At 32.5% G+C, this 72,089-nt stretch overlaps 4 protein-coding genes, 1 non-coding gene and 1 pseudogene across 11 annotated transcripts; 3 read left to right on the top strand and 3 right to left on the bottom strand.

Annotated features, from left to right (window-relative positions):
- Nucleotides 1–6,067: 6,067 nt before the first annotated feature.
- Nucleotides 6,068–11,014, bottom strand: LOC105177057 (monothiol glutaredoxin-S17 pseudogene; annotated as a pseudogene).
- Nucleotides 11,015–15,009: 3,995 nt separating this feature from the next.
- Nucleotides 15,010–16,425, top strand: LOC105176844 (uncharacterized). Its single transcript, XM_011099776.3, has 3 exons — nucleotides 15,010–15,248; nucleotides 15,496–15,814; nucleotides 15,926–16,425. Exons 1-3 carry the CDS (start codon nucleotides 15,086–15,088, stop codon nucleotides 16,254–16,256), a joined length of 813 nt encoding a protein of 270 aa, XP_011098078.1. The 5' UTR covers nucleotides 15,010–15,085; the 3' UTR covers nucleotides 16,257–16,425.
- A 10,033-nt stretch (nucleotides 16,426–26,458) lies between these two features.
- On the top strand, nucleotides 26,459–33,003 carry LOC105176843 (putative galacturonosyltransferase 15). 4 transcript variants are annotated; one of them, XM_088877365.1, is made up of 7 exons: nucleotides 26,459–26,765; nucleotides 26,855–27,207; nucleotides 27,311–27,354; nucleotides 28,730–28,918; nucleotides 31,121–31,702; nucleotides 31,798–32,115; nucleotides 32,445–33,003. In XM_088877365.1, the coding sequence occupies exons 2-7, from the start codon at nucleotides 26,955–26,957 to the stop codon at nucleotides 32,727–32,729; spliced, it is 1,671 nt and encodes a 556-aa protein (XP_088733491.1). In that variant the 5' UTR covers nucleotides 26,459–26,765; nucleotides 26,855–26,954; the 3' UTR covers nucleotides 32,730–33,003. The 4 variants fall into 4 exon arrangements, with proteins under 4 accessions (XP_088733491.1, XP_088733490.1, XP_011098076.1 ...); XM_088877364.1 differs by having other exon boundaries at nucleotides 26,863–27,207; XM_011099774.3 differs by having other exon boundaries at nucleotides 26,863–27,207; nucleotides 31,798–32,104; nucleotides 32,445–32,585.
- A 2,944-nt stretch (nucleotides 33,004–35,947) lies between these two features.
- On the bottom strand, nucleotides 35,948–46,833 carry LOC105176841 (agamous-like MADS-box protein MADS1). Of its 3 annotated transcripts, XM_011099770.3 has the most exons (9): nucleotides 46,673–46,833; nucleotides 46,284–46,522; nucleotides 43,178–43,259; nucleotides 40,801–40,862; nucleotides 40,610–40,709; nucleotides 40,450–40,491; nucleotides 38,285–38,326; nucleotides 38,064–38,197; nucleotides 35,948–36,157 (listed from the first exon to the last, which is right to left on the bottom strand). In XM_011099770.3, the coding sequence occupies exons 2-9, from the start codon at nucleotides 46,511–46,513 to the stop codon at nucleotides 36,154–36,156; spliced, it is 696 nt and encodes a 231-aa protein (XP_011098072.1). In that variant the 5' UTR covers nucleotides 46,514–46,522; nucleotides 46,673–46,833; the 3' UTR covers nucleotides 35,948–36,153. The 3 variants fall into 3 exon arrangements, with proteins under 3 accessions (XP_011098072.1, XP_088733141.1, XP_088733140.1); XM_088877015.1 differs by lacking the exon at nucleotides 35,948–36,157 and having other exon boundaries at nucleotides 38,060–38,197; XM_088877014.1 differs by lacking the exon at nucleotides 35,948–36,157 and having other exon boundaries at nucleotides 38,060–38,326.
- LOC148784507 (U6 spliceosomal RNA) lies at nucleotides 36,519–36,621 on the top strand. Its single transcript, XR_016063908.1, has one exon. It is a non-coding gene; the product is annotated as a U6 spliceosomal RNA (small nuclear RNA).
- Nucleotides 46,834–56,598: 9,765 nt separating the features above from the next.
- Nucleotides 56,599–63,617, bottom strand: LOC105176840 (uncharacterized). Of its 2 annotated transcripts, XM_088877344.1 has the most exons (5): nucleotides 63,191–63,617; nucleotides 63,059–63,110; nucleotides 62,333–62,954; nucleotides 57,184–60,023; nucleotides 56,599–57,094 (listed from the first exon to the last, which is right to left on the bottom strand). In XM_088877344.1, exons 2-5 carry the CDS (start codon nucleotides 63,088–63,090, stop codon nucleotides 57,070–57,072), a joined length of 3,519 nt encoding a protein of 1,172 aa, XP_088733470.1. In that variant the 5' UTR covers nucleotides 63,091–63,110; nucleotides 63,191–63,617; the 3' UTR covers nucleotides 56,599–57,069. The 2 variants fall into 2 exon arrangements, with proteins under 2 accessions (XP_088733470.1, XP_011098069.1); XM_011099767.3 differs by having other exon boundaries at nucleotides 63,059–63,617.
- Between the last annotated feature and the right edge of the window lie 8,472 nt (nucleotides 63,618–72,089).

Consider the following 72,089-nt stretch of genomic DNA (forward strand, 5'->3'; position numbering starts at 1 on the left):
TCTCAGAATAATACACTAAGTCAATTTTTCCCTGCAGCTGCCTTTCTTTGTTGCAAGGGAAAAATGCGAACAATTCTTCTATAATATTATGAATAAGTAAATTATTCTTATGTGAAAAATAAAAGAATATTTCTATGTATTTTTTAAAATGAAGTAATTTATCTCCTTAAAAGGGAGGTAAATTGTTCTATTTTCAAAAATATTGAACCACCATTTCTCACTAGATTTAATTTGTTTTGTTTGGCAAATATTCAGAAAAATTACAAAAAAATTAAATAAATTTTAGAAAAATAAGAATATGTGTTTAGAGGTGGCAAGACAGCAGTTGCAGGCGGCGGTGTCAGGGACGGGGTAGGCGAAGGAGGAGAGCAAGAGGAGGCTGTGGGGGGTAAATGAATGTGATCAAACAAAAGAGATACCGTTTCAAAATTAATGATAAGGTGCCGGAGGAACCATTCTAAAAAGTGTATTAAATCAAGTGGAAATTGTTGATGCAAATACTGTTCCAATATACTTTCTACAACATAGATATGGTCGTTCCGATTCACATTCTACAGCATTGACCCAATAGTTCCAACATATATTCCAAACAAAGGACTAAGCATGCCAAAATATATTCCAAATGAAGGTTCAAATAGGGTTCCAACACTCATTCCAATATATATAACTCGCACAATCAAAATCATGCCAAAATATATTTTCAAATAAGTCGAAACATGCGTCTTTCTTAAATTCAAATTTATGTAGATAGTGTTACAATCACCGTTTCAAAACATGTATAAAAAAATTAAAAATAAAATATTCCAATAGAAAAAGATGTTTTAAAAAACGAAATACATTTTCAGATACTCAGACATATTTAGAAACAGTATCTGAACAAGTGGTACAAAAGCCGTTGCTAAGTAGGAAACAATCTATCCCATCCGTTCCAAAAAATTTGGAGCACCATCTATTACGACGAAAGGGCATCCGTTCTGTAACCGTTCCAAAATTAGGTCCAACAGTATTCAACTATTAATTTCTCGTCTAAAAAAAAACAATTTTTTGTAGTGTGATGTGAGTAAAAAGTTGCTCGATTGGGTATGTTCAACTTGAGATCTCTAAATCTGATTTTCACAAATTTTGAAACGAGGACCTGTAAAAAATACATTAGCACTTTGGCACCTCAATCAACAAAAAGTAATAGAAAATAAAAAATGAGTAAGATAAACACAATGTCGTGTGAGAAGTTTAAGAGTATTTGTGCTTTGTGAGCATGAGTGTTGCAAAAATTGCATTACCCTTCTATGAGGGAGAGGCCAGTTTTATAGCCTCCCTCCCCTATCTGGTGGCGAAGTACAATTCCCTCAAGACTTAGGAAGACGGTTGCTGGAGATAAAATTCTGCATATTCGGAGGAAATCTTGGTGTTTCGGGTGCAAGCGATTTTATCTTTCAAGCAGATAAACTCTCTTGCAAGATTTCTAAAGTGTAGTTGTAACGAATCCTCTTTGATCTTGGGACCTCTCAACTGTTATATGAAGTTCCCTTTCAGCTAGTCGGATATGCTACCACCACCTGTGCATGAGGGCATGCTAGGGTCCAGGTGGTTGCCACTTCAACCTCTTGTTTGGGTCTAGAAGTAGGTCTCCAAGCCCCTTATAAAGGCATTCTTTCCTAACAGACTCCTCCAGAGGACCCATGCCTGAAGGCCTTCCTCCTTAAGCCTTATGTAACCTTGGGTCTCCATTGGGCCTTTTCTTAGCTGGACTCCTTCTTGGACCATGCATATTTTTGGGGGCATCGATTAATATCAATACTTTTGTTAGGAGGTTCTACAATTATATTAATCATATTTAAATGTCAAGTTATTGGATATATTTTAAATTTATACTTATTACAATATTATTTATATTTTTCTTTAAGTTTTCACTTTGAATATTATTGTGCATAGATGTTTTTGCATTTATACTGCAATTTTTTATTTAAAATTTTTAGTTTGCCTATTTACTTTTAATTATTCATAAGAATGTAATTGGTATTATCATTTTGTCCAATATTCATGGCTTAATTTTCCATATTGTATTTGTTGTTATTATATGCTTATGGAGTTATATTGACATAATTTGATGCTAATTTGTAACAATAAATAGATTAAAATCTGGATGCAATTACATGGTAATTCATAGATTAGAAATTGAGATAGAAATAGAAAAAGTGCCTTCGTACCACAAAGGAAAATGATGGAAAAAGGTTGGGTATAGATATGTATATAAGGGGTGTGTGTGGGTGAGTGTTTTTACACTCAAGTTTGTCTCACATTGGAATTTTATTACAAAAATAAACTCCTTATATTAAGTTCAATGTTCAAGTTTGACTAGAGTGAACATGGGGTTGCCACACATGCGGGCTGCAACCCGCTCATCCTGACCCCGAGCATGGGTGCTGGCGTTAGGTCTCAAGATATATTTTTGCAGTAGAGAAATTTGAATTTATCCAGACATGATCATAAATATTTTTCAGTCAAAAAGTTTTTATTTAACAGTCTTAAATTTTTTGATTAGCCGTTTTAGAATTGATCGGCGATGTTGAGGATTAATATCCGAACTTATTCTGAAATTTACTACCTAGCTGTTGCTGATGGCTATATAAGGCTGGATCCTCTTCATTTTCAAACACACCACCAACATCTCTTCCTCTCTTCATTTTCTCTCCCGAGCTCTACCTCTCATCCAAATTTGAGCTTTCATTTCAGTAAAGTTTACGAGTGTTTTTCGAGGTATTCTTCAGTAGAGTGCAATACCGATAGAATTGAAATGTCTTATCCTGAAAGAAGTTGAGTAGTATCCAATGCACTGTAGATGGGACATAATTTCTTCAAGGCAAGCAGAACATTTTTGTGATTCAGTTAGTTTGCAATTTCGGACCCAGAGTTGTTATGATACAACTCCTATTGTAAGTTCTCGGTCTATATTTTTCCTATTAAAATAGTATCTCTAACTATTTTACTGTTTATTTGTTCCAACATGGCTGTTTGTGTTTATGGTTTCAAAAACTTTCATTATACATATCTGATTGAATTTCAAAAATGGCTCCGACTTCATCAGCACAGCTTCACTTCGACTCCATTAACAAGTAATTTTTCTTTTTTGTAATTCTTTTTTATAGTTTGTAGAAGAAATTTGAATGCTTTCAAGGTGTTTGTTGAAATGCCTAATTGAATTTTTGTTGATGTTGTTTGGTTGTGCTTGGGCTTTGGTTAGATTTTGTTTGGTATGTATTTTGGACAACATTGAAAAAAAATACTAAAATCATTTTTCTTTTAAAAAATTTGGTTTTTCGATTTTTAAACCGAAAAAACCAAAAAGAATCATTTATAACCGACATCGAAAAGAAGCTTTCCAGTCCGATTTTGGTTTATGATTTTAGGTGAACCGAATTTTTGATTAACCAAAAATTCGGTTCAATTCGGTTAACCGAACTGAACACACCTAAGTACAACTGAAGTACATGGGATAGGAAGCGTGGACTTGAAGTTTTTCAATGTGCAATCTGTCTTTAAAAAGAGTTCATCATGTACTTACTATTAGGAGAAATATAATAAGTGGTTCTGTAATAGTTAGTGAGGGTTATGAATTATCTTTTAAATTTAATAAAGTTGTAATTCAACAATTTGGTGTTTTTGTTGGCAAAATAACCTGATGGTTTGTTTAAAGTTCAGGTTGAAAGCAATAAAGTTGATGTTTCTGACTCTGTTATTTCGAATGTTGAATCTTCTACTTTGTGGCATTGTAGATTATGCCATTTAAATTTAGGTTCAATCAAAAAAATGATAAATTTTGATTTAATTCCTAGTCATAATATTAAATGAGGTCACAAATGCTTAGTCTGTGTAGAAGCTAAAAAGTTAGAAAATCTTATCAATCAGTTGAAAGGGATTCAAAATACTTAATTTAGTTCATGCTCATATTTGTGACTTGTGAGTTCAATGTAAAGACCATAAGCGTCATTTTATCACCTTCATAGATGATTGCAGTAGATACTGTTATGTTTTTCTCCTTAAAAATAAAGATAAAGCCTTAGATAAATTTATTTTATTTAATAATAAAGCAGAAATCCAAACTACTACGAAACTTAAACAATTAAGGTTTGAAAGAGGAGGAGAATATGAGTCGGGTAAATTCAACGAATATCGTAGAGTTTCGACATTATTCAAGAAGAGACTCCTTCATATTCCCCTTCGTCAAATGGAATAGCTAGATGAAAGAATAGAACTTTTAAAGACATGATTAATAATCTTCTATTAACCTCTGGATTACCAAAGTATTTGTGGGGAGAGACTTTGAATATGGCTTGTCATATTCTGAATAGAGTCCCTCTGAAACACAGTATGAGTACTCCTTTCAAATTATCGAAAGGTAGGAAACCGAGCCTCAAATATTTTCGAGTATGGGAGTGCCTAGCAAAGTGCTGGACCCAGAACACAAGAGAAAGAAATTGGGTTCTAAGACTATCAATATTGTGTTCTTGGGCTATGTGGAGACAAGTTATGCTTTGAGATTTTTGGTTATTACATCAAAAATTCAGATATTGAGGTCAACATGATAGTCGAATTCCATGATGCTATTTTTCTAGAAGATGTATTCTTTATGAAAGCAGGAATACCTTCAAGTGTTTTCCTTGATGGCTCTCTTGCCTCCACGTCTCTTTCTGAACATGTGGAAAAGATGTTAAATGTGGGGGTTAATTCTAGTAGTACTAGTCTAACTAATTAGAAGTCAGATGAACCTAGACGGAGTAAGAGAGTTAAGATTGTCAAGGATTTTGGAAGTGATTTTATCATTTACAATATCGAGGATGATCCGGTAACCTTCAAAGATGCTATCGCATATTCAGAAATCAAGCAGTGGAAGAAAGCTGCCAACAGTGAATGGACTCCATTATTTCTGATAGAAAATGGGTGCTAATCGATCTTCCTCCGGGGCGTACTACAATCAGATATAAGTGAATTTTTAAGAAGAAACTGAAACCTAATGGGACTATCGATAAATTTAACGCTAGATTGGTGGCTAAGGGTTTTAAACAAAAGGAGGAAATAAACTATTTTGACACCTATTCTCCGTAGCTCGTGCACATAGCACTTGCTTCAGTATATTTTCTCCCAATTCATCAGATGGATGTGAAATAGCCTTCTCGTATGGTGAACTTAAGGAGGAAATATACATGAATTAGCCTGAGGGATTTGTAGCTCATGGCAATGAACACAAAGTTTGTAAACTTGCTAAGTCTCACTATGGACTTAAACAAGCACCTAAATAGTGGCATGAAAAGTTTGATAGAGCTATTCTTGCATTTGGCTTCACCATAGATGAGAGTGATAAAGGTATCTACAGAAAGGTTAAAAGAGATAAAATTATTATTTTATGCCTGTATGTAGATGACATTCTGTTAATAGGATCATGTTTAGATATAATAATCAAAACCAAGTCATTTTTAAAGAATAAATTTGAAATGAAGGATATGGGTGAGGTTGATATAATTCTTGGTATCAAGTTGATCGTTCAACTAATGGGATAGCCATTTCTCAGTCTCATTATGTTGAGAAGATAATTGAGAAATTTGGTTATCTGAACAGTAGAATTGCTAAGACTCAGTATGATCCTTATGTGGCTTTATTCAAAAATAAAAGTGGTGTTCCGATAGTACAATTAAAGTATTGCTAAATGATTGGGAGTTTGCAGTATCTGGCAAATAGCACGAGAGCAAATATATCTTATTATATCTCAAAGCTGGCTAGATATACTAGTTGTCCGGACGGAACCCAGTGGGGAGCTTTGGATAAGGTATTGAGATACTCTTTTTTTTTTTTTAAAGGTCGTAAGAGCCTTCAATAGGTTAACAATTTATATCAAGCAATCCCACCAAGGTCCAGGATATATCACACGAGAAGTTAATACCACAAGAATCGAACAGCAGTTATAGCTTCACAAAATTCTGCTAACACTTTCATGCACTCAGTAAATTAGAAATATCGCTATTCCTTAATATCATGCAAACCAAAAGGAGACCAAGAGGGACAACATGCATGGTTCATGCGGCAAATATTTTTGCTCGCTATTTAGTTCATTTACTCATACAAGGTAACCTTCAATTCACCATTGTTATGCAGTTCCAGCACAATATCACAGCCTCCAATCAACTCCCGTTTATAATATAACTGAGGAAAAGTTGGCCAATTCAAGAACGTCTTCAATCCTTGCCTCACCTCCTCATCTGTCAGAATATCAAAAGAACCAAATTCCACACCCTCCTTCTTTAGGGCATTTACTACCTTTGAGCTGAAACCACATCTTGGAGCATCTGGTGTACCTTTCATAAAAAGCATTACTGCTGAAGAATTTATCAACCGCTTCAAGCGATCCTCAAAAGTATCACTAAAAGAGATCCCTTTCTCCGCTAGCAAGTTATTAAGCTCTCCACTCTTTTGCATCTCCAACACTATATTTGATCCACCAATAAGCTCCCCTATATTATATACCTGAGCATAACTTGAACAATTTGAATACACTTTTAGACTTTGACGAACTTCATCATTTGTAAGAATGTCGAAACTCTCAAAGTTAACTTTCTCCTGTCTTAGGATATCAACAACCTTACGGCTGAAACCACAACGCGGTTCATCAAGTCTCCCCTTCATAAACAACATGACTGGACTTGAATTGATCAGGCTCTAAAGGCGATCACTAAGAGATGTACTCAAGCCCGAGGCTTCAACAATGCCACCCTTCCCACCATCAGGTTCAGTGAGTTTCCTCTCATTTCAATCAAACACATTGATTCCATGATCTCTAAAGATCTCCCGAAGTTCTCCACTTTCATGCATAACTAACGCAATATCACAACCACCAAGCAATTCTCTTTTACAGTAAAGCTAAGGAAATGTTGGCCAGTTAGCAAACTTCTTCAATCCCTCACGTATTTCACTATCTGTTAAGATATCAAAGCTTCCAAATTTAACTTTTTCTTTCTTCAAGATATCAACTACTTTTTGACTAAAACCACACTTTGGGGACTCAGGACTGCCTTTCATGAAGAGCATGATCGGATGAGAATTAACAAGCTGCTTAAGTCTCTTCTTCAGCTCGTCGCCTATACTAGAAGGCAATTGAATAGGACTCGGTGATGCACCATTCTATTTGGCAAGGTCCTTCACTGTTTCAAGAACAGTGGGCCCAGCAGCCATCCCAAGGCCAGCCGAAGCTGCAGGCTCCTCAGTACTGATTGATCCTGCAACTTTAGCAACCTTGTTGGCCAAACTAGAGGGATCAGCTCCTTCTAGTGTATGAACTGCTTTGTCATCCTTAAAAAGCACAAAGTAAGGCACAATAGAAACCGAGTATACATCAGAAATTTCAGGTTGTTCTTCAACTTCTACCCTCAAGAAGCGGGCGAGAGGGAAATCGATGGAGAGGTGGGAGAACACTTGATCCATGTACTTGGATGCCTCGCACCACGATGCCCAGAAGTGTAAAACTACCGAAGCACCCTGGGCGACAGTAGCCTCAAGTTTTGATTTTCACATCCTTCACGGCTCCTCCGCCGACGGCCGCATACTGTCTAGAAGGTTCTGTGCACGAACTTCACCAGAGTAAAGGTTCTGTGCACTAAGGTACTTGAAGAGCACAAAATCACTAACCATACATTATAGAAAATTCCCTGTTGTTTTTTAGGGATATATTGATGCTAGCTGGATAGCCAAAAGTAATGGGTGTTCAGGATATGTATTTAACTTAGTTGGGGGCGCAGTCTCATGGAAGTTTGCAAAACAGACTTTGATAACTTGGTCTACTTTTGAAGCAGAGTTATGTGCGTCGGATACGACTGATACCAAAGCAGAAAGTTGTATGGGTTGTTATCAAAAGTTCCCATTGTAAGCCAGGCTCTTCATCCTATCATTGTACATTGTGATAATCAAACCACAATTGAAAGGTTTGAAGTTGTAAATACAACCAAAAGACAAAAAAACAAATGCAAGTTAGACTTAAATCTATAAAGGCATTAGTGTCGGACAAAGTTATAGGCATTGACTTTAAGGGAACAAAGAAAACCATGTGGTTGATCCTTTGATGAAGAATTAGATCTGTCACAAGTACAAAAATCCAGACTAGGGATGGAACTGAAAACCCATCAGTGACATATCTACCATAGCAACCTAACCTTCTAAGTGAGGATTCTACAAAGAAGGTTCAATGTGGTATTAACAAGTCTTAGTACATGTTAGAGCACAAAAAATAGACTGATACTTTGTATCTGGAGTCTATCCCCTATAATTCTGGACGGTGCTGATAATGCAAGTATAGTAAGAGTTTAACTCTAAATAGGGTCAAGTCAATTAGACGAGATGCTAGCAATACATCCCTGGAGATACCCAATTAAGTGGATGCAGTTGTTTGCCCGCAACTAAGGAATTGGGTTATTTCTGAAAGCATTCATGAACAGGCTCAGGATACATCGCCTAAAGTGTCAACCCTAAAAATTAACACAAAGTCGGTGGCTTGTTGTTACTGACAAACGCTATCACAATCACAGACTCAAATTCAAGGCTTACTTCTGTTTGACCTGGTTCAAATTGAAAGTTACCATTGTTGAAAGCAAGTAACAAAAGCTTGAGTTCAAATCTATAAATTTGTGGAGGATTATTGGCATGATATGATGCTAATTTGTAACAATAAATAGACTAAAATATGAATTTAATTACATGTTAATCCATAGATTAGAAATTCAGATAGAAATAGAGAAAGTGCCTTTTTCCCACATAGAAAAATGATGAAAAAAGGTTGGGAATTGATATGTATATAAGTGTATGTGGGGATGAGCATTTTTACACTCAAGTTTGTCCCACATTAGAAGTTTATTGTAAAATAATCTCTTTATATTAAATTCAATGTTGAAGTTGTACTTGAAGTGTTATGGAGTTTAGAGTGAACATGGGGTTGCCCCATATGCGCGTCGTCGCCCGCCCATCCTAATGCTATCGTGGGTGTGGGGCAAATGTCTCAACCTTAGGACATATTTTTTTTGCAACAGAAACATTTGTGTTTATCCAGACATGATCAAAAATAGTTTTTTCAGTCAAAATATTTTTAAAAAATTGCATTTAACAGTCTTTAATTGTTTGATTGGCCGTTCCGGCTGTTTTTGCTGAGGATTAATGTCCGAATTTATTTTGAAATTTACTACCTAGTTGCTGCTGATGCCTATATAAGTTTGGATCCTCTTCATTTTCAAACACACCATCTCTTCCTCACTTTATTTTCTCTCTCAGGCTCTACCTCTCATCCAAATTTGAGCTCTTGTTTCAGTAAGGTTTGCGAGTGTTTTTCGAGGTGTTCTTTGGTATAGTGCAATACCGGTAGAACTAAATCGTCTTATCTTGGAAGAAGTTGCGTAATACCCAGTGCACTGTAGACGGGATGTATAATTTCTTCAAAGTAAATCGAATATTTCAATGATTCAATTAGTTTTCAGTTTCGGAATGAGAGTTGTTATAATACAACTCTCATTGTAAGTTCTCGGTTTACATTTTTTCGTTAAAACAACATCTCTAACTGCTTTATTGTTTATTTGTTCCAACGTGGTTGTTTGTATTTTTTATTTAAAAAACTTTCACTATATATATGTGATTGAATTTCAAAACAATACTATGAATTGTTGATTAAATAACAGAAATAAAAGTAAAAGTAACAATGTCGATAAACGATTAATTACATAATATTGAAAAATAAATTAGTAAGAGATTCAGTCATTTTTTGGATTTTTTAAAAATTTTAATTGAACAAAAAATTGATATTTTTATCTGCAATTATATTTTTTTTATTATAATATTTGGCAATCCTTTTTCCTAAACTTTAACTTATCCTTACAACATTATTCCAACAAAATGTATTTCTCTTTCTCTTACTTATTTATTAGCTTTTTCATTTTTAACTTTTCAATACAATTAGCTCATTTCTATGTATAATTGTTGCTCCTTTACTAAGTTAGAATCCAACAATTTTAAGGTCTTACTTTAATTGATGTCTATTCAATATTTTTTTAAGCCTACCCATATATTTGTTTTAAATATGATTATTTGTTTTAATACTATGTAAAGTTAAATTCTTCATCTTCTCACTTCAACATATTCTTATATACAATATCTCTTTTTTTTTTTTTTTGATCGAATACTATTTTCTGATTTCTTGAAGATTTGTATTTCATCACATTCTTTAAAGGGAAAATTGCAAAATAGCCCATTGTTTTGTAGCTAGGAAAATTGTTAAAATTATGTGTGTCAATTAAACAGTAAAAAAAGACTTTCTATAATTATAAACCCTGCAAAAAAATCTCCTAAAAAATAAAGAGTTGGCTATACGTGCTATAAATGAGAGCGGAATAACATTTTGACCTATTACCAATTTTTGATATCTCTGAATGGACAAAATTACATCTATCCTATTATCCCGTCTTTTCTTTTTTTGGGATAATTCTTTACTTTTTCATATTTTACTGAAAAATATATAAATACAATATAAACAATTGATATTCAACAATATTTATGTGTAAAATTAGTATACATATAAAAATATCAAATTTTTAAAATTAAAATACATAATTTTATTTCTAAATATTATTAGTTAATCTGATTTTGTGTTGAATATATTTTGAACTTATACTATTTATATAAATTAAGTAAATAAAATTTAATGTTTCACTATAATTATATTTAAACTAGAAAAATACATAATTAATTTAATTCATTATATTAATTTTTTTTTTCAAATTAAAAAATACAATAAATAAAAATAAATAAATTATTTTTTTTAAAAAAAAGAATAACAAAACAACGTTGTCTTCCCCAAGTCTCCGCCTCCGCCTGTTCCCGCTACCTCTCATTTCCCTCCTCTCCGCGGCCACTCACCTCCCAAATTTGGTGGCGATGCCCTGATGTAGGTAGCGACGGGCGCCATCAGCCAGATCTGGACGACTACACCCATTGCCAACCTATGTAGAGTGTAATGAGAAATTAAAAATTAAATTAACGTCGTTAAGTAAAACAAACGGAAAGGGAGCTAGCGTGTATAATATTTTAAAAAATACAAGGAATTTTTTGCCTATATTTTTAATATAGAGAATTTTTAGCTGAATTTCTACAATACAAGAGGATTATGTTATGCAATTTTCCCTTCTTGAAATTACATTTTGTGATACTTATTAGTACTATGTTCTCTATTAAATAGTATGTCTACAATTTAATACACAAATCGCATTATTCATTATTTTATGAATAGCAATTTATCTCCTTGTGATATTGAAAATGAACACATTACCCTTCTATGAAAAAATTATAGCAATTTACCCTCCCTATACTTTTTAAAATGAAGCAATTTACCTCCCTGCTTCATTTTAAAAATCATAGGGGGGTAAATTATTATATTTTAAAAAATATAAGGAGGTAAATCGTTATTTTTTTTTATAAAATAGTAATTTGCTCATTTGCGATATCACAATGAGGTTGCTTGCATTTTTCCCATTTACCTTCACATTATAGTGACCAAAAAATAATTTATATTTTATAAAATCCTTTTTTGAAAATTAATTGGATGAATTTTATTTATCCTTTTATTTTATTTTAGCTGGAAATATTTTCATCCTTGAGTTATATATACGCAGTTTAGAGATATTAATTCGGCCTACTAAATAATTATATATCGGAAGTTTAGAGAAATTAGGAGTACTAAAGAGTTTTCTTCTTCAATAGAATTTTATTTTATTTCTTAATTAAATCTTATTTATTACACTACATAAAAGTTGTGTTTTCACTCCGATTAAAAATCTTGATAAATCAATACTATTAATTACAACTAAACAAAATCAAAGTAAAAACTTATATTTTTATCACGGTTCATCATTATTCGTCGTGAATTTTTAGCCATATCCAAAACGTTAGCTATGGCCAGCTATACTTGTAGAAACAACTGCTAGTGGCCATGACGAAGCCGTGGTTGGTTTAAATTTACCATGATTATTTTTTTTTTGACTATATATAATAATTAATTATAGTGAAAAATTATATCTTTTCTTCGTATTATTAAAAATATTATTTAAATAAGGATATTGGTTTCTTTTCATAAGAGAAACAAATACTTTGTATTCATACTTTTATATATAGTATAATATCATATATATATGATATGATACTTATTGATACTGCAAGCTCATCAAGCTCCGACACAGCCAATGGCAGCAAAGTAAAAGCCCACACAACCAACTGCCCCTATTATGTTATTTGCACACACAGCTCAATACAATCAAAATGGGGTCACTCTCTCCCCCAATTCACTCATATTCTTAGTGTGATTGCAGGCCATCCATAAATGGGAGAAATTATGCTTTTAGTCGCATAGGATAGGATGGGGATTCGACACTTTTTTAATTTTTTGTTTCACGAGATTTTTAAAATAATCTCAAAAGTGAAATTTTTTTGATATGTTTAGTTCTATGCTATATTGAACAATTGTCCCAAAATTAAAAAAACTCGGCACTTTTAGTCTTGTAAATCCCGTAAAGCATATGACTAAACGCATTGAGTTTTCTCAACTTTCAGATCATTTTTTAAAATTCCGTAAAGCAGATGACTACACGTGTCGAGTTTTTTCAATTTTGGACCATTTCAAGAATTTCGTACGTAAAGCAGAAAACTAAAAAATTGAACCCCGATCATATGCGACTAAAAGCGCAATTCAGCCTCCATAAATGCACACGACAGCTTGGGTGCAACACCAGCTGTCTCTTAAACATCCATAAGAGGCAGAACAACCCCTTTAAATTACATTAACATTGGTGCAAAAAGAGTGTCATTGACAGAGGTGAAACCTCAGCTTCTTGATATGAAGTTTGCTGCTGCTCTCATTTACTGCCTGCATTATTTTCAGCCCCCCTCCATCAGTTTAGGGCTTCTAACACAACTACTTCTCTGCCACAGCAATCAGTGAGCTTAAAAACTAGGTATTATTTCTTGTGGTTGGCTGCATCCCTGTCTTCTTGAGCTTCCGACGGTCGAGTCGTTATGATTCCGTCTTGGTATGTTGCACATACTTGCTATCGAACGTGGAGGTGATCCGTTCGTGTTGAAAAGAGTTGGATGGTTTCCGATGTTCGGGTCCAAACTGATAGCTCCACTTGAACGGGAAAAATCCACGCAATCCGCTCTAATATTACAAATGAGCAAATTATCATTTTATGAAAAAAAAAATTAGCAATTTATCCCTATAGTTTTTAAAATGCAGGAATTTACTCTCCCTATATTTTTTAAAATCAAGCAATTTACCTCTTTATGTAAGAAGGTAGTTGCAATATCACAGGAGGATAAATTGCATTAAGTCTCGACTTGAATGGACAAATTGGATTTTGAACGTAGTTCAAATGAATTTACGTTAGGTGAATTTAAAATTCATAACAATACTATTAAAAATATAGCTGAAAATGAGAATTGAAGCATTTGAAATTCTTTGTAATATATAATTATTCAAACAAATAATGGATACTGTAAATTTGAAATTTTTTACTCTAATCCATCAATTCAAATACAATATCATGTTTTCCCTCTAGAAAACTGGATACGAATCCAGAAAATCTCACAATAGTCTGTGAAACACAGTGCACTAGAAAAAAATTACTATTGACTAATATTAATGGATATAGCTAAAAATTGTTGCAAATAACTATTATTACCCATAGTTTAATAAAAGTAATGCCAAAAATTAGTTTTTTCAACACGGAAAAAAAAAATAAATAAAAACTACAGCTAAGAGCCATGATAAAAAGTATTTATCATGGCTTGACAAATATTTTAGCCACCTTCTCAAAAACTATGACCAACATCTGGCCGTGATCAATAACTATTCATTAATATTATTTATTAATGTTTATGATAATGACTCATAATTAAATATTATATTTCTTATATCACACACGTCAACAATTCTCTTTACTGTGAACTTGGCTCTAATGCAAGATTATAAGACTCAACCGCTAGTTCTACAAAAACAAGTGAAGGTATTGGCAAAATGGTGAAAATAACACTTTTCATTCCGTATTTTGAAGCTAGTACACTTATCGTCACATGTATGTGCCAATTAACTATTCATTTTTTGGAATAAAGACATGATATTTTCCATCAAAATACTACCGAAATATAACGAGAAGACTAAAAAGTGAGGATTTTAATAACTCATGGGACCATTAATAAAAATTCTGTAACTAATGAAACGGAAAGTATATTAACCTTAATATACGGGCTCAAAAGAAATGCAATTTCCCCACAACACTGCAACTTAAAATTTAAATTGTAAAGCATTCAAGTGCCTTATTTCTACTGTGGTCCCAGCAACAGTTATTGATAACACCTAAAGCAGTTTGGCAATGACAAACAAGCAAAGGAGAAACTTCAAGTAGAGAGTCCGGAAACATTAGAAAACTAATTACTATTGGTTATGATTTTATTAGTTATGGATTGAAGTCGCAGTAAATAATTATTATTAATCACAGTTAAATAAAAATCGATGTAAAAACTTAACTTATTAACCATGAAAACTGTATTTGGTCATGGCAAAGTTTTTGCGGTAATCACGACTAACAACCTATTACGAAATATGTAAAGGAAAAACTGCAAAATCTCTTATCAGTCAGAAAACTGGCCTATACTCAGTTTCTTATTACCACTTTTACATACCGATCTTGTAATAAATCTGGAGACGAGGTAGAATGATAGCTATATGTTGGGGTGTCCCATGTCCAAAAAATGTGCAAAGATTTTAAATTTTTGCAGCTGGTCTTTTTCACAAACATGGAGGGTTTAAGATAATAAAAAACAATAGCTTGATGCAACAGTTTAAATGCTACCAACAACATACAACTAACTCACATACTTCCTCACCTGCTTATATTTACTTCAGTGTCTGACAGCTCTTTATATACACCGCTCGGGCTTGGGCCATCATCACCATCAAACACTCTGTCTTGCTTGTCTTTCGATCGTTTCTTGCGGGTTTTGAAAGACGCTGGCGATGGAGAGGAAGAGAAGTAAGCCGGCATCAGTGCTTCTGTGGGCTGCTGTGGCTGCATTGTTTTCCCAAAACTTGGTGATGCCTGTCGTGTCTGCTATCGGCTTTGAGGATCAGAAGAACTTCTTCTACACTCCGGTTCCTAGCACAAGCACTCCTCCCACAGGTTATCTATGTTTGCATGGACATATCCTGCCACACTTTCATATACACACAAACACATAGAGAAAGCATGCCAAACAGGCAGAATATTGATTTTGATGTTTACGCTGTTTCTTGCATCATGAATTGTGTTGTCTTTAGTTTTATACCATCTTTTGCCACTCAAAAAAATTGAGGGCAAGTGCTTCTGTGAAACTGTGCGGCTGAAAGTGCAAAATTCCGAACTAACATCTCTGTTTTCCTGATCACAGTTTCGTATACCCCTCCCTCACATGGTTCGGAAGGTGGCCATGCACCCCCCACACCCTCGCATGGCAGCTACGGAGGTACACCACCGGCTAACTGTGGTAATCCAGGGAGTGGAGGGCATCATGACCCTAGTCCATCGCCACCAAAAGGAAGCGGCAGTGGGTACTATCATTCTCCTCCAAGCTCAACCCCAAAGACACCAACCATCGTTAGCCCACCAACTGCTCCAAATGTCGTCCCAAGAACTCCAAGCACTCCCAGCATCACAATACCATCACCGCCATTTCCATTCGATCCAAACTCTCCACCTTTTACTTGCACGTGAGTGAAAAATTTCGTGTCTAAATAAATTGTGAACTCATGAACTCTATAAAGTATCATCCACTATGAACCGAACGCTGTAATTGTTTTAATTTTGCCTGTAAAATGCAGTTACTGGAGGAATCACCCAACATTGATATGGGGTCTGTTTGGCTGGTGGGCAACAATTGGCAATGCATTTGGCGTGACTAGTTTGCCGGGGACTGGAGCTCACATGAACTTGCTACAGGCTCTTTCAAACACTCGTGCAGACGGGGTTGGAGAACTCTACAGGGAAGGCACAGCTGCTTTGCTCAACTCCATGACACACCCCAAATTTCCTTACACAACCACACATGTCAGGGACAGCTTTGTTGCTGCACTAAGCTCAAACAAGGCTGCAGCAGCACAAGCACAGCTCTTCAAGCTGGCAAACGAGGGTAGAATCAAGCCCAGAGCCTGAAAATTGGCAAAACATTCGTTTATGTTACAGCTATATAGCCCCATTCAGTTTGGTTTGTGCTGCATTTATTTCAATTATGTTGAGTTATTCAGGATGAGAACTTATTCTTATTTCACTGTAACTTTACAGATTCAAGACTTATGCCAAAACTCATGCTTTCTCATTTAAATTACAGTAGCGGCTGGTTTGCGTTGCACCTGTGCACTAATCATTACCTTCAGTTTTCAATATCCATATTTTTGTATTTTCATGCAACCCAAAACAAGAACATTGCCGGTATTGGTAAGAAGAAAAACTTCCATCTCATTGTTGTCTGCATATTTTCTTAGTTAAATAAGTGTTATCCGAGCAGCATAAGCAGCCGACAATTTGAAAAACTGTGATGGACAAACACGCCATCCACACTCAAATGTCCAAGAACTGTGATCAAAATTTGTAGTTTGGTTGTTTTTGCTGAAACCAACAGGAATTTGGCTATGTTACCTTAGAACTGTCAAGTCCCAGAAGAGTAATTTTAGCCGTCTTATCACTTCCAAGAAAATGCACTCTGCCATTAAATTAGGTGTGCAGAAGATATTCCTTTGGTGCATTTGTGTATGGACTAGGCAACGCTCCATGATGGATGTCACGAGATCTGTCCATGCAACATTGAGAAAACAAGACAGTCTGACTTTGTAGATATGCACGAAATCTGAAAGTAAGAGACTTAACTTCGATTGGATGTCCGAGCAAGACCATAGCATAAACTTGCAATGCCACCATACCTTCAAACGTCTTTGTATAGGACTCAACCCAAAACATCAATTTACGTTGGAATCAGGCAGGTTTTCTTAACTATGTGGTACTTAACGACGAGGGGTTTGTCATACAAATTTTGAATTTCTAGTCTAGTTCAATGGACCTGGACGAAGAATATACTCAAGACCACATCTCTGTTAGTCAATTAAGAAAGAAAGAATATACATTCAAACTACTGTTTTTCTCGGAAGACATTTGCATATACTTTTTGCATTTGAATAACATCACAAACATGTCGAAACGTCCTCAGACGGTATAGTGATTTCAAGCATGAAGCTTGTTTCTCTAAAGTAGCTCAAAATAAAAGCAAAGTGCTGTAAACGCCTAATCCCACAGCGGTTATCACTTTTTATATCCATTACCGCTAACATGTTATGCTGATGCTCAGATCACATGCCAGATTTTCTCCAATGCTTAAGAAGAACACATCATCTATGTCAGTATCACAACCGTTAACATCACTAACAGGGCCGTAAACATTGGACCACCATCTCATTTGCATCATAACTGTTTCCACATTTTAACTTTGCCCGATACATGTCAGGCAGCAGATGTCACCTGCTTCCAAAACGAGCTGCTAAAAATCTAACAGGCAAAAAACATCTAACTTAAACTGCAGAACAGAGGAAGAAGAAAGAGAAACAGCACAGATATTCATTTGTTAAACCTCTTGACGGAACAAAACATCGAATTTGCAAAATCACAGGGGGAAGGAAACTGGAAACAACTGTGTCATTAGTTTAGCCGATAGTTTCAGGTCAACTCAAGATCCAATTTCAGGGGAATTTTGATCCAATGGATGAAGTTACTGTTTCATTGCTCATATAATCGGACATTTAATGCTGGTGAACTTAACAAAAAAAATCATGCAAGCAGAAAATAGTTCATGGCACAGTAACTATAAAGAAAAACTACAAACATATAAAGGTAGAAGTCAGAATCACAATGAATCTTGAATATGAAACTAAAATTGATAAAACATGTTAAAGAAATCGAAATCGATGTAGATCAAACAGCCATCTGAGGCTTCTCATTTTACTGCTGTCTGAGCTTCAGGGTTACTGCATGAATAATGTTTGCTAGATTGACAGTAAGTCTCCAACTTAACATGAGCCCTACAGTTCCATTATCTTTTGAGTTTACTTTATGTCGCAATTGGTGTTTATTTTTCTAAGACGGTAGCATGTCGATGCACATGTAAATACACCGCAAGTGCTTAAGCAAAACAGAAGGATAAAACAAAACTTGGAGCACAAAACACCGAAGGGATACTTCCGCTTCTCAGACGGTTCTTTTTCCTTTTTTCCGGCATTCACCAATTGGCCTTTATCTGACATTGAAGCGAAAAACGGCTACGTTCAAGTCATCGAACAGAACTGGACCATTTTCAGTCTTCAATTTACAATTATGTCCATTGTAAATCACATTCATATTTATCCTACATGTCCTGAAGCAGAAGACAACCTTAATGTCTGAAATCTGAAGTGCTCTACCTCACTATCCAACTGATATTTTGACAAGTAGGGCCCTACAAAATAATAAGGCAGGTATATAGGAACTATGCTGTATTCTGCACATCTGTAATTCTTTCAGTTCTGATCTAGTGCACTTTCTTCATGTTCTATCAACCGAGTATAATAAAATTGCATTGCTTGTCTATTTCCAGAGCACCTTTCTCCATGATTATCAAAATTATTTGGTATCGCGGATAATATCCGATGTTATAATGATATATATTTTATTCTTATGTATTAATTTCTTATATAAGTGCTTCTATAATTAATTTATCAATGTAATAAAAATTTTGATTTGTAATATTATATAGTAATTTGTAATACTTATACTTTTTTTTATAATTTTACTATTTTTTGAAAAATTTTCGAGTATTGTATAATATTTTGTTTCGTATCGTCCGATCGACATCGCAACCGATGCGATACAATACGTACTAACATTATCGTCTATACCGCGACTTTAAACCATGTACTCCACATGCTTGCTGTAGTAAGTTTTTCGCAGCATAATTCAGCACTTCTCCGTATGTGGACAATATCAAAAGTATTAGATATTAGAGAGTTCAATATCAGTATGAAAGAATATTAATAGATTAAACTCCCAGTAATTTGAAAAATTATATCTAGCACTCCTTAAGTTTGCTTCCGTTGTAACAAATAAGTCCCCCGTTAGTCAAAATTCACTGAAAAATTTATTTGACATGTTATAAATCAGTAATAAGTCAATCGTAGGTGAATATAGATTGTTTCTGATTTTTTTGTTAATATCAACAAATTCAGTGAAGTTTAACTAACGGAGGGACTTTTTGCTAGAAGAAAACAAACTTCTAGATGTACTTTCTCCAATAATAAAAGATTTACGTGTAAGTACACCACAAACATGAGGGGAGGGGTTGTAATTATCCCTAAATTAAAAGAACTCGAGAATTGCCAGTCACCGAGAGCAGCTAAACAAATAAAATGAAGCTCACTCAGTCAGGAATGTAATGACCTAAACTTTGACTGGAATGTAAAGATATTCGTAATTACACAAAACAATATAATGAACAAAGATCAATTTGCTTCATTTTCAGTGGCTTCTGAGTCTTGTTGATTAAGGTTAAAATTGGAAACAAATTTGCGTCATGATTTTGAGTTCTATTGGACGCGTGTGGGTATTTGACTCACTTTATGTGATTAACTGTCTCACTTTTATATGAGTTATTATTATTTATCAATATTACGACAACCAAAGTTAGTTGCTCTAAGGGTTAAGGCTTAATATATAAATACTACAAGTAATCAGATCATACTCGATGCATTTGCATAATTTAGATTTTTATTATTATAATTTATTTAAAATTAAAATTAAAGATAAATTGAATAACTAATTCAAAAGTGAAAAAATGAACTAAACTTGAATATGAATAAATAAAGAATTATTGATGGAAAATTAATTTAATAGGTGTAAAAAATAGTACATTTCAAAGGGAAAAAATGCAAGCAACCCCCTTGTGACATCGTAAATGAGCAAATTATCCTCTTATAAAAAAATAAATAGCGATTTACCTCCCTGTTTTTTTTAAAATACAATAATTTATCCCCCTATGAGTTTTAAAATAGAGCAATTTATCTCTTTATACAGAGAGGTAAATTGCTTCACTTTAAAAAGTACAGAAGGGTATATTGCTATGAGGCGAGGGGTTCTAACCACATTTCATATACATTTAATAGGGTAAATTTTATATATCTGTGATACGAAAAATAGGTAAATAGTTTTCTTGTACAAAATAAAACATCACTTTGCCTCTCTCAACGTTTTAAAAAAGTATACAGTATCCCTCTTCACGTGAGTGGTGTTGTGGACGCTCGAATTTTTTTTTTCTTTTTATTTTTATTTCACAATTGTTGAATTTTATTTAATATAAAAGTTTGATTGTTCATATTTTATCTTTAATAATATACGGTTCAAATCAAATGTTACTTAAAACTATCAGCGACACCTTATTTTTCTAATGCAATTGTTGGAAAATTTATTTTCACATATATAATCTATATATAAATTTTATAAAAATATTAACAAAATACAAATAATTATATATAAAAAAAAAACTGTCATCTTCCTCCAACCCCCCTCCGCCTGTTTCTCCACCTCCTCCTTCCCCTTCCCCGTTTTAGATTGGCGATTTCCCCCATTTTTTTGTAGTTTTTATAATCATTTTATAGTTACAAATAAAGTAAAATCGCATCCAAAGCGCGTGATGCACACCACGTGTGTGTGAAGAGGCACTTTGCACATTTTTAAGAAATTGAGGAAAATATATTTGTGTTTTTGTTCAAATAAGAGGGTTATTTCCCTATCACAGATAGATAGACTGTAATTTTCTGACATTTAATATATTGATTAAATAAATCCGACGTAAAAAATATTTACATTGGAGTTTTTTGTTATTTTTTTTTCTCTTTACCTATTCTTCCAAACATATAATTTCTCTTTCTGCTATCCAATTTTATTATTCACACTTCTTCCACAATATCTTTATTGTAATTAATCAAAAAAATAATTTAGTAATAAAATATAAAAATACATAAATATTTTAAATTTCATATAAAATATATTTAAGCACATATTCATCGAGTGTGTCTCTGTTAACGACACTCATAAAAGGTAGGAACGCAAAAGAAATAAGAATTTAATTCCTCAAAAAAAGAAAAAGAAAGAAGGAAAACGAGAGGGTCATTTAAAGAAATCTGTCTAGTAAAAAGTTTTTCTAAAAAAAGATATAATTATACTCTCTTATACGTAGACTTTCTGTAATTTAAAAAATTACATCTAGTATTTTTAAAATTTATTTTCATTAAAAATAAATTCATCCGTTAATCAAAATCGATAATCCATTATCCTTGCATCATTCACCATTGCAAACAACAATGTAACCACCTACCTAGTATTGTAGAGCATCAATGTGGTGGGCCCAAATGGGCATGTTGAAAGCTAAAATTAAGGTAGGCATGATGGGCATCAAGAAATTTGCAAACATGGCTTTTTCTTTACCAAAATTTGTCAAAATTTAATCCCCACACTACATTTATATATATATATATATATATATATATTTATTTATTTTTGGTGGTGGGCACACTTTCTATTTTTTCTTCTAAAAAATGGAATCTTTAATAATTATTTTTAGCATCAAGTCCTAATAATGTGAATTGATTTTTTTTGAGGTGGTAAGTCGTTGTTATGTGCATATAATAAATATTTTTTTAAAATAAATTATAAATAAAAGTAAAATATATAAATTAGTATATTATATTAATAAAAAAATAATAATTTATCAATTAATGTAAATTTTTTAAAAGTTGAATAACTTAGCTATTTTGTCATGAAGGGCATTTTTGACTTCACAAAAAATTGATGCAGTTGTCTCATTAACCATCATTTTTTAGTGTGGAATGACTTTTTTTTTTTATACTAGCCGTCATGGCATGCCGTCCCTGCATGCATATAGTAAATAATATTTTTAGTTTTAAAATATATTATGATAATTATGTATATATAAACTAACACATCATATTTCTAAAAAAGAAAAAAAAAAGCAATAAAGAAAAGAAAATGAACTTAGGGGCATTATTGACATAATACTAAAATTGGTATTGTAGTGTCATAACCGTCATTTATTAAAGAAAAAGACCTTTTCTTTTTATATAGTATAGATATATATTACGTAATGGGAAAGAAAGGGCAACACTTCATAAGCTCGCTTAAAATGATTCCACGTGCATCTATCACTACAAAAAATGCAACTTTCAATTATGGCAATAAAAACAAAATAACCATAGTAAATAGTCATTAACTATGGTCATGCAATGGTTGTTGGCCGTGGTATCTGCGAGGGTGGCTAAAACATTTGTCATGGCTAATAACTTTTTATTAGTAAAAAAATGTATATTTTTGCATCGATTTTATTAAACGATGGTCAATAAAAAGTATTTACCACAGTTTTTAGTCCATAACTGTTAAAATTATAGCCAATAATTCTTATTTTTTAAAGTGTATGCAATTGTTACCATCTCTATAGCTGATGGACAAACACAAAACAATAACGCCTAATTACATGAAAATCAACATATATAATTATTGATTGACAATCACAATAAACTAAGGTTTAATCGTGTAAGAATGGGTTAATATCACTTCTGGTCCCTTAATTATGCCACTTGTTCGAATTTAATCTCTTATATTTATTCCTTATCAGACTTAGTCCCCCATCTTTCAAGATTTGATCAATTTAGTCCTCATAGCTAAGTATTCGTTAAAACTAACAGAATTACTATAAATATATACATATATATATATATATATATATTGTTGATTAACTTTGCAGCTAGATTTGGCAGAATGATGAAATTCATGTCTCCCTTCATAATAGCTGGAGTAGAAACTTTATGTATTTGATGACATTACTTTTATGTATTTAATTATTGACATTTATGTCCTTTTTTATGCATTTTTGCATCGTGTTTATGGCATTATATGATATTTGTGTTATTTTAATTGGTTGTATTTTAATTCTTTGTTATCGGACACGTAGGAATTGTATAGGAATTTGAGATGGTTATTAAGTTGAATTTGGTTGGTATTGAGAGTTTTCAACATGATTTTAAGATGTTTTTTCTTTTTAAATTTCATTGTTCATATAAGTATAGATGTTATATTTTAATTAAAAAAATAAAATATGTATGGTTAATTGTTGAATCCACCAATTGTTTAGGGAACATGTCTGAGTTCGAACTCTCATGAGCAATTTATACATTTTGTGTTTTGTTTTGACAATTTCGGTAGTCTTAACAGATGTTTAACAATGAGAACTAAAATTTATGAAATTCTGAATATCAGGGACTAAATTTAATAAGATTTAAATACGAGGGATCAAATTTAAATAATTAAAAGACCAAAAATAATATTAACCCGCGTGTAAGAATCAATACATATAAGTCAGAAAATATATTTATGACCTGACCAAACGCTTTGTTGCAAAAATTCAAATCCACGACATACTTTTATTAGATTTTTTTTGAATTGTCTTAACTAAAAAGATTATATGGTGAGAGCATTTTGGTAATTGAGAATTTGGCAAACATGGGTATGGGGATATATTCATCCCTTCACTCAAATTCTCAATCATACTTGGGCATTATTGTTTGCCCTTTTATCCATTTTGTCTTGATGCTTACATCATCTTCTCACGAAGACACTGCAAAGCATCACAATGATGGCACTTCTTTCACATTTTCCGATGTAAGATGATGACCAAGTTCACATGCCTGTGCTCTAACGATTAGTTTATTAGTCAGCGGGGCAAGGTTTATAGACTTATCTGTTACTTTATTAGATTGATAGGCTGAATAAACAATAATATTTTAGTTAGACACATCATCATATAGCTGGACTGACATGTCATATAACTTGCCAACACATTTTAGATTGATGGCAAATGAGCCCCCTGGCATCTGGCAACCAGAAAGTGACAAAAAAAATCTTGCCTGTTGAGCGAGAAGTCCATTTCAGTGAACACATCATGGCGAGGGAACTCCCTGCTCATTCTCGATCACCTTCATACTTATCTGCTTACGATGGTACCATTGATCCAGTCGAACATATCTAAAAGTTCAAAAATGCAGCCTCGTTGCACAAGTATACTGATGGCATTATGCGTCGTGTCTTCCCTACTACGCTAACGAATTCTGCCCAACAATGGTTTGACTAGCTTTCCGCTAGGTCACTTAAATCTTTTGTAGAATTTAGCACCCTATTCCAGCACCAATTTGCTAGCAGCAAGAAGTACCAAAAATCGACTATCAGACTTTTTGCGTCAAGTAGGAAGAGAATGAGACTCTAAGAGCCTACGTGTAGCGCTTCAACATAACCATCCTTGAGGTTCCAAAAACTCACGAGGAGGTGCTGGTTAGTGCATTCACCCATGGACTCGGTGGAGGCCCTCTTTTTGAGTCTCTAGCTAAGAAACTAACCATTGACTTCATAGACATGCAGGAAAGTACATGAACCTGGAGGATGTTTAATTAATGAGAAAGAGCAAGCAGAGGATCTCTATAAGGCTTTCTCGACCGTGGAACGCTTATAATATCAGGAAGTTTTATTTGTGAAATCCCTACTCTATATCTACATTTTGCTATCCTTGTAACCAAGTATTATCTCACTGAGTATAGACAATTCTTGCTTCCCATTTTGTGTTATAGAAATTCAAACCAAGTCAAAGGAAGATTTACAAGAAGATTTTACCTTTGAAATTGCGAAATACATCCTTCAAGAGAAGAATCAAAAGATTAGCTAGAGATTGTACCCACGTTTACCTATCAAAATATATATTTTTGTTTGGGGTTATATTTATTTTGGTCTCCTGTGACATGAAAAAATATAAAAAAGCCCCCTATAAAATTAAATATAAAACATTACTCTTATATTATGAACAATGACTCACATTGCCCCCTGGTCAACCTAGGCCTATATTTTAGGGGCAATGACTAAAATACCCCTTCATACATATGAGAAAATTTTATATATATATATATAATATTATATAAATTTTAATTAAAATATACCTATGATATATGAAATTAAAATCTTGATATGGAAAAAAAAATACTTTTTTGTCTGTTAATTATGTTCACTATTAATTTTAATCTGATAATTATATATATTTTTTATTCATTAACTTTAATTGATGACAATTTAGTACTTGGTGGCTCAAAATTTTAATTTTTGACCCAAAAATGATATGACATGTCAATTTTTAATTTTTTTCTTTTTGGAGGATTTTAGTCCTACTTGGCTTTTAAAATGAGTTAGATGACATGTTAGATATAATTATATTTTCTGTATTATTATAATTTATAAAAATAAAAATATTATCTTTAAAATATAATAATCACCCCACCGCCACGCCACCCTACCCGCCTATCCTGCTCCCCCTTGCCGCCCCCACAAAGGGGGCAAAGGATTTGCTGCTGCATCCCGTTTGAGTGACAGCATCGCCCAGAAGCGGAGGGCGTCTGTCACCTAGATCTGATGGGCGATAGTGATCGCCCTTACTGCCATCTCCCTCTCTGTTGGGCGACCACCGTTGGCTACGGGTGAGAAGGGCAATGCCTCCTCAGCAGCAGCGACGGCTGCAAATTAAAAAAAAAAATTTAATTAATTTAATTATATAATTAAAAATTATTATATTAAAAATATTAATATAATATACATATAAAATATATTTTATTATTAATAAAATATTTATCTATTATTTTAAGATTTATTAAATTATATATAGTATTATATTATAGGAGAGATAAGGGTAAAATTGTAAAAAAAATATAACTTTTAGACCCATATTTGCGGTCAGCACGTGTGTACCACCAACTTTGGTATCACGTGATTTTTTTAAATTTTTTTCATATTACAAGAGGTGTTTTATTTTAAGTTTTCTTTTTAACATTTTAATATCACAAGAGGGGTCTTTATATATATTTTTTTTATTTGTGATAATTTTTTTGTGTTTGGACTGTTAAACACGATAAAAAATTTGTGCTCACCCATACACCAAATCTCATGGAAGAAAAATGTAATGTTCTTTATTTCTTTTATTATTTAAACAGTATTCGGATGATTTCTGATTCTAATTAATTACAATACAAATTCAGATGCGCTGCCAGAATTATAAATCATTTATATAAGTAGTTCTAAATTACTCACTAACACAGTTTTCATTTAATAAAAAAATTGAAATCCTTAACTATTTAATTAAAAGTGATTTGTTCATCTATACTATTCATTAAGTGTGAGGGATTAGAGTAACCATCAGCGACAGGTTGATGCCATATGTATATAACTATAGGAAATAAGCGACAGGTTGATGCCAATTAAGCCGGGGGAGGAGCTAAGCAATCTATACAAGTCCCGTGGCATTTAACGCGGCATTCGTTTTGGCTTTTGGATCCCCCACTCTCCTCTCCTCACCTTCTCTCTCTAAAATATATGACATTGAGGGCGTCAGTTTATGCTTCTGAAGTGACGTTGAATAGTGCGTGATCTTATTCTCCTTTTGACAAATCGCAGCATCTGTAGCATTACAGCAAACTCTTGAATATATAGAGGGAGAGAGAGAGAGAGTTCGATGGTGAAAGAGGAAACTACTGAACTATAGCTCAGGTAATTTATTCTCTGAGTTAATTTTCCTACTAATCCAATGCTTTCTGCAAATCGAGTTACATTTTTCTGCGATATTGATCTGCGTTAAGGTGTTCAGGGGGGGTAATTATCAAGCAAGCGGATCTGGAGCTGAGTTTGATTATGCGATGACGTATTTTCTAAGAAGAAGCGGATGCCGGAGCTCCGAATATGAAGTTGTATATATCGACGACTGGTATTAAGAGAGTACTGGCCGTAAGCAGTGCCGCGATCCCCGCCGCGGGCGGCGGAGGGGGACTTTTTTTGCCGAAAATGAAGGGGAAGCATTCTGTTGGGCGGCGGTTGACTAACCGGACGGCGATGTTGCCGGCAGTGCTGCTGCTTGGGTTCGTTTTGCCCTTTATTTTCGTTAGAACTGCATTTCTTGTCTTGGAATACGGCGCTCTTTGCTCTTCCTCTATTGGTAATTTTATTTTGTTTTTTTACTTCCTATTTTGGTGTGGTGCTGTAATATCTGAATAGTTTATGGGTAAAAGTGTAAAAGAGTATGCTTACACGAGATGCAGGGTGCCTGACGTGGAGGTTCTTGGGCGGGAGCGACTCAGCCCAGGTGAGTGTCATTTTCGATTGCCATAATTACATTTTTCTTTCTTAAAGGTTAGTATAATTATACTTAAATTTGTTATAATTTAAAAAATTATATTTAATACTTTTAAAATTTATTTTTATTTAATAATTAAATTTTATTCATTTCTTAAAATTCACGGAAATAGTTTTTTTCTGTTGAGAAAATTCAAATTGAATACAAAGATAATGATTTTAACTTCTTGTCATCATTACCAAGAATAAATTTCTGGTACCCACTTATACTGGTTGAAGCTATCTGATCTGATTGAGAAAAACTCCTTAGGAGCATCACAATTTATGATTGACTAAGAATTATTTCTGGGTACAAAATTCATCCTGGAGCCAGCACACTTGATATAAATAGAGCCTGTGTGGACGTGTGGATAAGTGCCTTTGGTGGGCTGTCGGTATTCAGCTTTCACTAGTTGAACTGCCCTCTAATTTTACTAGGACCACTTGTTCTTAAATTATTGTATTTGCTCAATGGCATGCATGTACTTTACATGACTTGATCCCATTATTTTCTTTACATAAATGTCAGTAGAAAATGAAATCCATTAGGTTCTCTTAAATTGCTATATTTGATAATTGACAAATTTATTTACATTAATTAAAATTGTAGTAAAATATTTATCTTTTCTTGATATAACAACTTGGGTTTCATTAACTCTTATAAAATTTCTATAATTTATTACGAGCGCATGAAATTATTGCTTCTAACCAAAAAGAATTAGAATGATACCCTCTGCGAAATTTATCTGAATATATATCATTTTACTCGATTGTAAGCCTTTGTTAGTAAAAATTTGTATTGTATTTGTATTATATATAACCAACCGTCATGTGCATATAATAAATAATTTTTTCCCCTTTAAAATATATTATACCTATGAATAAAATATATAAACCAATATATCACATTATAAAAGAAATAAATAAATAACTAAATAAAAGAAAATTAACTTAGGAATACTTGTGATACCAAAAATTTGGTATCGTGTTGTTTGTGAGTGAAATTTTTTTTTCTTATTTATATATATAATAGTATAAGTAGATAGTATCAATACATAGATAGAACAAAAAATTGAGTTGGGATGGTTGAAAAATACATAAAAAATTATTTTGTAATTTAAAAAATTGATTTGACAGTGTAAGTAATCGATGTTTGTGAATAAAAATGGAGTTTTTCCTTTGTTAGTACAGATATTAATATACATGAATAATCAAAAAATTATTTTGTTTTTCTATATATTGTGAGCTTTACATACAAATGGCTTTCATAAATCCAATGATATTATTGCAGTTTTGTCTTTACCACTGTGCTGATAATTGTTTTACCCTACATACTGCTAAAAAAGCTCAGAGAAGAGCTGACAAGGGCGTTGCTGGAGGTAGCCACTGGTAGCAATGAGGATAGGGGTGAAGTTGGAATTCAAACATCAGAGGGTTCAACTGGAGGACCAATTTCATTCAAGGATCTTGTGAGTGACACGACGAATTCTAACAAACAAGGCATTAAAGCCTTCGCTATCAAGGCCAAAACCATGGTAAGTTTGGTAACTTTCACTGCCATTTATTACTCCCCTCTCGTCCTAGACCTATACCCTTTCTTGTTTGCATTTGCTAATGTCTGCTTCCATTATTCCTAGCAGTCGCTGTCAGATAATTATAGATGAGTTCTGGGTTCACACTACTTTTCTTGAATCTTGAATAGATCCTATAAGAATTCGCTCCTTATTTGTAGGCTGTAGCTGCTTATCCTATTCTGGAAATTCTTTCTTGGACTCGTGTTCTAAACCACATTATTAGTGGGACTTGCAGTAGAGACGAGTTATAGTTTTCACTGGATGCAGTGAAATTTATTGAATATGATACTAGTAAATTATTTTTTATATGAAAATAAAATAACAATTTATACTTATGTGTTTTTTGAAAATGAATAATTTACCTCTCTATTTTTAAAAACATATGGAGTAAATTGCTGCATTTTAAAAAGTATAGGTGATTAGATTGCTATTTTTTTTATAAGAGGGTAATCTACATAGTTGCAATATTACTAGGGTTGCTTACAATTTTTACCAATTTTTACTATTTGGTGAAACACCAAGTTTATGTGAGTGTTTTTCAATGTAACTTGTTAGGAAACTCTTCCAAACTCTATGGAGTTTTAGAAAACTGAAATTGATATTGCCTAATAGAAAAATATGGGAAGGAAAATGAAAGCAAAAAAGACGTGTGAAAGGAGGTGGAAAACAATTCTAGCAATATCATTTCCTTATTCGTTCTGGCGCATAAAATTTATTGAGAACATGTAACGCGAGAAAGGTGGTTATGGAATGTGTTTGTTCAATGGAAAATTATGCTTAATTAGTAACACCAGTTTCATTTATTGTGGGTTGGCAGCATAAGTTGTGGTTTAACGGCTCTCAGTCTGGAAGAGTTTAGCCTTCATAATTTGTGCATGAAAACTTTGGCATCGTCTTCCCGGCTAAGAATGAAGCTTGAAGTTGTTTCCGATGGCTTTTTGCCCATATTTTTCTTTACTTACTGCTTTAAAGATCTATATTATTAGTGATAAGTGTTGTGTAAAAGATTACCATTATACACTATCAATGACACGTTTATAGTGATAGCTTAGTGCCAATACAAACATGATGATAATTATATTTGTTAGTTCTCCATTATCATTGTTTATGTGTTGATAATTGTTTATAATAACAATTTTATGCATAATTTTTTTATCACTAGTTATTGCTAGTGATACTTTTTCCCAAATATTATTACTATTAAATCATTATGGTGACAAAATAAAATTTGTTGTTACTTGATACATATAAGAGTGATATTTTTATATCATTACTTAATTCTTTGTCATTAATATTCTTTTTTGTAGTGACTTTCTGTGGTATGCTATTCTCAACATAGCCAACCTTACAAATTCACATTTTGCGCTCTTCAAATTTTTACCAACATGGCACTGGCAGAATATTGTTTTGTACTGATGAAAGAGACACAATGGATTTTATTCAGCTAAAACGCTTTAGGAATTTCTATTCATGCTAATTAAGCATTTAGTGCTGTATGTGTGGGATCTCACGGGTAGCAATCCCCACTTTTTTAATTCAATAAATGGTAGATGGTATTAGGAAGGAGCTCTTGTAAATGGATACAAGGGCAGGAAACACTGTAGGACAAAGAGGTTAGATTCTTGTGTCCAGCTTCTGGTACATGGACATCAAAAACTCCATAGGATTATTCAAGGATCTAACTTGGAAAGTTTGGTATATAATATTCAAGGATCTGTAGGACTTGGGAGAAAACTAAGGTAATGAGAGACATTTGAAAAATATATATATTTTCATATGTTGTAGGATCCAGGAGACATAATTTGCCTGCCGGACATAATATCGAGATCACGTATGAATTAAACCTATCACGCAGCAACATCAGCTGCTCCAATGGGTTTCACAAACCTAATGGTTAGATGTATTTTGAACCTTACATAACCATGCTCCAATGGGTTTCACGAACCTAATGGTTAGTTTTAACCTCATCATAACCTTGGGGGCTCTCATGAACTTCTGGTTCCGAGAATAATTATCTCATTTGTTTGTTGTGTCCTCAGATAGGCACTCGAAATCTATTATTTCTTTGCTTGCAGGATTCCTTCTGTTATGTGATTGTGGCAGGACGATTATGACATGTCTGATCAAATCGACTCATGCAAAACTTCTTTACTCAATATGCAGATCCAGAATATGGAACACATTGTGAAAACAGCTAAAGGGCATGAGTCTGTTTACTGGCATTTAGCTGCTCATGGTGTACCCAAGAGCCTACATTGTCTTTCTCTTAAGTTGGCTGAAGAGTATGCTGTAAATGCTGTGGCGCGTTCCCGCATACCTCTACCTCAATATGTTTACCGTCTTACCGACCCATCTTTTCATCATGTTGTTCTTTTAACTGACAATGTCCTTGCTGCCTCTGTTGTTATCTCCTCTGCCATCAAGACCTCAATCAATCCCGAAAAATTGGTATTCCATGTAGTCACTGACAAGAAGTCGTACACTTCGATGCATGCATGGTTTGCAGTCAACAAAATTGATTCTGCAGTTATCGAAATCAAGGGCTTGCATCAATATGATTGGTCTCATGAAGTAAATGTTGGAGTAAAGGAAATGTTAGAAATTCATCACCAAATCCGGAACCACGAGTACAAAAAACTGAAGGAGGAAGACTTGGAATATATGGAGGAAAATTATCACAAACTGAATGTCCTAAATCCCAGTTGTATCTCCCTTTTGAATCACCTACGCGTTTATCTCCCTGAGGTAATTTCTTGACTTAAGCATAAAGTGGAATGGTCATGTGGATGAATATATCTCATTAAGATTGATCCATTTTCTGATTCTTGTGAATCTCACAGCTGTTTCCGGATCTGAACAGAGTTGTGTTCTTGGACGATGATGTAGTGGTACAACGTGACTTATCATTTCTGTGGGACATGGATCTGTATCAGAAAGTTGTGGGTGCAGTTGCTGACTCATGGTGCGGACGTGACTGTTGTCCAGGAAGGAAGTACAAGGACTATTTCGATTTCACCCATACAATCATATCGTCTAATTTGGATCAAGATCGTTGTGGGTGGCTTTATGGGATGAATGTGTTTGACCTGAGAAGATGGAGGAAGACCAACATCACTGCAGTATATCACGATTGGCTTAAACTTGTCAGTATGTTAAATGTCTGATTCTGCATGCTATTCTTTGCTGATCATGTTTTTTGTTTACCGACTGAGTTAATTACAATTAAAGGTATAGGCATATGACAAAATCCTGATTGGTTTTGAAAAATTACACTAGACCCCCTACAGTCATGTATAGCACGTTAAGTTATGTTTCACATTACTGATTCCTCGTGGCACGATTCAGTGACATAAAACACAACTGCAAGGGTTATCAAGTAATTTTCTAAAATCAAATGATTTTTCAATAAATACTCCAACATTTGGTACATTCTTTATAATTATCCCTTGCTGATCCTGCTATATCATTGTTTTCGTATGTTCTGCAGAGCCTTGATTCTGGTTTCGCACTGTGGCATCCTGGAGCTCTTCCACCTGCCTTAGTCGCATTTGAAGGTCATGTGCACCATATTGATCCTTCATGGCACGTAGCTGGTATGGGGCATCAGTATCCAGAGGTCGACAGACATAAGTTGGAAGCAGCAGCTGTTATACATTTTAGCGGGCCTGCAAAGCCATGGCTCGAAATTGGGTCCCCTGAGGTAAAAGGCCTGTGGTATAGACATGTAAATGCGTCAAATGAATACGTTACTAGATGTGGAATAACAGCATGAGAGGATAGACATAATATCTTGAATCTCACCGTTGAGTTTACTTATTTCGGCTTTAAGGTGGCCGTATCATTTGAGACAGAGGGAAGAAGGTTTTAGCCTTCAGTCTCTTCTCAAGCCATGCGTCCTTAGCCGATAATAGCATGCAGAAGAAGATAGCCGAAATTCATTTACACAGTCTATCGTATCTGATCTGTAATAGGGATAAAAAGGATATGTAAATGTAAATTTATATTGTGATTTCTGATAGTTATATGAATATGGTTACGTTCCTAAATACAGTAGATAATATCCTGTTGCCATTCTTCTCATACTAAAAGTTGTTGGTTTGGTTGTGCACAGTCACATCCTTTCTGTTTGAGAGGACCATAGAAAAGAAAAGAGATGAGACCTTTGCTTGTTTTAAATTTTTGATTGAGATGACAAGAGGTTTTGGTCTATTTGGTTTTAGGAAATAGGTTTAAATTGCATTTTTGGTCCACAAAGAAGGGGGTTTTGCTTTCTTGGTCCCATGATTTACGGTTTTTGTTAAGAAATTTGCAAAGTTAGTGCAAGAGGAGCTTTTACGGAAAAGCAATTCTGGACTAACTTTACAAATTTCTCAGTGGTTTCGGTACAAAAAAATGGCTAATTATACTTAAATTTTATCTGAAAATGCAAAATTACACTTTCCTCTAAATAAGTTTTAGGTGTTAAAAATGCAGACACTGCACAACATATGGGGTTATTTGCGCTTTGCCCACCAATTTGTTATTTGACAAATCACCTCCCAACCTTTGCAATTTTTTTGCACAGTACCTTTATTTTTCAATTTTAGCCAAATTTTGTGTATTTTCCGATTGCGTGAAACACACGTGTGTGAGGCCAATTATTTGATGGGTAAATTTGTACTTTCACCCCCTTTCCACCCCAAGTTAGCTGCATATCATCCAATCCCAAATTTTGTTGCCCCACTATCTTATTTCAACGGTTGAGAAGGTTGAAATCAAGCTAAATGAAAGAGACTTGCTATTGTGGGCGTCCAGCTTTTGTGATGCATTCAGGGTAGCTCAAAATTTCTTCATGAAATTTGCCTTTCTTTGCTCAAGTTTTCGACTTTTTTCGCTGTTGTTCGTGTTGGTGTAGGGTGTGGGGAGCAGCAGTTTCTTTTTATGGCTGAATCATATAATCGTTCACTGTAAATCATCCCAGGCCTAATTTTGGAGGATTAGGCTTAAAGAAGAACAGAAAAGGGAAAAAAAAAAAAAAAAAAAGTAAGGAGAAAAGTTTTGTTGGGGATGGTGTGTATTTCCTTGTTTTTAGTTTATTGTATGCTTTGAAAAAATAAGAGAGAAGGAGAAAGTTTTTGTGGGCAAGGAGGGGCTTCTCACGCTCACTTTAGGGGGGCAAGGGGGCAAATGGGTGAAATTACAAATTTACCCATCAAAGAATTGGCCTTATGCGCACGTGTTTTACACAGTTGGAGAATAAACAAAATTTGGCCTGAAAATGAAAAATAAAGGTAATGTGCAAAAATTACAAAGGTCGGAAGGTGATTTCTCAAAAAAAAACAAAAAACAAAAAAAGGCTGGAGGGCAAAATGCAAATAACTCCATTTCCTCTCCCTCCTAGAGGGCTCATCTACTCGTTCCTCGCTCTTGTGAGAATTGCGATTGTAGGAGTGTTCTTTCTTTTGCTCTCTCCTCTTTTCTGTGTTCACATAGTCTTTTAGGTAATCGGCTTGTATAAGCCTTTTTATCTCTTGTCTCAGCTAAGGACACCTGTTGCTGTCATGTCCATACTCTCAATGATACCTATAAAAATATTTAGATTTAGGAAGCTAGGTCCCTCTTTAGACCCCTTAGGCCACCATAGGCCATGGAGCCGATCTATGGCCATGAGCATTTGTGCCGAGCTGGTCATGAGTGGGGTGTAATGCTCGTTTTCGAAATTTGGGGGATTAAACCGTTTTTTAGGTTCCCAGCTCCTGTGGGAGGAAGGTCCTTCGTTGTCTTTTCTCTGATCGTGAGGATTATCCTTCTTTAACAGCTGTGCTTCCTTTAGGTTTATGTACCTTTTTGCCCGAGCTAGTAGGCCGTAGAAGTCAGAAACACACTTCTTGGCTAGGGATTTTAAGAGAGGTACGCTTCAGAGTCCTTGCGTGATGGCATTGGTCAGGACTTCTGGATGTGTAACTAGGACCTCATAATGGCCTTGTTGAAGCGCTCGATATAAGCCCTTAATTTTTCTTTTCCTCTTGCTTGACTCCAAAGATGTTGATGGCCGATTTTCGGTATTTCTTGCTGCTAGCAAACTTATATAGGAAAAGTGCACTAAGTTATGCAAAAGAGTAACTGATTCAGTTGGAAGCTGGTCAAGCCATTATTAAGCAGAATCAGTTAGTGTAGTAAGAAATGTACGGCATTTAATACCATTGATTTACCTATGCAGCAATGCTGTGTTCTCAAACTTACGGATGTGTTTAGTAGGATCAGTAGTGCCATTGTAGGTGGGAAAGTGAGAGGGTGCCCTAAAATGGTATCACCATTGAAGGGAATACCATGGTCCAAGAGCTGGACCTCTTTTCTTATCCCTTAACAAAATTCTGTCATTCTTTTCACGAGAGTGCCAGCTCTGGGGGGCCCTATTGGAAGCACCTCTTAGCTGGTAGGCTCGGCAAGTGCAAGACCATCCTGCTGGAGGCTAGCAAAAACTTGCTCACCATGTGTCCTACTCCTCTTCTGCTAGGAAGATTGTCCTGCTAGGCTAGCTTGGGAACCTCATAGTACTGCATTGACAATCTGTACTATGAATAGTCGAAGCTGCTCACCTAGCAGTAGATTGATGGCAGTAGGCACTGTTGCTAGATTCAATGCTGGAGTAGAGGCATTGAGCCTCGCTTGGACTTGCTCCAAAGGCGAAATAGCGGAATAAGTGTAAATAGGTATATAAAACCTTCCATGAAACAACAAGGAAAAAAGAAAAAAGAAAATTATAATCGTGCAATATATATATATATATATATATATATCTTTAGAGGGATTCTCGTGATTTTGGTGGAATACATTTCTACATGTAGATCGAAGGAAATCATAATTAAAAATGAACTAATCAAAACTAATAAAATGAATTAAATATAAATGTTTGTGAGTATGAATTCTTAATAAAATTAATTTGTAAAAAAAAAACGGTTGTTTGTGGATGAAATAGATAAAGTTACGAACGTTTTACGCGATCAGCACTTTACCAATTGTGACAGGTATTTTAGAGGTCTTCCCTTTAATAAATAGTATAATAGATACAGTTCCCACATCTGCAATACTTGAGTTTTTTGTGAATCTTGAGTTCTCAAATACTAGTTTTTTTACATTGAAAATGCACTCTTTAGGACATCCCCTTAATCCACTCTTTCTGATTGAACTTCAGGATTTCTTGGGCTTTTCAGTTGTTATCTGCATAAACAGGAAGGAATATATCATCACATATTTAGGATACATCACATACTGCAGAGTAAATCAAATTGACTTCTCTACATGTAGCAATTATTCACCTTGAGATATTGATGTATTTGTAAGTTTTCACATGGTATAAATAAAGCACTGTAGTTCATAAACATGTAAAAACTATATAGATGATGACAAGTATGATCGTGTGTATTTGTGCGCTTCGATTTTAATAATAACACTGTTTTTTTATATTGTTTTAGTCCAAATACATAAATTTTTATCTACGTATCGTTATAGGAAAAGTTACAATTTTCATCCTGTAAATATGGGAAGGTGCTCCTTTTGATTCATTTAAAATTCATTTGGTGTCCCTTCAGGAACATTTGATAAAATTGGAACAACACAGAGAAGATTAGCATGGCCCCTGCATAGGGATAACAAGCATAAATCGAGAAATGATCCAACAAAAAAATCATTTTGGCTATAAAAAATAAATGTTTTTAAAGAAAATAACATATTGAAAACATTTATCGTCCGAAAATATCATATGTGTATCACATGAAAACTATAAATCAGGGACATATTTTCTAACAAAATTTTGCAATCTCCGACCACAAATGTTTTCAATGTGTCATTTTTTTAAAATTAGTCTTTCATTGCCAAACCAAAAATGCCATATATGTATTCACCTGACTATCCATTCCTCTTAACATATAAAAGAAAAAAATATGTAATAATGGCCTCAGACTATTTTTTTCGACCCAAAAATTTACTACAAAAAAATGAATGTTTCTAAATTATAAATCAATGATCATAGTTTAAAATTTATTGCAAATCAATACTATGTTCAACCACAGTCAAATAAAAAGTCAATGAAATTAATATTTATCATGATTTTTAATTATATCTAGAGTTTCAGTTTCGGTTTCGCTTTCAGAAATGAATAACATAAAACACAATATTGTCAACTAATTTATATATATTTTCATCATTTTAACACGAAAATTATGCAAAATTTAAAACACATATTTTCAATTGAAAGTTGAAAATTTTAAAATGAAATACTTTAAACACATATTTCTTAACTGAAAGTTGAAAAATTTTAAAAAATAAAACCAAACATGTTAGTATTTGTTACAACTTTTCACTTGTAATTAGCTTTAACAAAAAAATTATATTTTTTATAGTGAATTAGAACCTCAATTTTCATATGACCATAAAAGAGGGAGCGTTACATGGACACTTCTTTAGATTTTGATATATATACATATATATTAATAAAATCATCACTTTTAGAAAACTTATATTTAGACCTCCTACAATTAAGATCTACATTATAAATTCCTTGTGACTACCAAAATATATACTACAAATTAAAATCGTAGTTTTTTTCTTTTTTTTTTGGGATTAAATGCATTTTTAATTTCGTAATTTAGATTATTTGACGTTTTTATCCTTAAACTTTTTAAGCTAGCATTTTGATCTTGTATTTTTTAATTTTCATGATTTTAATCCTTTTGTTTGCCGAAGTTCATCTCGACGAGTGAGAAGGGTTAATACTGGTGAAAAAAAGACTAAAAATTGCAAAAATTTAAAAAAAAAATGCAAGATGAAAATGCTACCCTAAAAAGTTAAAGGGCAAAATACTGATAGAATTGAACAAAAAAAATCCAAATCTTAAAATGTCACGTAAGAAGCATATGTGTTTTTCTGGCAAGAATTATGAACTCATGTTAAAAAAGGAACTAAAATTGCGAAAACTAAAAGGATATGGGATCAAAATGATATTTTAAAAAATTAAAAAACAAAAATACCAAATGACCTCCAAAATTAACTCTTTTTTCTTATAAATGGATCTTAATTATCCCCCCAAAATATTCTAATCTTATAAAACAGGAATGAATTAACTTACACTAGTTGGAGAGGTGTTTGGTCCTGGCAAGAGTAGTGGTGATCATTAGGTTGAAGGAGATTGACAGGAAGCAAGTTCTGCACATCGTAAGGTTGTGAAGTCATCGGCAGCTGTGCTCTCTCACTCTCTGCTATCTGCACCATACCACCAATCTCCATGTCAAATATCAAATATTTGTCGCACAATATGAAATATTTGGGCATTGAGTAGATGAACATCACCTTAGCTCGAAGATACATGTTTGCGTTGTTCACCTCTACTTCCTGATAATATATATATATACATCCAAGTAATTAGTTAACAAGTATATAATATATATATATATATATATATATATATTGTTATAAAAAAAAATTGAGTTTTCGCTGCACTATAAATGACAACGGTTTAAAAATTGTGCTAAACCAATACTATCATCCACGGTTAAAAAAAAAAATCAAAGTAAAAACTTAAATTTTACCATGATTAATCAATATTCTTAATGATTCTTAGCAACAGCAAAAAATTTGTCATGGCTAATGTTTTGGCTGTACCTGTAAAAACAACGGCTAATGGCTATTGTGAAACCATTGTTGATTTGTATTTGTCGTGGTTTTCTTCTTTTGGCTACAATACTTAATTGTAGTAGAAAATCATATTTTTCTAGTGTCGCTTTGTAGTATGAAGGTCATATTGTGAATAAAAAAATAAAATTTAGTTAAATACATTTTTTATCCTATAATTTTGGTAGTTTTTGATATTGTTATCCTTGATCTTTCTAGGATTGAAAAAGAATTCTCTAACTTTTTGACATTTCATAATTTTGATCCTTTCGATGCTAGATTTTGCAAGAGTTGCCAGAATAAATCATGTGCGTCTCACGTGGTTCATTTGATTTGGAGCTTTTGTTCTGGTTAGTTCACTTTTGTCAATATGAATGAACTGTTAAGAAAAAAAAAAGAAAAAGAGAGGTGACACATGATTTATTCTGGCAATTTTTGCAAAATTCAACAATGAAAGGACAATAATTGCAAAATTTTTCAAAAACTTATAGGACCATTTTCTAACCCAAAAAGATAAAAGGATAAAAATGTCAAAATAACAAGAGACGCATGATTTATTTCGGCAACTTTTGCAAAATCCAGCACCGCAAAGACCAAAATCGTAAAATATCAAAAAGTTACAAGACTATCTCACAAGGCTATAAAGAGAAAAGATAAAAATGCTAAACACAAAAATTACAGGACAAAAAATATATTTAAACTTATTTATTTTGCTAGTTTTATTACAATTTGGTACCACAACTATATTTGCTCGGTGTTATGGTATCATTTAAGAAGCGGAATATGCAATCTGGCCTATTATTTTTTTGTTGATTTATTCAATTTTAAAGTTGATTTAAAGTTTTTAAATAATTTTAAAAATTTAATAATGATCAAAATTATACTTTCACATATTTAATATGTTAGAATTTTTATTTTTATCTGTATTATCTAATTATATTATTCCTATATCACTAAAAACATATAAAACAAATGATGGCTTTAATTAATTAATATTTTTTTTTTGCAGTCACGCCAATTTGAATCAACAATTATATTACTTAGTGGGAGCATTATCAAATTAAATATTTAATTTTTTATTAGTATTTTTAAAATAATAAATATAAAATATACTAATCAAAATAACATTCTTTATTTTTCTGGAAAAAATTATTATTATTAACAAACAATAAATACAAATACAAGCAGATATAGTATCTTTTCCATATATAGAAATAAAATGATTTTTAACCAATTAAGCTTGTTTTAGAAGTACTATTCCCCTCCCCCACAAACACTACCCAAATTTGCTTTTTATTTTTTTTTACAAATACTACTCCTTTTTAATTTTGTTACAATTTTCAATTTTTCCTACAAAAATCAGTACTTCTCTAAAGCCTAAGTGTACGCAAATAGTGCCAGTATTGATTTTTTTTTGTAGCATTATAGGCCAAAGAATTGCAACCAAATACATAAGAAGTGGAAATTAATTGGGGAAAAGTATTATTTTAGCCGCTAAGTATGCCTAATTTTAATTTTAGTTTGATAACTATGTCCATTTTTATTTAGGTTCAATAACTTACGAAATTGCTTATTTTTAGTCCTCTGACAGATTTTGGGACAATTTTACCCCTATGAGTGCATATGGACTAAAACTGCCTTTCGAAAATTGCATAGGGGTAAAATTATCCAAAAATCTGCCAAAAGACTAAAATTGAGCAATTTCGTAAGTTATTGGACCTAAACAAAAATGGACATAGTTATCGAATTAAAATTAAAATTAGACATACTTAGCGAACTAAAATATACTTTTCCCAATTAATTGAGATACAAAAGAGATTAGGGTATGAAAAATAAAAACTTACCCTCTTCTGCATGAGCTCTATTTCTGCAAACAACAGCTCATTCTGGTAAAAAGAATTCAAGGTTTCAAATCTCAAACTTGTCATCAACTTACATGCTGCTGAGAACAGATATAAATACAAAATTAGCTGGAAAAACGCCGTTTACGTTTGCGTTTAGTACCTTCTTGGAACGGACTCGGCTGATTGCTTTCTCCAGTTTTCCTTCCATGTTCTTCAGTTCCCTTAAGGCCATACTGCTAACACCGTCTCCAAGAATTTGTCTACAGAGTCGTTATGATCATCAGTTTGTGGAACGTGTGCAGACAAATATATATATATACACTCTTATGAATTTTGTCGAAATTCATTAACCTGTTTGAAGTCTGTATCTCTCTTATTAGACGTCGAAGCTTTGTGGCTTCTTGCTGGTAGAACTGGTACACATGAAATCACAATTTGAAGGGTGATATGTAAGGATTTGTTAGAACCTACGTGCTTTTCTCTACTGATTTCTATAGGCAAATTTAGGCCGTTAGCCCTTTCGGTCTTATAATTTGTTCTATTTACACATTTAATCCTGTTTTTTTATGAATTTAGTAATCAACACATGATATTTGGTCTTTTTTGGTAAATTTAGTCCCGTATTGACAATTTTGATCTTTTTCACACTATAATAGATCTCATATAGGTCTTTAGGACCAAAATTGTCAACAAAAGACTAAATTTGTCAAAAATGATCAAATGTAAGATGTTCAGGACTAAATTCATAAAAAGAATGACTAAATGTGTAAATGGAGTAAGTTACAGAACCAAAAATACTAATTAATAACTTACAGTTATATAACCAGAAATGTAACTTTGCCATTTTTATTTTACTAGTTCATGATCTCTTTATGTTTTTAATATTCTTTTTACAAGAATTGGTAATTGACTCATGAAGTTTTATGTTGATGAGAATAAGGGTGACTTTTTATGATTTTGAATGAAGGTTCTTGCATATATATATAGATGGCTTTATCATGTGATTTTTTCGTCAAAATACTAATAAAATTTAATAAAAGAACTCAAATTATAATTTTTTGTAATTTATGAGACAATTAACAAAAATTCCATAATCATTGGAATGAAAAAAAAACAAACCCTAACATATAATACTAAAAACACTAATTATATGATCTTAGCGATTTTGGTGAAAGGTTCTTGCATATATATACATGGCTTAGCACGTCATTTTTCGTTAAAATATTAACAAAATTTGATGATAGATTTGAAAGTATAAAACTATTAAGGAGAATTTTATAATTAATGAGACGAAAAGTATACCAACTCTAATATATGAGATGAAAAATAATTTATATATATGATTTATTGCAATGCGTGAGTTTTGTTATAATTAATGTCACTTTCGTACCTAAATAATTATAAATGACTCAATTGGTATATGACTATATATCACAATTATCAGTTTGATATCTTATATTTATTTTTCTATTAATTTTAAATGACGACCATCTGATCTGATACTTAAATTTTAAGATAAAGAATAATTAAAATATACTTAAAAAATTTTAGGCATAAAGATCAAACAATACATTTGATCTTTTTGTGTTAGCCATTTTATTTTATTATTTGGTTGTCGAGATTATTATGTTTTATTCTTTTTTATGCTTTTACTACATTTAATATTTATAAAATATTCGTTATTAAATAACTTGTATAATACTCAAGTAAGTCGACTCAAGGATATAGTTTCCCAGTAGTAATTTTATTCTAATTAACTAATATATAAAGATATAGGACATAATTAATTAAGTATTTTAATCATCATCAAAGATATGTGTTTGCATTTAATCGAGATAGTAAAATAAAATTGGAAAAACTTAAACTAAGATTGAAAATTAACATTTTATATTAAAAATTTCCTAAAAGATTAAACTGAATACTTGCAATAATACATATGTCTTGAATTTTAATTTTTAATATAATTAACTATAAATATTAATAAACAAAATTAGTGGAAAATAACAAAAAAGCAAATATTATAATCCAGTAATAATTAAATGTAAAACTTGAAAGTTTGGTTGAAACAAAGAAAAAATATATTAATTGAAATTTATGTAAATTTTTTGTTGGTATATTAATTATTTTCATGTTTAGTATATAAGGTTAAAATGGTTATTATATTAAAAGATACTAGAATAAATAAATAAAAATACTAATCGAGTATCAAAATGGTATTAATGGTGAAATTCGAGTATTCAAATATATTTCTCTTTTAACAATTTTGATGAAATTAATGTTCTTGCGCCAATGGGGGTGACTTGCATTCTGCATCCCACATGTTAGTCCCTTTGCAATTCTGATTCAATTATTTTTGCGCTCATCATATTCAATTTCATAGCTACAAAAAATTTATAATTATAATCGAAAGTCTTAGTTCGACTAAATTTCTAATGAAAATATCTTTAATTGCCCTCAAGACTTAATGGAGCTCGTGCCATGCACGTGCTGTTTTCGTTAGAAATTTAACAGAATTAAAATTTTAAACTACAGGCCTTTTAGAGTTATGAGATACATACAATGGGATGTATTAAAAAATAATGAAATTATAACCTCAATGGATTAACTTGTGCGGACGTAAAATACAATTTTTTCCATAGATGGGTAGCTAGTTTTAAATCATTCTCATTTGTGATATACAGAATAAACTAAATTTTATGCAGTGACTCAAGGTAAAAAGTAAACTTACTTGGGTGTTAGCTTCAGATGTGGACATAGAATTGGAGGAATCAGCAGTTGCTTTCTTGTACCTGTCAATAGTAGCCCTAACACTGCAACAGGATAGAACTAAACCTAATTATCATAATCATAAACCATATTCCTGTCTTGCTGATCTATTTTCCACTTTAAGTATAAAAGTAACTCAGAGAAAAGATATGATTTTTTGCAATAATTAAAATAAATATGTTGAATACAAATTAAGCATTAACTGTTTTGGGCATAGTTAAAATCAGTGTAAATATTGATCAACTGTGATAAAAATTTAAATTATTTCATTGATTTTATTTGACTATAGTTAATAATATTGATTAATTATGATTTTTAAAAAAAAATCAAATTTAGTTACTCCATAGACGGTCCTTAATAAAAAATATACTAGCAATTGAATCATAATCGATGTATTTATTATGATTAAGATATATAATTACTTATTACCAAATCTAAACTAATTTCCCCCTGAATTAAACAAATATTTTGTATCCTTATTTCGTTAAGAATAAAATTACTTAACATTTTTTTTGGGTGAAGTATCCTAATTTCATTTCTTTTCATCTCATCCAAATACCTTCTACAGCTAGCTAGGTTGTAGGAAAAATTATAACCTGAGTTAAATTTAGTCAAATTTGAACCAATTATATAACAATCGTATCACACTTGTGATGTGATTGATTTAGTTTGACGAAACCAAAATTGGAGTTTGAAAAAATTGATCACTCACATAACAAATGTGTCACACTTATCATGTAATTGATTTAGTTTGATAGGTATATAAATAGGGTTTGGTTTGTGAAAGGAGGTAACCCTCCTCATTACTCCACAAGACATGCACACAGGAAACGTATAATCAGCTTCTCAGTCTCACACCCTTTGAAGAAAACATAAAATAAAAATACAAGTTTCTCAGTCTTACACAGAAATATCACAGTGAAAACACACACATCCATCCCACTTTCAGTCAGCAAACCTTAATTTTGTCGAGCCACTGATTGGCTGCCCTCTGCCCACGCTGGCGAAAAGATCCCACAATATGATTGGTTACCCCATCTTTTTTCTGGGACCCCGCCACGTGTCCCCCCTTTCTTTTCCACCCCAAGGTTGATACCCTCCGCGCTTACCTCAAACAAGGTTAATACCCTGCTGCAGCACCTTATTACCCACCTTGATTTATTCAAAATGCCGATACTGTTCTCATCGGTTCTGCCTCTTGCAGTCATTTTTCCACAATTTTTATAGGAAATTCTAGGCAGTACGTGTTTCATTGAATTTGAATTAATTATATGTCAAGTGTAATATATTTATAGTGTGATTGGTGCGCAGTCGAGGAAAGGTGATCAATCACATAACAAAATATAGTACACTTACTTTGTGATTGATTTAATTCGATCAAATAATTTTATGAATTTCAAACACATAAAACTTTACTCTCTGAACATCAATTTGTATATGTATATACATTTATATATATATATATATATATGTATTGTTCATGTGTAAATCTCTCCTGTTAAGTGTAGCAAGTGAAGGTGTCTATTCCATAGAAAAGCCACTTTTGCACTCTTTCTCCCATGCAAATTAGTAACATCTCATCAACCCTTTTCCTGTATTCTATACCCTCAGCTTAAGTTTCTGAAATTTATTTTTCTATTTCAGTAACAAATGCTTATAGCATGACAAGACAAGGTGGTTTGTTGGCAAGAGCACCTTGTACCTATAATTTTGGTCATGTGTTCGAATTGCTTGGAGGGCAGTTAGGGAACCAGTACTAATGCTTCTTATATTAAAAAAAAAATGCTTTTAGCCCAAATTTTCCCACTCTTTTACTTTCATTTCTTGGAAAAGAGAAGAAAATAATAATTCCTTTCTAACTCTTTTTCTTTTTGTAGAAGCACAGAGAGGTGGGATGGGGGGGGGGGTGTCTCATTTCATTTTTCCTGCTTCCCTCTTCTGTCTTTTGATTCAGTAAGTTTCTTTAGTTTTTTAGCTTCAAAAGGGCAAAGAGTGGGAGAGAGGGGGAAAAAGTTTAGAACTTAGCAGGACTAATCTAATGCAAATTACTGAAAAGGTAAAAAATTTTCACCTTTAAAGATAAATAAAGTTTGGCAGAAGAATGATGGAAGATAGAGAAACCCCAGAAATTAATGGGGAAGCATGACATGTTGGAGACCCCTTTTCCCTTGTCTTTAAGTGTTAGAACTGAAAAATCTCATCTGACATGACCTAGGATTCTGTGGGTAAGAAACAGGCACGATTTTAGGCAACTTGGGATTTCAAACCCTAATCATAGGAGCATATGCCCTAATTAATATCAGTGAACAGAAGGGTGAAATGGTAAGATCAAACCAAATCAAAGGTGCCCATCTTCTGGTGTTGAGATAATTTTGTCTTTTGCCAAACCTGAAAATGAAATCTTGGTGAGTGTCTAGTCATGACACCATAGACCTTTCCGAGGTTTAAAACCCTAATTATGTGCTGATCAGGTATTGATTTGTTGAGGTGACATGTATTAAGGAACAGTCAATGAAACGAAGGGAATGGGCTAATTGGAACTCGACAGCTTTGCAGTAGAGTTTCTTGGGCTGACAGATGACATGTGTGTGTGTGTGTGTGAGAGAGAGAGAGAGAGAGATGATTTTGAAGAATGCCATATAGAGTTTCTTAACCTTCCAGGGCCATGAGAACTACTACTACTGTAACTACATCACTTCTATTTCTATCAGTTACAACAGATCTGGATCCAAGTATATTATCAAACATAGCACTAAGAAGAATCACCGTAAAGAACGAAAAACACGCAAAGCTCATATAAAAGGAAAAAGACAAGCAGCAAGAACCAAGAAAATAAGCCAAATTAACCTAGAAGAAGAACCCTTCATGTTTCTTATGCCTAATTTGCAGCACTACAACATGGCAGAAGAAGAAGAGATGAAGTGTAGAAACTTTGTTCTTGGTTCCCACACACACACACACACACAAAAAGCAAGAAACTAAAAAGTTGGACGATGACCCTGATAAAAAATGAAAACAAACAACCCTTTTTTTCTTTTCTGAGGAAATAGTAATTGAAGATCCTTAACCTGTTGTTTGCATACTCATAGAGCCTGCCACGGCTTGAGAAGACAACAAGGGCAACTTCAGCATCACACAGCACGGACAGCTCGTACGCCTTCTTCAGTAGGCCACCTCTGCGTTTGCAGAAGGTGACTTGTCGATTCGTGGTGTTCTCGATCCGCTTGATCTCTATTTTCCCTCTTCCATTTTTCCTCAACGAATTGGAGAACTCGGATTCTTGATCAGGAAACTCCATAGACAACAGCTGAAATAAGCAAAACAAACGTAAATGACTAGTGCTGGAAAGTTGATCAAGATAATACCCTGATTTAGGGAGTGTTTGGAGAACAGAAAACAAATTTAGCATCATCCAAAACATGCTAAGCAAGATATTCTGTGTCAATGTATTTCTAACCTGGAGTTAGGGTAGGGGTGGGGAGGAAGAGAGTGAAACAAACAACAACTTGCTTTCCTCCTTGTATAATTCACTCTCTATTTTATGGTTGTGAACAGGAAGAGTTATTTTGAGCTTTCTGGATTGGTTTTGTTGACAGGAGAGTTGCAGAAAATGGAAATGAGCTGTTTCAGCAGGCAGGTATTTATAGCCAGAAAATAGACCCTCCAACTACACTATACAATTTTGCTTGTGTTATTTTACCTTTATTATACTTGTGTACCTTTGCCATATTTATTTACATTAATTTCTTGCATCATATTTATGTATAGATCAGTTTAGGCTTAATTGCATTTTTAGTTCCGTAATTGTAGTTATTTGGCTCTTTTGTCCTGTAATTTGTTAGGGTTGTAAAATGGTCATTCACCGTTTTTAATTTCTCAACTTTAGGATGAAATCGGCTGGAACTTTCCAAGTTGACAGGAATTATGGTATCACTTGGACCAACTTTGAAATTCTGATCAAATTAGTCTTAAAATCGCGAAACTAACAAAATGAAGGATCAATTCACAATCCTAACAAATTAAAGGACTAAAATTCCGAAAGCCACTAGGAAAAAAATTATTATTACCTACATTTTTAATGGCTATAGACAAAAAGCCGTCGAAAATAATTAATATTAATCATGGTTAGATAAAAACGATGAAAAAACTTAACTCATCCACTAAGAAAAATATTTTTTCTCGTGGCTATGGAATGTGACAAATATTATAGCCACAGGCGACCAAACATCGCAGAGTTGCGGTAACGACTATCTACTATAACTATTTATTTGTAACTATAATTAGTTTACGCTAATCTAGTTGCGTAATATTTAAACGAGTTTTGATGAAAGAAATATTTTGTAACAGTTAGATTTCTTTAGTGGGGATAGCCACAATAAATTCGTCGAGATCTAATTTTTAAAACATGGTAAAATTATTATTATTATTTTTTGGTTGTGGGGTGGGGTGGAGTGTAGAAAAGAGGGTGTAGGTATCCGCTTTCACAATCCCAAAAACAACAATTCATTTTATCAAGTATGGGGAAAGTGGGAGATGATAAGAGATAGTTCACTTGGAAAGTGACTATTTATTTATTTTGGTATAAGGAAAGTGACTATTAATGGCATCGAATGAGACTTTGGTAAAGTTGCTTGGGAGGAATTCACGAAAAACAAAAGAAAACATTTCATTTTTCTTTTCTTGGAAATATTCTTACATATATAGGATGGTATACTATGAAATACATTTTCCAGTTGTTGATGTGGCCTAATATATACTCTTGAGTTTTCATCCTTATATATCTAAGGAATTTTATTATTTAACTAAAATTAATATTATATATATGTGAAAACACCTATCTTTTGGTGTTTTTATTTCCAGTTTTTCAAACTAAAGTGAAAATATATGTATATATATATATATATATATTGTAATCGTAAATTTTGTTAATTGAAAAAGGGGAGTTCAAGGTACAACAAGCATCCATCTTCATCAATCCTCAATGCCAAGAAATACGCCGCAGCCTATATAAACCAGACATCTGAATGGGACGGAAGTTATTCATCACTATTAATATGCATTATAACTTGCTCTATCACTTGTTCCGGCTATCGTTGTATCTGTTGGAAACGTCTCATATTCTTCGCCCTCCAGATGCAGTACACCAAAGAAACTAAAACGATTCGAAAAGCTGCATGGACCAGATGCATACGTATTCTCATTGGAATTATACTAATTTAACACCACGGTCCAATATAAATTACAATCTCATCGACTAATTCAAATCTATTCTTATTTCAAACAAAAATCTATCCAAAGTTAAAAGTACATATTTTTCACTAAAAATTTGAAAAAAATGAAAATGACGTGTCATGTGTGCGTGTAATTAACATGAGTTTGAGCGACACCGAATCATGTACATCATATATCTGATTTGTCTTTGATGGTGGCAAAATTACATGGGTCCTACAATAAGATGTGTTTATTTTAATTTTAGTTCCACATTATACAAAATTTTGATCAGTTCATACTTTATTCAGTCCTATTAGCCCATTGGCTCCTTTATCATTCTCTCCATTAAAGATTGATTTCAAAGAAAATTACATTATATTTTTGGTTCCACAATGCTATAAAAATAAAAGGAAATAGAAAATATTTAGATATGGAAGTGGCAATTTTAATAAGATAAATTGCATAAAACTCGCTTGTATTTTAAAATTTTAATTGAAAATTCCCCTGTGGGAAAAAGAGCCTCTGTGTTTTTAAAAATTGTGCACATTCTCTCCTTCTGTTAAATAGGATTAATGAAAGTTAAAACTTTTTATCAAATTACCCATTGTAACTTTGCAATGACAACCTTGATCTAATAGTAAAAATATGAACAGTCTAAATTTAAAGTAATCTAAAATATATTTATTTATATATATATATACAATTATACATATAAGTATATACTATATACTATACATATATTTTTTATTTATACATATACAATTATACAATATATATATATAGATGCAGGGACGGCGCCGCCATTGTGGTGGGCGGCGATGCATCGCCTCCCAAACCTCTACGGCGGCGGTGCATCACTGCGATGCAGTGCCCCCCAAAGCTCTATGATTGACGATGCATCGCCTTCAGAACCTCGTGGGAAGCGAGAAGGGGGGACCAACCACAGTTTCAAAGGCGTCGGCCCCGATCGTCGACCACTCATCTATCACCCAGATCAAGGGCTACTCGCCCTTAGTTTGAGCGATGATCCCACTTCATAGGGTGATGGGCGATGGATAACCGTAGTCAATGGCGGCCGGCGGCGAGGAGGCAAGAAAGAGGGAAAAAAATACTATTTTAATTTTTTAAAAAAATAAAAGACAAATAAAATAATTAAAATATATAACTATATATTAATAATATATAATTTATTTATATAATTAAAACATATATTTAATTTAACTAAAAATATATAATTAAAATAATTAAAGATATAAATATTTAAATTTAAAAAGGTTGAAATAATTGATTTATATTTATATTCTATATAAATATTTGAATGTAAAAAGTGAATTTTAGTATATTATATTTTTTTATTATGAATTTTCAATATAAATTTTATTTTTAAAATTTTATATTTGTAGGTGATTTGAAACTTAATTAATTTATTCCATAAATAAATGTAACTTATCAAAATATATTTAGATTAAATCATAATTTAATTTAAGTAATAATATATAATCTATTAAAATATATTTATAGGACAAAAAAGAGATAAAATGGACATTTGCACACTTAAAGTAACTATCAAAGAGACAGAAAATGAAACCCACTTACACAAGCCGAGAGTATATGCAAAATTTAAATTTATTAATTCTATTAAATATATTTTTTAAAAATATAATAATATCTAAATGTTTTTTTTTCTTAACATTACCATTCCAGCACAAACTCTTCCAAAGTTTCCGGTACTTTGGGAAAATTTTCAATAGAAACGGTTTGTTTTTAATTTTATCGTTTTAGTACCCGTTCCACTCCTGCAAAACATGAAGGAAAATTCAACCATTGGAATGGTCATTTCAGTTTGACCGTTCCAATAAGAGTTCCAACATAATTTTATTTGGCGCTTTTTGAAAATTAGGTGGAAAGTTTAAAACTTGGAACGGGGGTATATGTTGCAAAACCTTCCAAATTATATTTTTAAATAATCGTTCCTAACTGCATTCGCTCGCCATTCCAAATTATAAATTATCCTGAACCGTTCCAAATGTTACTCATAATTGTTCCAAAATATGTAAAAAATATATCTAGTGTACGCTTCAATTAAGATATCTCAACATTGGCAAGCCGAATTAGTTCCAAAATTAAACATGTATGTCTATTTGAATTTATCTAACGATCTTATTTAAAATCACATAGTATGACTGATGGTTGTATCATTTTGAATCTCACTTATTACTAATCAAATACGATATCTCAGTATTCGTGTATAAAAAATGTTCAAATTTCATCGAATGTAGTCTTTTGTCTATTTATCATATCTAACGGTCTGATCAAAATTTAATAGTCTAATTAGGATATGTAGTACAATAATATAAGATGCTAGTTATATCTATGTAATATTAACAAAGTTGAATATACAAATATACGTCACATAGTGAGCACATATCGATCTCATGAAAAATATTTTGTGTTTTCAATTATCTTAATCCACACATTGTATACTTTTCTTCACTCATTAACGTGTCTAGAATAATGTTTCTTAGTTTTTATTTATTTTTTAAAAAGTGAATTATTATTTGCAATATTATTAAGAATGGTTCTTTAACATAATAGGAACGGTATGCATACGACATCGTTTGTCTACTTTGGAACGGTCATGAAAAGATTTCGTTAATAAATAAATGTTCCTATATGTTTTAATATATATCCAACAGAGTAAAACATCGCTAATTTTTAGACAAGACGACATCATTTTTTGGTCATTGGACTGATGTTTGGAATAATCATAATTTTCCAAAATTTTTACATAAATCTGACCCTTAGCATGTTTTTTCACTCTTTACTATAATTTTATAGATCATGTCTAGTCGTGGTTCGCCTCCTCCAAGCTGTGGACAAATGGTCGTGCCCGTAGCCATGGCTACAATCGTGGCCCACTAGTTCCACCACTAGTGTGTGATACTTCCCAGGTTGCCGAAGCAGCTTCCGACCACCCCCACCACTTGAACAGTTGGCCCCTCAGCCACCACACACGGTCCAGATGAGGCTGGACTGACCTCTATTGCGACAGTATATTACCCCCAAGCGGAAGATCGTGCCCATTTGTGGGCTGCACTACCACCAGCACCACCAGAAGTCCCGCCACCATTAGCACGCCAGTATATTAACCTCGATGACACGAGGTAATTTTTTTATTCTGTTGTTTTGTATTATTTTATTTTGAAAATGACTAATCAACATGTTATTTCAGGTCTGATCACAAATTTTACGAGTGCATCAATACGGTGATGCAAGGGCATTATCCCCATCCTTGGGGATAATTGCGGCAGGTGTCGTTAGAGCACCAATAGTTTTAGTTCGAGAGCTTGAAGGTAATTCTTTTTTTAAAATTTTATATTGTCGTATAATTTAATTTTTTTATGTTTTCTGTGATATTGAAAATGACGTACTGTTGGAATTGTGATGATGAGCTCATGTTTCGGTTCTTCTATATTGGGCAGGTAAGTTCATCTGAAAGCGGTTCGCCATCACCAAGTGTCAGCTGAACAAACCGGTTTGGTTGGCCAATAATTAAGGTCTGGCGCCAGCTATAGCTATACTCGGCTAGTGCGGATTTTAAGGATGAGTCCTCCAAGAACAAGGTCAACCCCGCAGAGGCATCTATTGTCTAGTGCGGGGAATCTTCCTCTGTCGGCTTATACAAGAGAAAAATGGTAAGTAATTTTTATTTTCTTAAATTTTTTTTAATAATTTATAAATATTTTGCTAATTGATCATTTCTTAGTATAGGAGACAGAGTTTGGTCGGGTCTGTGAAGCAGATGGAGTATTCGCAAAATACTACAAAGAGAATACTGAGATGGTTGGAGAAACCCGAGGGCAATGGAGGTGGCGATAAGTAATAATTATTTAAAATATTTTATTTTTTTAATTTTTTAGAATAACACTAAAACTTTAGTTTGTTTTGCAGCAAATGTTCCAGAAACTACTGGAGGGCCAAGAACCTCAGGCCATGGACAATGGCCAATATACTCAGCTCGAATCGTAGGACTTGATGGCGATGACTGAGCAACAGTTGTGGCTGGCAACGGCCAAGGGCAAGAACAAAAACTGTGTATTTGGCCTTTGTTTTGAGGCCCAGCTCGACACATCACCATTGACAAAAGGCCAACCCTGCAGAGGCAACGACTTGACTATAGATGTTTGATTTTCTTCTATTCGTTCAACTAATGGAGAAGACAAAAAAAAAAAACTTGAAGAAGAAAGAGAGTAATTTAAGACCATGAATTTCTGTAGAGACTTAGTCTCTTTACAACTCTACCTAAAATATCTTTTTCCAATTATAAATTTAATCGTGATTTAGCACTAAACCTAAAAAATCAATTTTCTTAAAACAATAATAATTTTCTATATGGCGTAATATTAGTGGTTGGCTTGGCTTCTAATAAACCGGGTCCCACCAAGAATTTTCCCTATTTTTCTTCTAATAAACCAAGCTTCATGTTGGAAAATCCTCCAATGGTAATTCGTTTCAATTCTGCGATCGAACGAAGCACACTCGATAGATATGCATAATTTTAATTATATCTATTTAATGAAATAAAATAAATAACTAATAAAAACACTAATTTTAAATGTTCATGAGCATGAAATAATTGATAAAAACAGACTTATCTTGTTAAAAAAATAATAAATATATCAGTGAGTGTTTTAATCAATCAATATCATAACAATCAAAATTAATTATCCTATGGAGTTGATACTTAATAAATAGTACAGATACATACTTCAAACATGGTGGGATTTAATGATTTCAACCCATGATTTAGTTCTTGCAATTCGTCATAGATTTAGTCCTACTTTTTTAAATAAGAGCTATAAATTATAAATTGATTATAATTATTTATGTCGGATATTAAAATCTAATAAATTATTACAACGGTCATAGTATGATCATAATATCAAATACACTAAATCAAAGCAACACCTACTACTTAATATAAACAATACACATATTATTATCCCATACATAAAGCGAAGTTCGAGCCCATGACTTCTAACGTCATGGGACCTCAACTTCGCCAACGAAGCTGGACCTCATTAATTACCCCACATTTTTCTCTCTTTATAAGTTTTATAAGAAACAAATTTATCAAATATGTTTAGTAAATCAATATTTTTCAAATTAAACAAAAAATTGAAAGGTTTTATAAGATCGACAGAAATTATTTTTTCGTGTGATTACTTAAAAAACTCTTTTTTTTTTTATTTAATTGATCTGTACCTTTATATTAACAATTTAAATCAACATATCAATTATCAATATCTAAAATAATTCATAATTTATAATTTATCAAAAAGCTATGATTAATATACACAAATAACTATATGATTACTATGAATGAAGTTCCATAATTCAATTCTACCAACAAATATGGAAAAAAATAATTGCAAAATTATTGATTTTGTAATTTGTTTTGAGAAAATAATATTTTGTGTCATACTTCAAAGAGTTTTTTAATTTTCAGATTTAGCAAATGAATTCTTAATATGTATGGTTAGGGGTCCGAAAACAACGAATAATTCAAATATAATTGAATTATTATAAGTAGTAACTATCTTTTTTATTGCAAATTATTGTCTTTTTTTTGTTTTATGAAATTCCAAAATCCTTAGAGATATAATATATGAAAATTGTTACTACCTACCTCACACATTCCTAACCCGGCCAATTTTGAACTCACGTATTTAGGGTTCGTTTGATTCAAGTAAAAGAAATGAGAAATAAAAGGAGGAGGAAAAGTGAAAGGGGAAGGAGATGGAGAAAATAACGGTCTTCCTTCAAGTTGTTCGGTAAGATTGAAATGTGAGTAAATCTTAGATATTTCTCTTGTTTGGTATGCAGAAAATAGTTTGAGAAGAAAGTACTAATTTTTATAATTTTAATGTATTATTCTTTTTTTTTTATTTTGTATTAGAAAATAAACAAGTTAATATTATCTAAATAATCTTTAGTATATAAAAATTCAAAAATATTGTTAATAGAAAATATTCATCAAATAAGAACAAGAATATTTTTTATTAATAAAAATATTCATCAAAATGACTATTTTTCATTTATTCTAAAGTATTCAACTTAAATAAAATAAAAAATACTATCAATACCCTCAAATAAAAAAATTAAATTCAAACATCAGCACTTTTGTTGGTGATTTAGTTATTTTTTTAAAAGATTATATACTAGTACTATCAGCAAGAATGAAAAAAAATAGAGAAAAATTATGTATATGGGTAATAGAGTAAATAAAAGTAAAATATATACTATTTTATCTTTTTGGCCTTATACCTCCACTTTTCCACTCAATTTGGACGGAAATAAAACTAAATTCCGAAGGGGTTTCATTCACATCCATTTTTACTTCTACTCCATCTATTCTTTCTAACCAAACACCAAATTTATCCAAGACTGACCAAAACCACCCATTTGCCATGATCAAATACTATGACCAAAAATTAAAAAATATAGTGAATATCAATTTAAAACAGCTTCACAATAGCTATTAACAAGGTTACAAACATTAACCACAATTAAAATTCATGACGGTACATTGGCCATAGTTAACAAGTATGCCAAACACTTTAATTATAAATAAAATTATGATAAATATTGATTAATTATAATAAAAACTTAAATATTTAAATCAATTTTATTTGATTGTGGTCGACAGTTGATTTGCTACAGTCTTTTAGTGGCACTAAACCCCCCACCCCACCACCCAACCGTCCCACCATAGTCCTATTCCCAGGATATGCGCATGAAAGAGATGACTGCTGATGTTGTGCAGCCTGAGAAATATGCACGAAAACACTATGAAAATAGAATATCTGTGAAGTTCTCACCTACAAAAAGGCATAATCCCAATGCCAAAAACTTACTTTCTTTCTGAAAAATATCTGTTTACACTTAATTTCTTTTCGTTAGGATTTGATCAAAAAATACTAACATTAGCAAATAATATACATAAATTTTTTATTTTGTCCCTTATTTAACATTCTCATATAATAAGTACAAAATTTTCACCGTATAAGTAGAAAAATATTACACGAGAATGTTAAGTGTAGAGTAAAATTAAAAATTATGCAATTTTTGCTAACGTCAACATTTTTCGTCCAAATCCTAATGGAAAAAATGTAGTTTAAATAGGGAATTATCGAATGGGATGCAAGTGGTAATCTTAGAACTTTTTTTGAGAAAAAGTATAATTTCGTATTTTTAAAGAAGGTCTACCCTACATAAAAATTTAGAATTGAATTCAAATTTCGGACAGAATTCAGCTCTGTAATGGAAATCCCTAACTTGGATGGATTTTGAGATGAGAAGAAGGCATTTGCAGCAATTGTTGGTGAGGTGGATTCCTTTTCTTCATTTGCCTTCACGGCTTTCTTCTTCTCATGTGTTCTTCACTCCTTTATTTCCCACTTAAAAAGTCATAATCCTCTCCTGTTTTTTTCCCTCCGGTTAGTTCTTTTTTCTGGAAGATGGATGCTCGGCTAATCTTAACTAGTGATTTCAGGGAATAGGCTAAAATGACTGCATCAATTCACAAATTCAGCCGCAACTGTTCATGCATACAAGTGGCACTGCTATAGAGATCAAGGAGGAATGCACTACAGTGCCTTTGTTAGGGATACTGGACTTGACACATGCCACTAAAATTCCTGGTTTTAAGTATAAATGATTCTGAACAAGTGGTAAACTGCAATTTAACCCCCTTAATATGGGAAAAGAACAAAAAATTTCCTGTGAAGAAAAATAGTAAATTATACCTGTGTTTCGGAAAATAGACCAAAAGACCCACTGGCTAAATGGTTGATAGAGGAAAATTTGCTTCATTTTTCAGAATAAGGAGGTTAATTTGGTAAATAAAATAAATCACGAGGGGTTTTCATTTCCTATCAAAGAGAGATAAGTTGCATTTAACCCATTATGGAATACACCTGACATGGAAAAGCATGTTTCAGAAAATACAAACTCATACACTTAACACAAATACTCTACTTATGCAGTCAGGATCAAAGATATCATAAACTACACTACCTTTCCCAATAGATTAAAATGAAGTGAAAAAACATGAGCAGTTTCGTTACAGTGATCATGATATATGCTATTCAGGAGGGTACAAGAAGTTCATCACAATGGAGAATTTTTTATTTAAGTCCAGAAAGTAGTTTACTTGAGACCATTTTAAACATTGGAAAGAAAGCAAATAGTTGAAGTAACTTGTAGTCCAGCATTAATATCTTATCCCTTTTTCCCGTTTTTGAGCCGTGCACATAATTAGCATTAGTACTGCTTGTAATATGACAAAGATACTGTATAAGCAATTCCAGAAAGGAGATGACAAAATATACAAAAGGGATAGCCTCCAATGCACTGTCAACAAAGCCCAGTGGATTCTTACCAGAATTAGTTCTGCGATAGCTCCAGCTCTTGATCTTCATGGTTGGCATTCCTATCTTCTTATGCTCAACAAAGAGTTAGTCTCAGTGTCTTTTTAGGCATAATTTGCATAAGAATCAGATATGTTGCTGGATAGTTCCTCCTACTTCGGCTTTGGTGGATAGCAGTTGTTCCATTGATGTTGAATCCTTAGTAGGAATATTACAACTCGAATACAGGAGTCTTCCTGCTTCATAACCAATTGATTTAGATAAGTGGACTGTGGGTATCCTGAACAAAATTGAAGGTTGACTAATATATTGTTGGCAAACTTACTCTGAAAACCTGAAGACACTGGCCGAATTTTCAGACTCTGAAAACCTGAAGCCTGTGGTTGTTTCAGAGAGAGAGATGCTTGAATCCGTAGAACTGGAGTTACTGTGATCTATTTGTTGGCATGCCTTGAGTATATGCTTTGCACCAGCAGTCAGCTTGACTGGACGGGTTCTTGCAGTATCAGCGTAGGAGGAATTCGTCCAAGGGTGAGTTATTTCTTCATCCTTATCAGCCCCAGATTCACCATGCATCATAGTCTTTGTTTTCGTAGCTAAACATGATTCAAATGCTGTTTCAGTATTTCGACCACTGCCCTCCCAAGTAGCACAGGGCTTTTCTATGGAACATTGAAAATGTTGATGAAAGCCCAAGCTCGGCACCTTTAAGGACCTAAAGGGAACATTTGATATAGCTAAAGGCCTTCTTCTAGATTTCTTGCCATTATCAAGAACTCTAATATCAATTCTTGAGTTGACCCGATCTTTGCTTTTCTTCTGCTTTCCATGTCGTTTCTGCACAGAACAAACTGGTAAGGCAGTATGCTGAGGCAACGAAGTAGGAGCCAAGGAAGCTGGAGCTGTAGAACTCTGCAAATTAAAGCTGGTGGGGAGAGGACTGAACTGACAAAAAGCATCGGGTTTAAGAGACACCGAAGAGTCGGTCCCATGACTAGCTCCAGGCATCAGATATGGATGACTTAGTCCCAGGCATTGACTATTTTTACCCCAATGTGTTCCTTTTGAACAAAATGGAGGCTGATTCACGGAAGATCTCCAATTCCAAGAAGATTTGGCATGCCTGTCAAGATCCGGGTGCATGAAGGGAAATCTGATGGCTGATACTTGAGAATGAGGAGGAATCTGCTCGTTTTTCAGTTGAATGACATTTGGCCCAACGTCAGGAAATACTTCCTGATGACCAGCTGTTTGTGTGGGGAGCTCAAGGCTAAACAACTGAGATTTATGTCCACTCATGAAGGGCCCAGAGAAAAAACATTCCTTGTTGTAAACTTCAGGTGATGTACCTGGAGATAAGCTAGGAACTAATTTCTGAAAAGGGTCGATTTTTCTTGCAACAAAAACACTCTGGTATATCGAGCCAGTTTGGGAATCAAACTGAGGGAGATTATACATGCCTTCTGATCGGTGGCTGACTTCAACTTCCGATGGACAAAACAAAGTCTCCCTAAATTTCGCTAAAGACGGTTTATTCTGACCATGTACGACAACATTGCTGACAGAATGATTTCCAAAATGAAGCTCGTCAACTATGTGCTTATCCTTCCAAATATGTCCATCCTCAAATCCTTGAAAGCCACTTCCACCAACTATAAACTCTTTACCCATCAAACGCATTCTTGATTGAATCTTCTCATTTCCAGGACTCTTCTGTATTGAGTCGTGAAAGGAATCATCATTTATTTTAAGAAAATCAGCATCAAGATTTGTTGTCCTCTCTCTTTGAGATTCAGTGATATCTTCTAATCTTGATGGAATAACAACTACAGGATTCTCTTTCACATAGTCCTTGATAGGGAACAAATTCAACTGGTTCCTTGAGGATGTTCTACAATCCAAATTTCTGCTCTGTGAGTGATGACCCAAGGATTTTGTAAGGGCATTGCTTGGCAGAGATAAGCTAATGGCATGAACAGCACCAATTCTTGAATTCATCGTCTGGTTAAAGTCCGTTTTAACACTTGAAGTCGATGTGATCAACTCTCCCTGTGAATTGAGAGGCAACCCGACAAAATCTTCATGTATGTCATGTATTCTCCTGCTCCCACAAATATTTCCAGCCAGGTTCCCGTCTTGTGGAGAATCACTAGCGTACAGGAACTCCTTGGGAGAAAAATACGGAAATGTTTGAAACTGGAAAGATTGGGCATTATTAGTTACTGTGCTTTGGGCATTATTAGTTACTGTGCTTTGTGAGGAAGCTTCAGGTATTGAAGTATCCTTATAAGTTTTCTGATAATCCTTGAAACACACAGGAGAAAATAAGGGACTAGGACTCCCTAAATCTTTGATCAGTCTCCGACGGGTATAGTTTGCTGAATTACTCACCAACTTGACATTTGGACTGTTGAAGTAATCCTCCCGAGGCATGCAAGCTAATCCATGAGGACGAGCATAGATTGGATTACATGGAGCATCTCTGAAGCCACTGTCAGGCAGATGCCTATTAATGCCACTAGCTGTGCGTCTCTCTGAAGCTAAAAATCTGCTAAACAGTTCCTCTTCATTGTTCTGCGTCGTCGAGGAAGTCGGATCAACAATACATCTAACAAACTGCTCCTTACTTACAGGTCCAGCCTTGACTTCCTTTTCCATTCTAATATGGACACTCTTACTTCCACTGGTTCCCAGAATAGGTGAATCTTTCCCCGGCCCCTCAGCATGGTGAATATTGCTCGTATCTGAGCCACACACCTCCTTCAACTCGAGACATTCTATGAAATGAGATGGTTTTGTTCTCAGTCTAAGTATGTCATCCTTGTCTGAGAAAGTAACATGTTTAGTTGCCTTTTGTGTGCTACAACGATTCACTTGAGAAGCCTTCTGCAAGATACAACTTGTTGGCTGATATCGAGATGATTCTTTGGTATGAATCTTTAAAATACTGCGCAGAGGAAGCCCCGGATGTTGGTTTTCTTCAATCAACTTAAAAGCTTTACAAGACATGGTTTTGTTCTCCGCATCGAGATGTTGAAGTCTTGGTTTTCTCTTGAGGATCACTGCACAATCACGTATACCATTTGCAAACTCCTTACTGTATGATGAACTTGGATTTCCAATAACTTTGTCTGGAGCTCCTGGTTTGAATTTAAAAGAATTCTCCTGAAAAAGGTTAAGAAACATATGGCAAGATGAAAATCTAACCTCATAATGTAATAATACAACCGTCAAATTTCTTAAATAAAAGATAATTATGTACAATCCAGTATGTATCCATGAATAGTAAATCTATACTTTTTTCCTCATCAGAACAAAAAACTCGGTAATGTCTGATGTATATGAAAGGAAAAACACTAGACCAGCCATATATAATAACTACCAGAGGCAAATAATCAAAATTAGACCATCATCTAATACAACATAAACCTATATATGTTTTCACTTAAATAAATTATACCTGAAGTGACATATTCCACACTGGAATATCAGATGGGCAATGAAATTAGGAATGTGCTGAAATGCCAAGGGGCACTTATAACATAAAAAGATTTTTTTTCTCCGAAACCTGGCAATTCCTTATCTTAATTCATCTTTGTGCAGTCAACCAAGACAGAAATACAGTAAGTTTTGGGTCTTTTCACAAACCATACAATTATAGCTTAGCTTTTAGATATTAGATTTGCCTCTCACGTTTGGACCATGACCTGATAAACTGTGGAGATATTGTGATCTAGTAGATTGCTGTTGTGTTCAGACCTATTATTTTATGTGTGAACATCACAACAAAGGTTCTATACTTCAACCTTCTACTTCACTAAGGCATTATTTTCATGCGGTTCACAGAAAAATGTTCACATATATACTGAGATATATTTACAACCATCTTCCTTGTGATCATTTCACTTTTCAGGATTAACTCATTTTGAAGGATCCATTGGAGAAAATACAATGCATTTCATTAACAAAGCATTGGCTGCACTGATGAATCTGTCAACCGATCGGCATACAGATTTCAATTTTCTCTATGGCCTCTTTCTTTCGTGAAAGTATGCCGATCATCCTCCACTAGATTGACGTAATCACATGGATTAGAAACAAATAGATCACTTAACTCTAACATGCTACATTGACTTTACTGAACAACACCACTCGAGCTCCTTTTTATGTCAGGCTATTTAACTCCCTCGTTCAGGCGGAGTTTTCCCAACTAAGTAAGAAAATAAAGTTGCAATGCTACAGAAACCTCCTTTCTTCAACTAGCACCAGTCTATAGATTTTCAACAGGCTTATCAAGGATGGTGCAAACATGCATTCCAAAAGAATTCATCAAGACGGAATCTTAATGACCCACTCTTTCGTGACCCAAGAAAGCTACAACTTATTGCATAAAATCACTTAGGCTGAGAGAACATTTTAACTGTATTATATGTTTGCAAGTATTTATCAAGACACTTCACTATTTTAGACAAATTGAGCCACTAATAAGTCGTAAAAACAGCTTAATCCAAATGCATATTCATGCCACAACATGAACTGCGAATATCTGATTATCACTATGATGCTTTTGATAGCACTAATATTCTGCAAACACGGTACATTGCTCTAATCTTTTAATTGCGACAAGCACTTCAGGCCAGAAGTCAAAAGAGTGACTCAATTGATTTCACAAACCTTCAAGTTTCATAAAATATGTAATTCATCCCACAGTTCTCACCTTCTACAACTGCAATTGATTTCATAAACCTTCACACAGCTTGCTAACCAATTCCACCACGGTAAAAGCCAATTTTCACGTTCAAAAACCCTTGCTTATACAAGTACTCCTCCCAAGATCTGAGTAAACTCAGCTAAAGAAAAAAGCCAAAGAGAAAATGGAGCATTTTCTAAATTCTTAGGCCCATAATAAGGAGAGCAGAAGATCAAAATTTGGGCATCTCACCCGTATTGAAATACCGCCATGACAATGATTGCTCAAGAGAAAACATAAGCACACAGTAGAAAAAAACAGCATAATTAATATACAACGCTTTCGACCTCATAAAATATTTCTGTCCAACCCGTACTGCACAGCTGGAGTACCATAACCTCTTCCCTAAGCTGCTCCAATCTTCCTAACAAGAGAACCCCATTCTCCTGTTTTTTTTTTTTTTTTTTACTTTTATCTCTTTATCCTGAATCCCATTGCCACACAATCAAGTAGAATAAACAAAGTTATTGCTTTCATCTTCAAAGGTATACAGTCCCCCAACCAGCTTTTTCAGGCACAGCGTTGTAAAAGAGACCGGAAATCAAGCTTTCAACTATAAAGAATCGAGAAAACTGTAGACACCCTCTATATTTTATGCTGGAAATAACATATCTAGATCACAAATTCAGCAAGATCTGATGTACAATTTCATGCTACTAAACAATCTAATGCATTTACAATTAGCATATATAGCAAACAAGATATGATTATCAAAACTACAAACCTTGTTTGGAACTGATAGATCCATACTGTCATCTCCTTTCTGGGCCTTCTTCTTCTTGATTTTTTTGATTACTCTCTTTGCTTTCCTCAAGGTAATAATATCCGTATTCTCCATCGTCTTCTTCTTCTTCTTCTCGTTTCTCTTCCCTTTGAGTCCCCAGTTAATATCCTCATGATAAGAATTGTTGGAACTGGAAAACCCATCTTCTTCTATGCTTTCCTCCTCCTCCTCCTCCTCCTCGCTGCTAACTCTCTCAACCGGCGGTGCCACAGCGAAGATCTCCATGATTGACCTCTTCTTGGGAGCCTTAGACTTACCCCTTAAGGACTTCACCTTTACTACTTCCATGACTTCTTCAACATCAATATCAGACTCCTCCGCATCCCCATCTTCATTTCCCAAAGAGGTTTCTCCCCTTTCTAGCATCTTTTTCTTCTGCTTTTGAGACCTCTTAACGGTCTCAGCCGATTCTAATTGCATATATTCGAGCTCATCAAGCCACCAGGTGAATTTCTTGACAGCGATCGGAGGGAGCAAAGACTTTACAGTTTCTTCACTGGTGGTCTCATCGAAGGGCCAGCATTTCAACACGTTTACACTTCTCATCCTCGACACATATCCTCTGCAAACAAACACCAACGCACCACGACGCAAACGATTATCGAGAAAACCCACCACGCGGAACGAAAGAAAACCCGGGAAATTAACAGTATTTTAACGACTTACCTGATGGAGAAACCCTCTTGCAATGCCTCCATGGCCGAACGCTTCCTTTCACCTAGAGAGAGGAAGTGAGAGAAAAAAGGAGGGCGAGAAAAGCTAGCGACAGTAGGACTACAAATAAACAAATAAACTTACAAACATGTAGAGAAGTGGTCAAAAAAACCAAACAAGAAAAGAAAAACCAGTGAAATTTCAGGATGGTGAGCAGCGAAAGCAACAGACTTTTCACAAGAACAACACACCAGCTGCCTAGAGAGAGAAACTACCAAGAACTCGCTTCTCAGCACCTACGTACAATACCCAGAGACCGAAACACAAAACTACACAACTACAAACTGCACAAGAAAACCCATGCTATCCACGAGGAAGAAACATCAAAATGGAGATGGAAACGGGTAGTAGAGAGAGACGAGAGCGTTTAGTTTGGAGTTCTTGAGGTACTTTTTTAGAGAGAGAGAGAGAGGAAAGAGAAAGAAAAGTGTTGTAGAGAGAGGAGAGAAAGGGAGTAGGGAATGAATTGTTTATGGGTTTCCCTTCCCGCTTGGAGGGTAAGGGCGTGGTGTGTATGATGTGGTGTCAATCCCTATTTTCAGCTCTCCCCATTTACGACTGAAAGTGACCTATGAGACCCCATCCCCACCACCACCACCCACACCCACACACCCATCCCATGTAAGTATTAAAGTACATATCTCATCTCTCTCTCTCTCTCTCTCTATATATATATATATATGTTTTAATAATTTAATATAATATATATTAATTTTTGCAGTATAATCAATATATATGTATAATTTATTTATTATTATTTTTTTATTATATAAAAGAGATGAAAAATAAAATGAATAAGTGATTATAACCAATATTTTTTTAGCAATTTTAAATGTGGTTCGATATTTGATTGAAACAGATTGATAAAAACTCGATTTATGAAACTAAAAGACCAAACTTTAATAAAAAGATTGCTCGGAAAACTTTGAGACTCAACTCAAACAAGATTTAATAAGTATGAAAGTTTAAAATTAATTAAGAATATTAAATATTTAAACTCGACTCGTGTTTGACAAATTAAAACTAGATTTAATTAACGATCAAACTAAATTTAAACACGAATTTTAAAACTCGATAATAATTTAAACAAGTTGAACAATATTATGTTAAGCTCGACCCAAATGATTATTTGTAGCCCTACGACCATTAGAATATTTTGAATAATATTTTTTTAAAAAAAAATGATAGTCATTTTGTGTAAGAATAAACATGTGGGTCATTATATAGATGATTCTTTGATGAGATAATTAGATTATTATCATTTTAATTAATTTAAATTAAAAATTATAAAATTATCGATCATCTAAAAAATACATATATATCTTAAGTATCTCGTTCGATTTTTTTTTTTTCTAAGCGTCTAGCTGAATTTTAAGTATCTATTTGAATGGACGGATTTGAATTTGAACGAAAAATGTGATGAAAAAATCAAGTTCATATTAAATTGATATTTGAAAATTCATGGCCTTGCTACTACATAAAAAACATCTTTTATTATATGAAATTGTCATTTTGTTATTATTAGATTAAAATCATCATCTGCAGATTTATTTATCCAAATAATATATAAAGGAATTTATAAGCATTTTACATGATCTTATATTTTGAAAAATATAGAAATATTAAATTTTATATTTCATAAAAAAAAACTCTTATTAAGTGTTTATTTTTTAAAATAAGAATATATGTAGAATTTATAAAGTATTAGTAATAATCTTATTTAAAAAAAGTAGCTTAAATGCATGATTTAGCTTATTCGGCGTTTGTATCCTTTAACTTTCTATAGTAGTATGCATTTTGGTCTTGCATCTTTTTAATTATCGTGATTTCGGTCCCTTTTTCACCAGAGTTTACCTCCACTGGCGAGAATGGTGAACTCCAGCAAACAAATTATTGAAATTGCAGAAACTAAAATGATACAGGATCAAAATACTACCCTAAAAAGCAAAAAGACAAAAATGTATATCCAATAGGATCACTTGCCCTAAATTTAAAAGGTCGCATGAGATGCACATGCATTTTTCCGACAAGACCAGCGAATTCCACCATAAAAAGAACAGAATCGCCAAAACTAAAAGGACTAAGGACCAAATTACTACTTTGAAAAATTAAAAAACCGACAACGCCCGATGACTTAAATTATGAGATCAAAAATACATTTAATTTTTTTTAAAAAAAACTATATATTATATCTCAACATCTAACTATTTATTGTTCATTTTTTAAATATTTTATAAATTTTCAAACATTTCAATATTTTATAAATTTTCAAACATTTCAATATTTTAAAATGTTTGGTAATTAGTGTAAATTAATTAATGAAGACACAACTACTCAGGAGACAAATTCCTTTAAACCACACCAAGTGAAATAATAATGTTGTTGCTTTACTTAGTACTTTATTAGATCTGTGATGCAATCTAAACAAAACTATAAACATATACACTGAGAAACTAAGCATCATTGATGTGACTCAATCAACTTTACTTCAACCCATAAAAAAATTATGTTCAACAATGCTAATACTCACCAACCAAGCCCATGTATGTGTGTATATATATATATATATATACACACAAGGTGAATAACAATTTATCCCATGTGATATTAAAAAGGAGCACGTTATCTTCTTATGAAAAAAATATAAAAATTTACTTACTTTCCTATATTTTTTAAAATAAAGCAATTTATCCCCTTATATAAGGAAGGTAAATTGCTCCGTTTTAAAAATCATAGGAAGATAAATTGTTGTATTTTAAAATATATAGGGAGGTAAATCGCTATTTGTTTTTTCATAAGGGGGTAATTTGCCCATTTGCGATATCACAAGGGGGTTGCTTGCATTTTTTCATATATATATATATATATATATATATATATTACGACGTAAAATTTATTCTCCTAAACTAATAAGTGTAATATTTATCACTCATGTGTGCTTTGAGATTTTGATATACTATAAATGTTCGTATGCGGCTTAGAAGTCGTGGTAAATCAATACTATTAACTGTAGTTAAATAAAATCAAAATAAAAATTTAAATTTTTATTATAATGAATCAATGTTTCGCCATGATTTTTAGCCGTAGCCAAGATATTTATCATGGTTTTAAGCATGGCTAATATTTCAGCCGCACTTGCAAAAACAATGACTAATGGCTGTTGTGAAGCCGTGAATGATTTGTATTTGCCATGATTTTCTTCTTTTGTCTATATTAATTAATTATAGCAAAAAAATCATATTTTTACTAGTGGTGAATAAACATATAATTCTCAATATATTTTAGCATTTTTGCACATTAAATCATGAGGAAATTATTTTTTAACTAAACAACTAAGTAAAATAAGAAAATAGTATAATAGATACACATCAAATATAATATTTTTAATATTTTATATATACTTTTAAGAATTGACTATATGATTATAATGATTAAAAGTTGAATGCTTTTCGAAAAAAATGAATATTTTATTTTGTGATATTTTTCAAAGAAAATATATCTGAGAGGATATGAAGTTACTCGTTTTTTTATCTAAAGAATTAAATAGTTAATAATTTAATCTTATTACAAAATTAATAAATTTTTACATATAAGTTTTTTTTTATGTATTTATTGCATTTATTCATTATTACAACTTGTTTATCTAATTTCAACTACTTAACTTACTAATTATATTTTATTTTATTGTAATTAAAAAAGTTAATTGAATTTTTAGGATGCAAAATTTTATAAAATCCTTTTGTACTATTAATATATATAATATAAGGAATGTCCAAAATATTTAATTTTATTGAATTCTACCTCAAAAACTAATATTAATTAAGGGGAACAAATGTATTTAACCATATACAATGTAATAAAAAATTAATCAACAAGCACTATTGGTAAAATGCTAATATATTACCCCAAAAGATTATTATTATTATTCACTACAGGAGAGAATTAACAACAAAAAGATTAAATGATAATTTAATATTATAACTAAATTATATATATTAAGCGACAATAATTATTATTTTATCGTAACAATGATTTTGAACATAGTTTTAAGAGGGATAATTATTTTGTAAAATTTTGTTCACTAGCAAGAATTAGTAATAAAAATGGGATGCGATACATTTTTAGTTATGTAATTATACTAATTTGTAAGGATTGTAAAATGGTCATTCATCGTTTGTATGTTTCACAATTTTAGGACAAAATTGGTTGGAATTACATGTCACTTTTCAGGTCAGTTTTAAAAATTCTCTTCAAATTTGTCCTAAAATCCAAGATTAGAAAATTTGAACGATAATTTTACAATCCTAACAAGCTAAACGACTAAAATGCCAGAGGGATATAAATACAAGACTAAAATTGTAATTAAAACCCAAAAAATATACGGATAAAGTTGTCACTAAAAACAGTTAGTCATACATGTTATGGTATCTGATAACTTAGTGTACAATAGATATATAATTGTGTCGCCATATTTATGTTGTCGCTAAACTTACTATAGGTACGTCATTAATTAATTAATTACCTTAAGTAACAATTTTATACGTATTTTTTATCATTCAAAAATTATACCGTGACGAAATTAAAATTATTGTCAGATAATAAATATTAATGAAAACTTTAAAAATTAATTATCACTCAATATTTTGCCATTTAATATTAGTAAATTTTAGTTTATAGCTTATGTCGGACTTTATTTTAAACGGTTCCAGATCTGCGGAGTATCATTATATGTACAGAATCAACACAAACTACTATTAGTATTGATGGACTTTCAATTAATGTCGACTTTATTAAGTAGGGTAAAATATATACGTTTTACATTAAAATCTTTGCAAAGTGCCGCAAGACAAAACTTGTGAAGAAAAAAAAAATACAAGTAATTAGGTAAAGTACATGATGTTAAATGATATAAAGATTTTTGTCGATCGATATTAGTAATGAGTCGATGTTGATTTTTTTTTTTATGCAAAAGATATTATAGTAATATGATGTGATATCATTATAACGACATTTGAAACTCGTCTTTTCGCATTTAATGTTTTATATTTTGTTTTTTGGAGGATCGCGATGATATTTATTTTATACATAGTTTTGTGATTTTTAAATTTTCTATATTTTTTTCATGCAGATAAGATTATATACATAACGTAATGACAATTTATAATTAAAAGATTAATACAAGAATTTGACCATTTTCAATTTTACCCCTTTTTAACGAAATATTCCATTCTTTATAATTTAGATTGCCGTAAATCTAATGTTAAAGAATTTTAATGAAATAAATTTAAAAAAATGAGGGACTATTAAAGTAAGTATAATATAACCCACAGGAGACTAAAAGTGAATATTTCGATATTTACATAATCGATATAACTAAAAGTATACCCAAATTAAATTATGAAACAAAAAATATAATTTTTCCCTGCTAAATATAATAAAAGGATAATTACACTCCCATCCCTTAAGATTTAGTATAATTACACGTAAGGTCTCTGTGATTTGAAAAATTACATCTAATACTCATAAAGCTTGCTTTTATCTGACAAATAGATCCCCATTAGTCAAAATTCACTTAATTTGTTGAAAAATGATATGTACTTTTAATTGACTTATTACTGATTTATTGCAGGTCAAATAATTTTTTTTCGACTAAACTTCTTTGTAATAATAAAAATAAACCTCCACACATGCATTAAATTATGAAGATGTATGAGGGTAATTTGATCATAAATAAATTTATTTGATCGAAAATAAATTAATAATAAGTTAATTGGGGGTAAATATATAATCTTTTTTCAATTTTTTTGTTAATATCAACAAACACAATAAATTTCGACTAACGAAAAAATTTATTTTTCAGATAAAAACAAATATTAAAAATAATTTTTTAAAATTATAAAAAATTTATACGTAACTATACCAAAATTCAGTAAAAGAGAATGTAATTATCCCTGTAATAAGTAGTGATCTTGCAGCAAGCATTTTGTTTATCTTTTCTTTTATTTTATTGAGGAACTGCTTGCTGGTCTGTGCTTTAATGTACGTACATGAGCACTTATTACAGCACAAGTGTACACGAGACTTTGAGGATTCAGGTGCAGAGATTCTGTAGGACAGAACAAATCCATACGCGCGGCTGTAGGAGCGTGAAGTACGCGCCCTCTTGTCTGAAAGTTGGGAAAAATATGGCTGATAAATGAATTGGCTTTTTCTCTATTGTCAATTAAACAAATACTGCACATTTTTGTCATCATTTATCAGTTTATTTAATTAGTAGCTTTTAATAATTAATTTATATGGAATTTTAGCAATTTAATGATATGTTCTTATGTTTATTTTAAATATATATAGTTCGATATATCTCACACTACAAAAATATGAATCAAAAATCGTAAATCGATACTATTTAATATAATCGGATAAAATTTAGGATTAATTATATTTATACCTCCTTAAAATATATGAAATTATATATATTTTTTTAAAAAAATTAAAATTATACTTACACTTCAAGTCGAAAATTCACCATTTACGGCTGACTCATTTTGTTAGTGTTTAGACACAAAATGCTGATATCAGAAAAAATAAATTATAAAAATTTTCAAAATTTGATCCCTTATTTAATATTTTCATGTAATAATTTTGAGAAAAAAATATAATGACGTTAACCTCATTCCAGTTATATATATCTCATTTATCTCTTTATAGGTACAGAATATGTATGAGAATGTTAAATAAAGAGTAAAATAGAAGTTTATATAATTATTTTTTTCGGTGTCAACAATTTCAATCTAACCCCGTAACAGAAGGGGGTTAGGTGTAAATAAATTTTTTTTGAAGGGGTATAAGTATAATATTAATTTTTTTTTAAAAAAATGTATAATTTCATATTCTTAAACGGTCTAATGTATACCCTCAAATTTATGTCACTAATTACTCTTAATGATAACTTAGGCACAATTTTCTTGTCCCTAGTTCTTGCAGCCAATAACAACCTTTGAAAATTAATTATCATTATTAAAATTATAAAACTCATTTTTTTATGAAAAAAATAAAAATTCTTGTTAGTTAATGCTCACTACAAATAAAATATCATATTAGTGACAAAATATCAATTAAAAATTTAAAAATTTGTCCCTGAAAATATATAATAATTTTTAGTGACGAAAAATTATACTACTTGAAATACTACTTTTATAAGTCGTATTTCTTCCTCCAAATTGAATTGGGGTCTCCTATTCGAGCGCGAATTACATTCAGTAAAATCAAATGAATCACAGAGTAAGTGTAATCTACTTATTACATAATTGGTCACTTACCTTTAACAGTACACCAGTCACACGCTAAGTGTATTACACTTACTATATGATTGATTTATGTTTGGTTAAACCAAATCCGGGCTAAGTCACTTTCTCAATTCCTGTAATTGCTTCTTTCTTTTTAATATATATTTGATACGAGTCCAGATCGATTTTGATCCAAGTGTCCGAATTGGGCAGTTTGGGACTTAAGGGAAGAAGCATGTTAGGCTTGTCGGTGGTGCCTTTCGATGCCTAAGTGAGTTCGTTGAGATCAGAAGTGAGATAATGAATGCTAGTGTGGACAATAGATGACGTCTCAATAAATAAGACTGGAGAATATATTTATAGGTTCAAGTGTCCGTACAAGTACGAATCCACATGCCTCAATTTAGGAATCATTTAATGTTGAATTAAAACAATTAGTCATTCAATCAATAGCGATTACTTAATCTGCGAATTATTTAATATATATCGAATACTCCATTTGTGAATCATTTTATCTAGAATTAAAACAATTAACGAATTAATTGATTAAAATAAGTGAATTACTCTTACTAAATTAATATATATAACCCAAATAATTTTTCAGTTATTTAAACAAAATTAAAGTTTAACTAATGAATTGGAATTAATAAATTAGTCTTATTTAATTTGTATAATTCGAATTAAAATTTTAGTTGATTTAATTAACATCACATGAAATATAAGTTATGGGACGAAAAATCATATTTTTATCCTTAATTTAAGGCAATAAAAAACAACTGATTAGTCTACTGAGTATTTGTCCCATTTAATATCAGTTTATTGTAATGAAGTTAATTGATAAAATCGATATATTTATCAATTTATTGATATTGATGTAAATTAAATAATCAGCGATGCAGAACTAAAAACTATGAGTGCATATGAACTGAAATTGTCTTTTAAAGTTGCATAGGGGTAAAATTGTCCGAAAATCTATCAGAGAACTAAAAGTAAGCAATTTCGTAAGTTACTGGATCTAAACAAAAATGAATATAGTTATCAGACTAAAATTGAAATTAGGCATACTTAACGGACTAAAATAATACTGTTATTTTAGATTAAGACATATATATATATATATGTATTGTACATGCACATTTCTAGGGTTACGTGGATGTATGTATGTATGTATATATACGTGTAATGTATACATGAGGGTTGCAGTGCATTGTCATGCATGCATGTGGCATACATGCATGTGCATGATGGCGACAAGCGCCCCACTGGAGGAGCTGAAAGTGGGGCCCCACTCGGAAGCACATCTGTCCCATTGATAACGACAAGAGAAGAGCTAATGTTTACGTTTAATTCCCTTTTTCCCATTTCTTATCACTTTCATTCTTTTTCTTTTTCTTTTTCCTATTATATATTAGGAATAATTACAGTCTCCCATCCTAAAATTTAATATATTTATATTTAAATTTTTTATAATTTTAAAAATTACATCTAACACTTTTGAAATTTATTTCAATTTAACAAATTAGTCATTTTCTTATTCAAAATTAATTAAATTTATTGATATTAACATAAAACTGAATGAAAATTGATATACATCATCGATTGACTTGTTACGAATTTATTATAGGCTAAATGATTTTTTTCGAACTAAACTACCCTTATAGCGGTGAAGATATACCCCATCATATGCATTAATGCGT

Source organism: Sesamum indicum, linkage group LG13, assembly GCF_026168435.1.
Source record: "Sesamum indicum cultivar Baizhima isolate 11 linkage group LG13, ASM2616843v1, whole genome shotgun sequence".
Classification (NCBI taxonomy): domain Eukaryota; kingdom Viridiplantae; phylum Streptophyta; class Magnoliopsida; order Lamiales; family Pedaliaceae; genus Sesamum; species Sesamum indicum.

Bases quoted from the DNA above. Each gene is read 5' to 3' on its own strand.
- LOC105176844 (XM_011099776.3), top strand. From the start codon at position 15,086: ATGGAGAGGAAGAGAAGTAAGCCGGCATCAGTGCTTCTGTGGGCTGCT. The intron at 15,249-15,495 runs GTTATCTATGTT...TCCTGATCACAG, and splicing joins CACAAGCACTCCTCCCACAG to TTTCGTATACCCCTCCCTCA. The intron at 15,815-15,925 runs GTGAGTGAAAAA...TGTAAAATGCAG, and splicing joins TCTCCACCTTTTACTTGCAC to TTACTGGAGGAATCACCCAA.
- LOC105176843 (XM_088877365.1), top strand. From the start codon at position 26,955: ATGAAGTTGTATATATCGACGACTGGTATTAAGAGAGTACTGGCCGTA. The intron at 28,919-31,120 runs GTAAGTTTGGTA...CTCAATATGCAG, and splicing joins CTATCAAGGCCAAAACCATG to ATCCAGAATATGGAACACAT. The intron at 31,703-31,797 runs GTAATTTCTTGA...TGAATCTCACAG, and splicing joins TACGCGTTTATCTCCCTGAG to CTGTTTCCGGATCTGAACAG.
- LOC105176841 (XM_088877014.1), bottom strand. From the start codon at position 46,513: ATGGAGTTTCCTGATCAAGAATCCGAGTTCTCCAATTCGTTGAGGAAA. The intron at 43,260-46,283 runs GTTAAGGATCTT...ATCCTGTTGCAG, and splicing joins TATGAGTATGCAAACAACAG to TGTTAGGGCTACTATTGACA. The intron at 40,710-40,800 runs GTTAATGAATTT...ACGACTCTGTAG, and splicing joins GAGATACAGACTTCAAACAG to ACAAATTCTTGGAGACGGTG.
- LOC105176840 (XM_088877344.1), bottom strand. From the start codon at position 63,090: ATGGAGGCATTGCAAGAGGGTTTCTCCATCAG. The intron at 60,024-62,332 runs GTTTGTAGTTTT...AACCTTTTTCAG, and splicing joins ATCTATCAGTTCCAAACAAG to GAGAATTCTTTTAAATTCAA. The intron at 57,095-57,183 runs GTAAGTTTGCCA...GTTATGAAGCAG, and splicing joins AGTGTCTTCAGGTTTTCAGA to GAAGACTCCTGTATTCGAGT.